The following is a 72089-nucleotide window of genomic DNA, read 5'->3' as shown; positions in this document are numbered from 1 at the left end:
CTGGTTGTAACCGGTGCTGATCCACCAATTAAGTGTGCGTTAGTGGAATCCTCGGCCTTGTGAGCTGAGGCGGGGATGTAGACAGTATTGGCTGAACCCTGATAACATATCTGGTGTCAGTTTTATTTTTCACAATTTACTTTCTGCACCTGTATGTTAATATTTATTGCTCTGAATGTTTGATATACTAAGATTGTTTTAAATTGATTAAATATATGGTCAGTAGAATATTTGTGAATGATTAGGAAATACTTAGACAGACCCTAGGTTGTGTATTACTACTGTTAGTTAAATTGAACCCAGGAGAAAAATATTAATACCCAATTCACCCCCTCTCTTGGGAATACACCAATTCGAACACCTATCTATGCTTAAATTTACATTATGATATTAACTCTGAATTGCAATTGTTGGTTGATTCTCTATGAGTTATATTTTTCATGATAGTTGTACACTGTTGAAACTTGCATGAGTAATTTGTTGCAAAGTTGTGTGTATGATGAAGTTATGTGTGGAGGAGCCTGTGTGTAATTAGGTTATGTACTTGTATGTGAAATGGCATAATTGTGTTGCATGGGTGCGACTAGGTCGACAGCGATGATCTTCTGTGCGAGATTTCCTACAAACTTTCCTATTTTTAATTTCAAATCTTGTAAACCATTTTGGGTATAAAACTAAGTTCCGCCTATGTGTTTAGGGTTCCTCTTTATCCTGTTTTGGGTTAGTGACAGACCTAGAAAGCCATTGATTTACTGCTTTTTATTTAAATTTATTTTCTGGTTCATGCTTGGTTTCATGAAGGCTTGTGACAAATTTCTCATTCTTTGTGTTGCCAAGTAAGTTAGGGTTTTTAGTTGTACGCTTGATTGTTAGTGACAGACTATTGAGTTTACAAATGAAGCCACCTTTACATGTTTTTCTTTACTGCTTTCCTATACTGCTTTCATTTATATGCTTTCCTTTACATGCTTTTATTTAAATACCATGCAAGTTTACATCTTTGAGAATGATGATACCCTAAGGGATAGGATATCCTAGTTAGGGATTTAGTCATTTATAGGGATTAGGCTACAATTCATGTATAGAATGGATTCATGATCATTGAGATAGAGTATACCCTGGTTCCCGATCATGCTCTGGATGATTGGTGCACCTTTCGCTACTCTATGCCCTCAAATGGTTCACTCAGTCATTAGCCTAAGATAGATAGCTGCCAAACATAACTTGCGCGAAACGATAGTCTAGGTGTGATTCATGATCTTAGATCTACTTTGTAGGAGTAGTGATAATATAGAATTTACATGCTTTCAATAGATTGTTAGAACCCCCCCCCCCCCAAAAAAATTTCATCTTTTTCCTTTTACACAAAGTTATTGTAAACTAGGCTGGAAGTGGTAAATAACTGCACTTTAGTCCCTGAGGATCGACACTCAACTTACTCACTATTCTACGGAACTTGGGAGTAGTTAGGTTTATAAATTTTATTTTTTGTAGTTAAGGACCCAAGCCTTGGTGAGACAAACCCTACCCACTGACCGATCCATGAAGGTTCCCCGAGGTGTTGTTGAGGATATCCTAGTGAAGGTCGATACATTTTATTTCCTAACCAACTTCGTTGTCTTAGACGTGGAACATATCGACCCGACAAAAAAATAGATCCCTATCCTCCTAGGTTAACCATTAGTGGCCATGACTAATGATTGTATCTAGTGTAGGACTGGTGTCGTAGATATATCCTTCGGTAACATGAAGCTTAGGCTGAATGTTTTCTGCGCCTCCCAACACCCATCCTATTACATCCAATGTGTGGACATAGATATGATTGATGAGTGTGTTGAGGAAGTTGCCCCTCAATTCTTTCGAAGGACCCCTTTAAGGCTATGCATCAGCTTAATCATCCTTCCATCTTAGGTCTAGAGGACCCATGTAAGCATATTTCTGCTGTCAGTGACTCGGCCTCTAGCCTAAAGAAAATGCCCTGAAAAGCTAAGTTTGAAACCCTTCCTACTCATTCTAGCATTCTAGCGCGTCCTTCCATCAAGGCCTCACCAATGCTTGAGTTGAAGCCCCTTCAGGCTTCCCTTAAGTATGTCTTCTTAGGCCCCCATGAGACCCTACTTGTTATCATTCCATCTTGTTTTACTTGTTCGCAGGAGTCTCGGCTCATTCATGTCTTGAAAAAATCTATAAGAGTCATAGAGTGGTTAGTGGCGAACCTTAAAGGTATAAATTCATCTATCTGTATGCATTGGATTCACCTTGACCTAAATGCCAAACCTATTTGTGAGATGCAACAAAGGTTAAACCCCAAGATGAAGTATGTGGTGTTGAAGGAAGTGGTAAAACTCTTAGATGTCGGAATAATATTTTCTATTTTCGATAGTGAGTTTGTAAGCCCCATGCAAGTGGTTCCCAAGAAATCGGGAATCACAATCGTTGAAAATGATAAGGGTAATGGTATCCCCACTCACTCACTAGTGGGTGGCAGGTGTGCATTAATTACTAAAAACTCAATAACCTAACGTGCATGGTCCACTCCCCATTGTCACTCATTGATCAAATCCTAGAGAGGCTAGCAAACCAAAACTTCTACTGTTTTTTGGATGGGTACTCCGGGTATAATCAAGTTGCAGTCCACTTGGGTGATTAAGAGAAGACCACCTTCACCTGCCTATTCGGGACCTTTGCCTATAGGAAAATGCCTTTTGGGCTATGCAATTCACCCATGACCTTTCAACGGTGCATGCTAACCATAACCTATGATATGGTTGAAAAATTCCTCGAGGTGTTCATGGATGACTTTTCTGTGTTCACACCCTCCTTTGATGCATGCTTGGAGAACTTGTCTAAAATTCTTGAAAGAATCATGGACACAAACTTAGTATTGATCTGGGAAAAGAGCCATCTTATGGGTCGAGAGGGCATAGTGTTAGGACACATTGTTCCACTAGGGGGATTGAAGTCCATAAAGCCAAGGTAGAGTTAATTTCAAAATTTCCTCCCCTGACCTCCATTAAACAAGTTCGATCATTCCTAGGGCACGTTGGTTTCTACCGATAATTCATCAAGGATTTTAGCAAAATTTCTTAGCCATTAACCAACTTGTTAGTCAAAGATGCATCCTTTGAGTTCAATAAAGATTGTCTAATTGCATTTGAAACTCCTAGGACTCTTCTTTCTACCGCTCCAATCACGCAACCCCCTGATTGGTCTCTCCCTTTAAGATCATGTGTGCTGTGTCGAATTACGTTGTAGGGGCTGTGTTGGGGCAACGAGCTGAAAAATTGCCCCACATGATCTACTATGCTAGTAAGACTCTTCAAGGACCTCAATTAAACTACTTTACCACCGAGAAAGAGCCTATTGTCATAGTCTTCGCCCTTGATAAGTTCTGCTCTTATCTCCTAGGGTCGAAGGTCTTCGTTTATTCTAATTATGCCACTTTACGGTACCTTCTTACGAGGAAAGAGACCAAACCTAGGTTGATTTGATTGACTCTACTCTTACAGGAGTTTGATTATGAGATTCGGGATAAGAAAGGGATGGAAAATCACGTAACCATTCATTTGTCCTGCATTCTAGTTGAAGGGTCTACCGACCCCTATCTAGTCTAAAACTCCTTCCCAAATGAGAACCTCTTAGCAATGTCTTCTTGACTCCCATGGTTCGCTATGATTGTGAACTACTTAGCCACGGGAGCCATTCCTCACAATTGGACATAGCAAGAGAAAGACAAGTTCTTCTCCCAAGTGCACTAATACATATGGGAAGACCCTGACCTTTTCAAAATCTGCCCAGATTTGATCATTCGATGATGTGTTCCTGAGAGTGAGTACCCCCGTATTCTTGAGTTCTATCACACCTTAGAATGTAGTGGTCACTTTAGTGGGAAGAAAATGGCAGCCAAAGTGCTTCAAAGCGAATTCTTTGGGCCAACACTTTTTCAAGATGCTCAAGAGTTTTGCAAAGCATGTTTGAGGTGTCTATTGGAATTGGTGTATTCCCAAAAGCAGGGTGAATTGGGTATTTTAAAATTTCTACCTAAGTTAAGTCAAATCCAGAATCAGTATAGCTCAACCAAGGGTTAGTCTAAGCAATCTCAATTCCCCAAATAAACATGTATGCAAATATTTAAAACAAGTATGACATTCAAATAAATTTAAACATTTGCATACATACATCACATTATATCCCATTTTAATTAAAGTGTGTATCTAAAATACATTTGCATACATATATACATACATCAGATCATACCCCGAGCTCCCTACCAACCTATGATGGGAGAGCAACCCCTTCAGCCTTTTAGGGACTACTTTGTACCTAATGCATACACCTTGTCGTCTTGCATCTGGTTCCCAGATGTATAGGCGGCAAAATTTGAGATAAAGACTTCCATCATCTCGATGCTACCCACCTTTCATGGGAATTCTACAGAAAATCCTTACCAACATCTGGATGAGTTCTTAGAGATTTGCTCCACCATCCGTATACCTAATTTTAGTGATGATGCTCTCTGTCTTAGGATTTTTCCATTCCCTCTGCAGGATAAGGCCAAATATTGGTTGACATCCTTAGAGCCAAACTCAGCGGCCAACTGGGCTACCATGCAGCACGAATTCTTGAAAAAGTACTTCCCAATTGGGAAGACGAACCAGCTTCAGAGAGCCATCATAAGTTTTTCACACATGGATGGGAAACTTTTCTTTGAGACCTGGGAGCAATTTAGGGACCTACTTCGTAAATGTCCATATCATCAGGTTCCCAAGTGGCAATTAGTGTAGATCTTTTATGAAGGGTTAGCAAACAAAGATAGGTCAATGGTTGATGCATTATGCGGAGGTACTTTCCTTACCAAGCAAGAGAATGAGGCCTCGATTCTCTTTGGAAACCTAGTTGAGAATTCTTAGCAGCACATGGTTACTGCTCGTAGACCCCCCAACCCATCCACCTCCAAGCCTAAGGGTGTTTACGAGTTAACTTCAGACCATGACCTAGCACCCACTCTACGCATCATATCTAAAAAGCTAGATCACTGCTTCTCCTTAAGGTAGTAATAGCAATCAAAGGCCTATGAAGAAGTGTGTGCAATATGTTCCAACCCTTCCCATTCATATCACAATTTCCCACATGCACGAGCCCAGCTTGAGCTTGTGTAGGAAGAAGTTAACTCCCCGTAATTGGTATGATGGGCCGTCAAACTACCTCTACTCCAACGCATACAATTCTGGGTGGAAACTGCAACCTAACTTCTCCTAGAGGTCACAAACTCTAGGATTTCATGCCCAAAGACTTCAACAAAACCCTAATGCTCCAATTTCTCCTCCCCCAATATGACAAATCTTTCTAGGAGATAGTGCTGAAAGCCCTAAAGGACATCGAGGTTGACCATCAAATAGATCAGTAGCTCCTTCACTCTTACTCCCAATCACTAGCTACCACCTTGAGTTAGAGAGACAAGGGTAAATTGCCGAGTCAGCCCTTAGTGAACCCCAAGGGACATTATGAGGTGGAATGTGAACCAGACACTGGTCCCTCATCATATAACAAACAGGCCAAGATGATGATCACTATTCCAAGTAATAGGATGGTGAACGAAAGTGTTGAGGAGCAATTGAGCAAGGAAGAGGAAGAGGAGGAAAAAGGAATAGAACTAAAAGTTGAAATGTGCACCACTTCCTCCTCCAATTTGATAAATAGTCCTCCAACTTTAGCAAAGATTCTTGGCCCTTAACCAACTTGTTAATAAAAGATGCACCCTTTAAGTTTGCTAAAAATTATCTCACAGCATTTCAAACTCTTAGGACGCTGCTATCTTCCTCCCCGATCATGCAGCCACCCGATTGATCCCTCCCTTTTGAAATCATATGCGATGCATCAGTTTACGACATAGGGGTTGTGTTGGGACAATGGGTTGAAAAATTGCCTTATGTGATTTACTATGCTAGTAAGACTCTTCAAGGAGCTCAATTGAATTATATTAACACCGAGAAGGAGCTTCTAGCTCTAGTTTTCGCACTTGAAAAGTTCCGCTCCTACCTCCTAGGATCAAAGGTCATTGTGTACTCCGATCACGCCGCTTTGTAATATCTTCTTACAAAGAAAGAGACCAAACCTAGGTTTATCAAGAGGATTTTTCTTTTGCAAGAGTTTGATTATGAGATCCGAGATAAGAAAGGGACAGAAAATCACGTAGCTGATCATTTGTCCTGCATTCTAGTTGAGGGGTCGGTATAATTCAAAATTCCTTTCCTAATGAGTAGCTTTTTGCCGTGTCCTCCCAGCTCCCATGGTTTGCTATGATTGCTAACTACTTAGCCACAGGAGCCATTCCTCATAATTGGACATGGAGGGAGAAAGACAAGTTCTTCTCCTAAGTGCGCCATTGCTTATGGGAAGACTCGGACCTTTTCAAAATCGGCCTGAATTCGATCATTTTGCGATGTGTCCCCGAGAGTGAGTACCATAGAATATTGGAGTTTTTTTATATGTTAGAGTGTGGTGGTCACTTTAGTGGGAAGAAAACAATGGCCAAGGTGCTTCAAAGTGGAATCTTTTGGCCCACACTTTTCCAGGATGCTCAAGATTTTTGTAGAACATGCTTGTGGTGTCAACAGACCGAGAACATTTCCCGATGTGACATGATGCCTTTGAGCCCCATTTTAGTGGTTGAGCTATTTAATGTGTGGGGGATTGACTTTATGGGTCCCTTCCCTCCTTCCCATGGATATATGTACATACTTGTGGTGGTGGATTACGTTTCGAAGTGGGTACAAGCAACTACGACTAAGACCAATGATCATTGAGTAGTCATTTGATTTCTTAAGGGTCTTTTTAGTCATTTTAGTTGTCCCCAAGCCATCATTAGTGATGAGGGAACTCACTTCCTCAATCGTATTTTTGCAGCACTCCTTCAAAAATACTTCATCACACACAAGTTCACCACACCGTACCATCCTCAGACTAGTGGGCAGGTTAAGGTTTCGAGTTGTGAGATCAAAAACATCCTTAAGAAAATTGTGAGGCCAGATAGAAAAGATTGGTCGTCTTGGTTAGATGATGCTCTATGGGCATATAGGATGGCCTACAAGACCCCTATCGGTATGTCCCCATATCGATTGGTCAATGGTAAGGCATGTCACCTCCCAGTTAAGTTAGGGCATCAGGCTTATTGGGCAATTAAGAAGTTCAATTTCGACAAGGTTGCTGTTGGTGCTCATCACTGCCTCCAACTCAATGAGTTGGAGGAGATCTGGAATACCTCGTATGAGAATGCCAATATCTATCAAGATACGATGAAAGCCTTTCACGACAAGCACATTGTTGTGAAATTTTTTGAGCCTCACCAAAAAGTGTTGACTTTTTGAGTCCTATCCCATTTTGATAATGACAAATCACAAGAATCTCATTTGTGCGTTTATGTTGACCTTATAGGTCATATCCCATTTTGATTATGACAAATACTTTAATATTTAATGGTTGATGAGTTTGTGTGCAGGATCAATTGGAAGTATCATATGGTGCACGCACATGGACTTGAAGAAGAGAAAGACCCAGAACATTTATTTGTTGTAATTTAATTAAGTTTTATTCAGGTCTGTAATATTTAAATATCAATGGTCTGTAATAATTAATGCATTGCATGCATGATAGGACAGATAAGCTCAAAAACCTTAAACTGACCTTAGGTCCAAATATATTGCATGAAAAAGCCCCCATATATCTTAGAAGTAATAATCATGTGAATAGGGGTGACTTCAAATGAAGTTAGGACTTAAATGCACAATCTCTATGTGTTTGGTCGATCGAACCTCCCTAGGGTCAAAAGTTTGACCATTTGGTCGATCACCCTTAAAATGAACGTCAACGCCCTAGTCAACCGAACTGGCACGTGGGGAAATCCCAATGCCTTGGTTGACCGAACATAAAGTTTAAAAATGGTCTGGTTGACCGAACATCCAAATTTGGTCAACCAAACTTAGGCTAGTCGACCGAACCTTGAAGGTTCAAAAATAGCCTCAAGTCTAGTTGACCATCACCTCAGTTCAAAAACACCCTAGTCGACCGAACTAAGTAACCCGGTCGACTGAACCTTAAAAATGGTCGACCAAACCTCTCGAGTTACTCGAATATTACTGAGGTTAAAACATGGTTAATTTTTATTAACCCTATTTAAACTTTCTTAAAAATATTAGATAGGTCCTAAACGGTTATATTTTTTAGGGTGCCTATATATATACCCCCTTATTTGGATAGATTAGTAACCAATTAGAAAATATCATTAGAAAATTCTCTTTAAAACTCAAAAACCCTATTTCTCATATTCAAACTCTCCACTTCCATTCTTACTCATTCCCATTGCAAAAATCGTTTAGTAAGAGTGTTCCTGTGATTATCCTATAAGGCTTACACTCTCATCGGCCTTGCTTGATTGAGATTTATTTTTACTTAAGAGTACACTTAGAGTTTTTCTTAGAGACTTTGTCAATAAGTCTTCCTTGGAAAAACTCCTTAGAGCTTGTTAGTTTTGTATTATCATTGCAATACTCAAAAGCTTGTATTGTATTTTTTTTGTGAAATAATTTTTACAAACCAATCTTAAATATCTCTTGTGCTTATTTTTGAGAAAAATATTTTTGAGATATTTGCTTGTGTGCTGAAGATCTTTGTTGCTGCATCTTGTGATTGATATAATTATCTTGACACAAAGATCCTAACACACCACACTCTCACATTCTGATTGATATACTAACATTATTTTGAGAGTAGACATTGAGACTACATTGAGCTTATCATATCCTACCATACTGTAGTGTGTTGATTATACTAGTACAAATATGCTTGTTTGGGAAGCATACACTTTGTACAAAAATTGTACTGTGAATCTATTGTATTCTAGGCATGGCCTGAAGGGGTGATAATCTAGCTCGATATGATTGTATAGGTTAAGGTCAGCCTCGTTAATTGACATGGTTGTATTAGGTATCGCTCCACCCGTTAAGTGAGTCATAGTGGAATCCTTGTGCTTGTGAGCCAAGGCAGGGACATAGGCACATTTGCCGAACCTCGTTAACATATCTAGTGTCCTACTTGATTTACTGTGCATGCTTGAGTAATTTATTTACGCAATTTAATTTCAGCTGCATTTATTGATTCATTTAATTATCTGCTTTAGATTGACCCTAGGGTTGTGTAATACTGGTGCTGGATATTTGACCTAGGAGTGAAAAATTTTAAAATAGCAATTCACGCCCTCCCTTTTTGGATTACAGTAAAACCAACAATTGGTATGAGAGCGAGGTTGCTTAGACTTAACCATTTTTTTGCAAAAGATCTAGATGGCTCATAACACTGTAGCCCCTTTCCATAAGGGACCCTCTTCCACATGTCCTATTGTTTTCAGCGGTGTCAATTACTATTTCTGGAAACAAAGGATGCGTATTTATCTTCAGAATATTGACTAGAAGGTGTGGAGAGTTGTCTCTAAGGGAAACTATGTCCACATGAAAACTGAAGGTGAAACTAGAGTTCCTAAGACTGAAAAGGAATATACTAATGATGATATGAAAGCTTTTAGTATAAATGCTACTGCCATGAATAATCTCTACTATGGACTTGATGTTAATGAACTTAATAGAGTTATGACATGTTCTTCTGCTAAAGAAATATGGGATAAGTTAGAGGTCACCTATGAGGGTACTAGAGATGTGAAGGATAGTAGGATTGATATGTTGACCAATGAGTATGAAGCGTTTAGGATGAACACTGGTGAGTCCATTTAGAGCATGTGCACTAAATTCATACATTATTAATTCACTGCATGCATTAGGTAAGACATATCCTGCGTATGAAATGATTAGGATACTTAGGGGATTGCCTCATGTCTGGGAAGTAAAGGCTACGACCATATCTAAGGGTAAAGACCTTAAGGCTATGTCACTAGATGAACTGATAGGTTCACTTATCACCTATGAGTTAGCTATTAATGAGAGACTAAATGAGCACAATAGAATGAAGAACGTGACTACCTTAAAAACGTCTACTAACACTTCTAGTGAGTGTAGTGAACCTGAATCTAGTGATGAGATGGCAATGCTTACTAGGATGTTCAGCAAGTTCTTTAAAAAGAACAGTAGGCCATATAGAAAGTTCAGAGATCCAGTATTTGAGAAGGGAGAATCTAGCAAAAGAAAAGAAAAATCAAATGCTCCCACGTGTTACAATTGTAACAAGGTTAGGCACATCAAACCCGACTACCCGTTGCTGAAGAAGGAGTCCAAGAAAAAGAAGAAAGCTATGAAAGTAGGCACCTCGCGGGATAAATAAAGTAGCAGTGATTCAGATTCAGACTACAGTGATTCAGAGGTTGCTAAACTGTGCTTGATGGTACACGATGATGAGGTATTGTCTTCTTGCTCATTACCTTCATATTATTCTAATGATGATGGTTGTGATTCTGATAGCATGCCTACTTATAAAGAATTGCAATATGAATATATTTGCGTGTCAAAATTACTAAATAAAATGACTAAGGAAAATGATTTTTTGAAAAAGAAATGTGAAAATTATTCAAAGCTTGTTGAAATGGGAAAATTTGTTCATTCTTCTTGGCAAGAAGAAAAGAATGTGAAATTTGCTAAACTTGAAAGAAAATTGGAGGATAGTTCCAAAACTATTTATAAATTCACCGAGGGCCAATGCAATTTTGAAAAACTCCTTAGGGCCCAAAGAAATTCCCTTAGTAAAGAAGGTCTCGGATTTAATGATATTGAAAACGTGAGATGACTTGATCTTTACCTGGGACACTTTACTCGAAAATCAAACTCCCAAATTCGACTTAAAGATCATTGATGTCGATTGATATGTTTTAAATGCAAACATATTGGTCACATTTAGTTTGACTGTCCATTTAGAAATAAGCATGTAAAAATCAAAAAGGTGTGGAGAGTCAAAGGTGAATCAGGAACTAATCCCTTTGGACCCAACAAAATTTGGGGACTAGCATCAGTTACTTAGATATTTTTGCATATGCGTTTATGGTTGTCCTCTTCCAAGCATAAATGGTACTTAGATAGTGGCTACTCACTGCACATGACCGATGACAAGGCCAAGTTCGCATCCATCACTCCCAAGGAAAGAGGATTCATGAGGGACAACGCAAAAGGAAAAATCATCGGCATAGGTAAGGTTGGTAAGGAACCTTCTCTTGTTATCGATAATGTATTGCTTGTTGATGGCTTGAAACATAATTTGTTAAGTATTAGCCAATTGTATGATAAAGGGTATGAAGTATCTTTTGAAAATGATAAATACATTGTTGAGAGTAAATCTAATAATAAAGTACTTTTTAGTGTTGAACATTATGAATATGTATACACCATCTCAACAAGTTACATGCTTTTCTGCAATAAATGAAGCTAGTTGGTTGTGGCATAGACGCTTAGGACATGCTAGTATGGATCTTTTGTCAAAATTTGTGAAAAAGGATTTAGTCAAAGGCTTGCCAAAAAACACATTTTGTAAAAGATAAAATTTGTAATGCATGTCAAATGGGTAAGCAAACTAAATCAAGCTTTAAGAAAAAGAAATTCATATCCACCACTAAACCACTTAAAATGCTACACTTAGATTTATTTGGTCCTAATCAAGTACAAAATCTAGGTGGAAAATTATATGCTTTTGTTATTGTGAATGATTATTCTAGGTTCACATGGGTGCTATTTCTTTCTCATAAAGATGAATCTTGTGAACAATTCACTAAACTATGTAGAAGAATTCAGAATAAAAAAGGTTACAAAATCACACACATAAGAAGTGATAGGGGAACTGAATTCAAAAATGATGGCAAAGAAAACTATTGTGACCTAGAGGGAATTTCACATAATTTTTGTGCACCTAGGACCCCACAACAAAATGGAGTTGTAAAAAGAAAGAATAGGTCCTTGCAAGAAATAGGTAGGACTATGCTTAATGAACACAAATTACCCAAATATTTGTGGATTGAAATAGTGAACACTACTTGTTACGTAATGAACAGAGTATTAATCAAGCCCTCACTTAATAAGACTCCATATGAATTGTAGAACAAGCATAGACCTAACATTTCCTATTTTCATGTCTTTGGTTGTAAGTGCTTTGTACTTAGACATAATGAACACCTAGGAAAATTTGACTCTAAATCTAATGAAGGTATTTTCTTAGGCTACTCACTTAACAGTAAAGCATCTAGAATTTTTAATAAAAGAGCATTAAATGTTATTGAATCTATTCATGTTGTGTTTGATGAATCTAATCAATTTTCTAAAAGAGATTATGAAGATGATATTGATATTAGAGAGGGATTAGATAAGCTATCTATTGAAAATAATGTGGAAAAAAAATCAAAAATCAGTGATAAATCAATTGAAGAAAATAAAGTTGAAAGTGAGGTTCATGAATTGCCTAAGGATTGGAAATTCATTAGGAACCATCCTTTAGATCAAATTATAGGTGAACCTTCATGGGGTGTAGCCACCTGATCTTCCTTACGAAACCTAGTGAGTCATTTTGCATTTTTATCCCAAGAAGAACCCAAAAACATTAAGGAAGCCATAGAGGTTGAATCTCGGATAATGTCTATATAGGAAGAGCTTAACCAATTTGAAAGAAGTAAAGTGTGGACCCTAGTTCCTAGGCCCGATGATCATACCATTATTGGAACTAAATGGGTTTATAGAAATAAAAAGGATGAAAATGGGGTAGTTACTAGAAACAAAGTTAGACTAGTTGCCTAGGAATATAATCAGGAAGAAAGGATAGATTTTGAGGAAACTCCGATAGCTAGAATGGAAGCCATTCGTATGTTGCTTGCTTATGCCACTTTTAAGAACTTTAAATTGTATCAAATAGATGTTAAAAGCGCCTTCTTAAATGGCTATATAAACAAAGAGGTGTATGTAGAACAACCTCCCGATTTTGAAAATCATAAATACCCTGATCATGTATACCGATTATCCAAAGCCTTGTACGGATTGAAACAAGCTCCCAGAGCTTGGTATAAGAGGCTTAGTGGTTTTCTCTTAGAAAATGGGTTCACTTGGGGCAAAAATGACACTACACTTTTCATCAAAACTAAAAATGATGATATGCTTCTTGTTCAAATATGTGTTGATGATATCATCTTTGGAGCAACTAATGATGAATTGTGTAATGAATTTGCCAAATGCATGCAAAGTGAATTCGAAAAAAGCATGATGGGTGAACTAAGTTTCTTCTTATGACTTCAAATTAAAAAACATGGAACCTTTATATGCCGATCTAAACATGTTAGGGACTTGCTCAAAAAATTTAATATGGAAGATAGTAAAATTCTTGGTACTACTATGAGTTCTTCCACCAATCTTGATAAAGATGAGCAAGGCATCCCTATTGATGTGAAATTATATCGTGGCATGATTGGTAGTCTCCTATACCTTACAGCTAGTCTACCTGATATCATGTTTAGTGTGTGTATGTGTGCTAGGTTTCAGGTTGCTCCTAAGGAGTCTCACCTATTAGCAATCAAAAGAATTCTTAGGTACCTAGTTAGAACTGTTGAATTAGGCTTATGGTACCCTAAGCATACAACATTTGAGATTGTTAGCTACATGGATGCTGACATTGTCTGTAGTAAGGTTGATAGGAAGAGTACTAGCGACACCTATCACTATTTAAGACAATCTCTGGTTTCTTGGTTCCCCAAGAAATAGAACTCAGTTGCCTTATTCACAATCGAAGCAGAATATATTGCGTCTGGAATTTGTTGTGCTCAAACGCTTTACATGAAGCAACAACTCATGGATTTTGGATTGCACTATGATACGATTCCAATTAAATATGAAAATACTAGTGCAATTAATATCTCTAAAAATCCTATCTCACATTCACAAACCAAACATATTGAGATTAGAAATCATTTCATTCGTGATCGTGTGCAGAAAGGGGATGTGGCATTTGAGTTTGTATGTATGAGTGAGCAGTGGGCTAATATTTTCACCAAACCTCTTCAAGAAGATAGGTTCATACAGATTAGAAGTGAGTTAGGTCTAATGCATAGTAAAGAGGGCACATAGACTTTTGATAAACTACATCAACTTAGGGGGAGCTACTCACCTAGAAACATATGGCTCTAGAAAATTTAAATTTATCATTGTATTATACCTTGTGAATTTGTTTATGTTGCATGGCTATCATATCTCTTTCTTGTTGATAATTATTCTGATGTTTTTTCCATTTTGATCATACTGGATTGCTTGAGTTGTTAGTTGTGGATAAATTGTAAATTTGAACTCAATTAGGTTATTTCCATACAGATATTTTTGGGAAATGCTCTATCTTCAAATGACATGCTGTTGAATTTTCTAAAAACCTTCCCAACCATATATTGTATTTAAATGATTCATACTCCATGCCTGGCCTATATACTTTAAATTTATCATGGCCCTTTTTGCTGTTACCAAAAGGGGGAGAAGTTAGGCAAAATTGGGTACCATAGGAAATGTTTGCATTTTTACAATCTTTACATTTCTCTTATGCATAATTTCAGGGGAAGCCTTTCTTGGCATAATTTCAAGGGAAGCCTTTCTTGGCTGTACGCACTTTTGCATAAGGTATATGTCATCATCAAAAAGGGAGAGATTGTTGACCTTATAGGTCATATCTCGTTTTGAGTATGACAAATACTTTGATATTTAATGGTTGATGAGTTTGTGTGCAGAATCAATTGGAAGTATCATATGTTGCACGCACAAGGACTTGAAGAAGAGAAAGACCCAGAACATTTATTTGTTGTAATTCAATTAAGTTTTATTCAAGTCTGTAATATTTAAATATCAATGGTCTGTAATAATTTATGCATTGCATGCATGATAGGACAAATAAGCTCAAAGATCGTAGACTAACCTTAAGTCCAAATATATTGCATGAAAAAGCCCTTATATAATTTAGAAGTAATAATCATGTGAATAGGGGTAACTTCAAATGAAATTAGGACTAAAATGCACAATCTCTGTGTGCTCGGTAGACTGAACTTGAACACACATATAGATCTTCGGTTGATCGAACCTCTGTAGGGTCAAAAGTTTGACCATTTGGTCAACCGCCCTTAAAATGAACATCAATGCCCTGGTCGACTGAATTGGCACGTGGGGAAATCCCAATGCCCTGGTCGACCGAACTTAAAGTTGAAAAATGTCCTGATTCACTGAACATCCAAATTCGGTCAACCGAACTTAGGCTAGTCGACCGAACCTCGGAGGTTCAAAAATCGCCTCAAGTCTGGTTGACCATCACCTCAGTTCAAAAACACCCTGGTCAACCGAATTGAGTAACCCGGTCGACCAAACCTTAAAAATGGTCGACCGAACCTCTAGGGTTGCTCGAATTTTGCCGAGGTTAAAATGTGATTAATTTTTATTAACCCAATTTAAACTTTCTCAAAAATATCAAATAGGTCCTAAACGGTTATATTTTTGGGGGTGTCTATATATACCCCCTCATTTGGATAGATTAGTAACCAATTAACAAATATCATTAGCAAATTCTCTCTGAAACTCAAAAACCCTATTTCTCATATTCAAGCTCTCCACTTCCATTCTTACTAATTCCCATTGCAAAAATCATTTAGTAAGAGTGTTATTGTGATTATCTTATAAGGCTTACACTCTTATCGGCTGTGTTTGATTAAGATTTATTTTTACTTGAGAGTAAGCATAGAGTTTTTCTTGGAGACTTTGTCAATAAGTCTTCTTTGGGAAAACTCCTTAGAACTTGTTAGTTTTGTATTATCATTGCAATACTCAAAAGCTTGTATTGTATTTTGTTTGTGAAATAATTTTTACAAACCAATCTTAAATATATCTTGTGCTTATTTTTAAGAAAAATATTTTTAAGATATTTGCTTGTATGCTGAAGATCTTTGTTGCTGCATCTTGTGATTGATAATATCTTGACACAAAGATCCTAACACAACACACTCTCACATTCTGATTGATATACTAATATTATTTTGAGAGTAGACATTGAGACTACATTGAGCTTATCATATCCTATCATACTGTAGTGTGTTAATTATACTAGTACAAATATGCTTGTTTGGGAAGCATACACTTTGTACACAAATTGTATTGTGATTCTGTTGTATTCCAAGTGTGGCCTGAAGGGGTGATAATCTAGCTCGGAATGATTGTATAAGTTGAGGTCAGCCCCATTAATTTACATGGGTGTATTAGGTGCCGCTCCACCCGTTAAGTGAGCCATAGTGGAATCCTTATGCTTGTGAGCCAAGGTGGGGACATAGGCACATTTGCCGAACCTCGATAACATATCTGATGTCCTACTTGATTTACTGTGCATGCTTAAGTAATTTATTTATGCAATTTAATTTCAGTTGTATTTATTGATTCATTTAATTATCTACTTTAGATTAACCCTAGGTTGTGTAATACTGGTGGTGGATATCTGGCCTAGGAGAGAAAAATTTTAAAATACCAATTCTTTTCGGATTTTAGTAAAACCAATAGTTTAGCACTTGAGCATTTTTATATTTTAGAACACACATATGGTAAAGGTAAAATGGAAGCCATGAAGCACTCAAAGTTCACATTACATGGCTAATTCCATGGAAAATTGAAGAGCAAAGACCGAAGACACATAAATTTTTAGTTATATTGTATTTAGTTTTAATTGTAAATGCATGTCTTACTTGATATAATTTGAAGTTCAATAATGACCACAAATGGCCCCGAGGAACTCACACTTTTCATGGAAAACCTTTCACATAAAAAGCTAAAACTTATACAAAAGGTTTGAAGTGATTTTGAAGTTAAGTCAGGGCTAAAACTCAATTCTCTTAAGGGCTCAGTCGACCGGCTCATAAGCCCGGTCGACCAAAGACAAAGAATGGCTAAAACCCAAATTTTATAAAGGACTCAATCGACTAGATCATAAGCCCAGTCAACCAGCATTCATATGAAAATGATGGATCATCAACCCGGCAGACAAAACTGCGCTAAAAGGGAAATCGCCCTTGGGTCAGTCGATCGGACCTTGGGTCTGTCAACCTAAACTCTCGGGTTAATGCTATTTTGAGTAGAAAACGAACATAAAATTCAAAATATAATATTATTATATTTCCCAACGCCCATAAAATGGTCATATTTTGAATTTGATTATAAATACTAAGCCCAAATACTTTGCAAACACTTTTTGACAAATCATTTATTACTCTTGAGATATTTGAGCATTCATTACATTATTTTTACAAGATCAAAGCTCTCCTACTCATTTCTTTGCAAAATCATTCTGAGAGAAAACCCTAACTTCTCCTACTCTTATTTTTGAAAATTATTTTTAGAAAAATCATTTATTACTATTGAATCTTTGAAGCATTTATTGTGCATTTATTTTCACATCAAAGATCAACTACTCTCATTTATTTCAAAAATATTTTTGAGAGAAACACCTAAACTCCACTGAGCTTAAATTTTATCTTGTGAAAGTGCATTAGGTTTTTCATTGTACAAACTAGCTTTTGAAGAAGCATTTCATTGTACACAAAAATATCATTCTTACTTGTATTTTAGCGTTTCGGGTCTTGAATCACACCAAACGAGAGCATATTGTTTGGAGAGGTAGCTCCCCCTACAAGGAGTGGTGAAACGGGTATCTTCGACCGATTGAAGGAGTGTTGTATGATGTGGCTCCGCATTGGTTGAACGAGTGTTTAGTGGAAATCCTCAAGCGGTTGCCTTGAGGTGAGGATGTAGGTGGGAATAGCCAAACCTCATAAAAATCTCGGTGTTTGCATTCTCTATCCTTACTTTCATTTAAATTTTCATACTTGCTTGTTTAAATATTTTTAGCATTTGAGATTGATTGTATGCTTAAATATTTGTAGCATTTGAGATTGATTGAGAAACCCCGAAACATCAAGTTGCGTTTTAATAATAGGGCAAAAGTTGACCTAGATTTTTAAAATATCCAATTCAACCCCCTTGGGATTACACCAAAAGTCACAATTGGTATCAGAGCTTTATTACAAAAAGTTTAAACATATTTGTTAAAGATCATATGGCTCATCTTGGTGCATCCCCTTTTGGTGAGGGACAATCATCTTCACGCCCTCCAATCTTTTGTGGTGTTAACTACACATTTTGGAAACAAAGAACAAGATTTTTTCTTTAAAATATAGATTGGAGAGTGTGAAGGTTGTTGCCAAGGGAGACTATATACATATGGAAGCTATTGAAGGTAAAAGTGTTCCTAAATCTGAGGATGATTTTAGTGAAGAGGACATGAATTTAGTACAAGTAAATGCTAGTGCCATGAATGCTTTATATTGTGCTTTAGATGAAAATGAATTTAATAGACTCATGGCTTGTAAAGCTGTTAAAGAGATTTGGGATAAACTAGATATCATATATGAGGGAACTAAGGATGTTAAGGATAGTCACATAGATGTGCTTACTAGTGAATATGAAGCTTTCAAAGTGACTCCTAATGAGCCTATACAATCCATGTACACTGGATTCAAACACATCACAAATTCTTTAAATGCTCTTGGAAAAATATATCCTACTTATAAAATGATTAGGAAGATACTTAGAGGACTACCTTCAATCTGGGAGCCAAAAGCAACAACTATGGTTGAAGGGAGGAATTTGAAAGAAATGACGTTGGACGAGCAACATCTGGTTCATTCTTGGATTCTTCAAAGGCCTGTGACAACCTTTGAGTTCTTGGTGCTGCTGCATAGATAGTTGGTTGTTTGGTTGTATTCTTGATCACTAGTGACAGGTCGTTGAGTGGCAATTGAAGCCATTTTTCAATACATGTCTTTTACTGCTTTCATTTAAATACCTACACTTTAAATTTCATGTCTAATTTCCATGCACTTTTTACTTCTCTGATTGTGATGAGACCTTAGGGTAGAGGATAACATAACTAGGGATTTAGTTACTTATACGGACTAGGCTACGGTTCATGTGCGAGGTGTTCTCATGATCGCTAGATAGGGTATACCCTAGTTCCTGATTGTGTTTCGGATGATTGGTGCACGTTTGCTACCCTATGCCACTTGAATGGTCCACTTAACCATTTCCCCTAGTACGGATAGCTGACTAGACATAGCTAGCGCACACGAGAGCCTAAGCTTGATTCATGATTTGAGATATGCTTTGTAGGAATAGTTTTAATATAATTTTATTGCTTTCGTAGTTGATAGAAAAACACTTTCAAAATCTCACCTTTTTCTCTTTTACACTAAGCGTAGTAAATTAGGCTAGAAATGGTAAACAACTGCATTTGAGTCCCTAAGGATCGACACCTAACTTACTAATTGTTCTACTGAACTTGGGGATAGTTATGTTATAAATATTATCTTTGGTAGTTAAGGATCCAATCCTTGGCAAGCCTACCACGTAAGCATAGGAGGAGTGCTTAGCCAAGAGGGCCATTATGTTGTCTTCTTTAATGAAAAATTGAATGATGCAAAGTAGCGTTACTCGAACTATGATAAAGAATTTTATGTTGTTGTTCAATCTTTGAGACACTGGAAACATTACTTGCTCCCATAGGAGTTTGTACTCTTTTCTGACCACCAAACCCTTAGATATTTGAGCACCCAAAAGAAATTGAATCAGATGCATGTAAAGTGGGTTGAGTATATTTAGCAATACACTTTTATGCTCAAACACCGAGCTAGTGTTAAAAACAAAGTTGTTGATGCTTTGAGTCGAGTTGTGGCAACTTTACAGACTTTAGAGGTGAGAGTAATAGGCTTTGAGAGTATTAAGAAAGAATATTCCCAATTATGATTTCTATGACATTTTTTCTGACCTGTTACAAGGACTTCCAGGATTCCATCCTGATTTTGTGATCCATGGTGGATTCCTATTTAAAGAAACTAAGTTGTGCATACCCTCTACATCTCTATGTGACCAATTGATATGAGAATTGCATGCATGTGGTGCTGCATGTCACTTTGGTAGAGATAAGACCATTGTTATGGTAGATGATAGATTATTTTGGCCTAGTTTGAAAAGGGATGTTGCTAAATTGCGTCTCATTATGGTACATGCCAAACTGCAAAGGGTAGGAAGCAAAACACTAGATTGTATACCCTTTGGCAGGACAATAGTATGTATTTTGTTTTAGGACTCCCTAGGAGTGCTAAAAGGAATGATTTTGTATTTGTTGTTGTGGATAGATTTTCTAAAATGTCACACTTCATTCCATGCAACAAAACACATGATGTCTATAAAATAGTTACTATCTTTTTCAGAGAAGTTGTAAGACTACATGGTCTTCCCAAGACTATTGTCTCTGACAGGGATGTAAAATTTATGAGTTATTTTTGGAAAACCTTGTGGGCCATGTTAGGCACCAAACTTCAGTTTTCTAGTGCTTACCATCCCCAAACTAATGGGTTAACTGAGGTAGTTAATAAGAGCTTAAGTGACCTATTAAGATGTCTAGTGGGTGAAAACATAGGTTCATGGGATTTTTGTCTTCCTATGGCTAAATTTGCATTTAATAGTTTAGTGAATAAAACCACAAGATTAAGTCATTTTCAGGTTGTCACTGGTTACCAACCTAGGAAGCCCATAGATCTCATCCCATTAGCCCCACAGGCTAGAGTGAGTGAGCGAACTGATGCATTTGCAAAGCACATATATGATCTACACTCTGAAATAAGAATGAAAATTAACTTGAATAATGAGCATTATAAATCTAGTGTTGATATACATCGCAGGTTGTAAGAATTTTTAGAAGGCGATATGGTTATGGTTCGTATTCATCCTGAGCGGATTTCTATAGGAAAGGTGAGAAAGTTGCATGCTAAAAAGATGAGACCTTAAAGAAAATTTGTTCTAATGCTTACATGCTTGATATTCCTATTGATTTTAATATAAGCAATGTGTTTAATGTTGAGGATCTAACCCCCTTTCTTGAAGTATCATCTTTTATGGAGCCGTCCAATTCTAACCTTGCAAGTGATCCTACTCTATTCCCCACTCCTCGTGAGCATGAAAACCCAAAGTTGTCTTTGCCTCCACCTTTACCCATACCAAAGAACCTTGATGAGATTGAAGAGATCTTGTATGGCAAGACAACATTCACACGAGCATGATCATACCAAAAGTTCTTAGTCAAGTGGAGAGGAAAGCCACTTTCCAAGACGAGCTGGATACTTAAAGAAGACCTCCTTCGTCTCAACCCAGAGTTGTATTCCTAGTATATCACGTCTCATTCTTCGGAGAATAATTCTTTTGGGCTCGGGAGAGATGATGGGGATTAGCATGCTTTACCCATTTCCTTTGCAGACATGGTGACATGTGGACGACCTCCCAATGTCCACTTCGGTTCATAATTGTTTGTAGGTATGCGTGGAGTTATTTGAAGACTACTTGAAGACTTTCTATGCGTAAAGACCCTAGTCCATATTTTGAAGCAGGTTCGAGTTCAAGACCCATGTGGACCCCACATGGCTCCATGGGTCCCACACAGATTTGATCTCCCTTTTAGCTTATGTCTTTATATTTAATGTTGACCTAACTGAGCTTTTCAATTCTATTTTGATGATAACAAAAATGAAGGATGCTTTAACATATGATGTTAAGTGATGTGTTTTAGGTAAAAGAACTCTCAAAGTTGATAGGTTGAAGCTCAATATTAATCTAGTGAAAGCTCCTTAGAATATTGAAGGCAATGAACGACAAATGAAGAAGTTTAAGGGCAAGCAAACCCAAAGTCAAAAGTGAACCTCAAAAGGCTGAAGGATTTAAGAAGACCATAATTAGAAGAACTATTGTAAGTACTTCAAAACCAAATGTCATTTAGATATGTTAAGCTTTTATAAAAACAAAAGAAACTAAGAAATACTTTGTTTTAAAGAGCTTAAAACATGTTTTTGAAATCAAAGTAACAAAGGTCTTAAAGGAAGGAAAATTTTCAAAATAAAAAAAGAGTTTCTGATAAGCCATGCACCTGACAGACGATTGTCTGTCTATGGACAAACGACTGGCAAGTTAAAGGGTTTAATCAAAGTGTTTTGAGTTTTAAATTTTAACTAGACTATTATGTCGTGGCAGACAACTGCCACGCGGAGCAGATTTCAGATCTCAATGGGAAGCTTCTTTTAAAATTTTGAATTTCAAAATTTAGTCAACAATTTTAATGTTTTTTTTAAAGTTTACCTAATTTGGTGTGGATGTTGATCTTTCAAAATTTTGAATTTCAAAATTTAATCAACAATTTAATGTTTTTTGAAAGTTTACCTAATTTGATGTGGATGTTGATCTTTTAAAATTTTGAATTTTAAAATTTAATCAACAATTTAATGTTTTTTCAAAGTTTACCTAATTTGATGTGGATGTTGATCTTTCAAAATTTTGAATTTCAAAATTTAGTCAACAATTTAATGTTTTTTTTAAAGTTTACCTAATTTGATGTGGATGTTGATCTTTTAAATTGCCTATAAAAACCTCTTTGGGTAATGAAAAAATAAGATAGAGAAAACACAAGAAAAGAGAGAAATCAGAAAAAATTTGAAATTCATTTTGTGCTGAAATTCTCCAAAAGTTCTTCTTTGCTCACATCTTTTGCTATAGAAAAATTCTATAATTTTGGTAGATTGAAAATATCAAAGCTTGGTTCAGGGTTGCAATTTCATTTCTCTTTTAAACAAACCATTAGTGACTTCTAAAAACTTTAGAGCTTCATATATTCTATTTTGCTTTGGTTTTTTGAAGTACAATTTACATATCAATTTGTACAACCTGCTCTAAATTTTGGGAGTATTTTTTGTACATAGAATTTATATTATATTCTTGTAGATTGTGACAATTCCTGGTTTGCTGGATTGTTGGTTAGGCGAGGGATTATCGCTTAGAGAGGTGTTGCTCTAGCCTTCTGAAAGAGTGTGTAAAGATATTGTTCCGCCCGGTAAAGGAACAGGTTTAGTGAATCCTTTGGTTGTTTTGCCAAAGGCGAGGACGTAAGCTGTGCTGAAGCAGAACCTCGAAAATCCGGTGTCTCACTCTTTCTTTCCCTTACTCTTTATTTTCAGCATATTTATTTTGCGTGGATGGTTTAAATTTGAAATCATATACACTACGTATATTTGGAAATCAAACAAACTTAAAGTTTAATTTTGATTTAGGTTGCGAAAACCAAAAGGGAGTACGTTGGTTAAACCATACTTTGCGGAAACCATACGAGAGTACGTTACTTGGTTAAAACACCCAAAGAAAATTAACTAAGAGTTTACTTGAATTCTGAATTTTGGGAAGAGTGTGGATGTGTGGTTGTAAATCATATAAAAGAAGCAAATTTATTTTAACAAGCATATCATTCAACTACAAGGCTTGATTCATATTTATAAGACATACATAAACAAACAACCATCCTAATTTCTTACTACTGTAAATTTTAATTTTGGTTTGGTTGTTTGCTTTCAAATTGTGTTTGATTAGTTTGGATAGTGTGGTTGATTGGTGATTTAGTTGTTTAAGTGCTTGTGTTGTTGATTGTATAAATGAAACCAAGTTATTGTGTGTTTGACAAATTAAACAAATAAGTAAAAGAATTGGTTAAACAATAAAAGAAGTTAAGTATTCTTAAAAGGAATTAAAAAGAAAGTTTTTAAATTCTCAATTCACCCCCCTCTTGGGAAGCTATCCTAATTTCATTTAACTTGTAATAATGCATGACAATCAAGCTTGCATGTGTGTACTTAGTAAGTTGTGAGAGTGTTTATTGTGTTAGTAAGTTGTGTTAGCATTAATTGTGTTTGTCTCCCATGCTTGTGTGGGAAGTGTAAGTTAGTAATGCTTTGTCCCCCCATGCTAGCTAAGCATGTTAATGCTTTGTTCCCTCATGCTAGCTACATATATCCCTTCATTGTAAAAACTCAAAGTTTAGCTAATGTTTAAATATTGAAAAGAATCCATTATTAAGCTTATTTAGCTTTGTCCAATCTATCGATTGTGTAGTGTGAGGTTACGACGTTCTCTCCAGAGATCAAGTGGTGAAAGACCACTTTATCTAGTGACCCCATCACCATCTCCTGCCTTTCATCCACATGACCATCACCATAATGCACCCACACAACCACACCTTCCCCTTGCTCCATTGCTGCGTTCATTTTGGTATTTCAAAGCTTGTATGAAGGACTTACAGCGTGATCTAACTTGTGTTGAACAACGTCAAGTCATCCAACTAATCTCTTAGTAAATTCAGTACCCGATTGAACATTTACTTGTTATTGTGTAAACCTTTGCTTGAAGCCTAAACTTCCCTATTTGAATCTGTAGATTTCATTATTGATACTTGCTAGTTAAAATTAATTATGAGAATACTAGTTTGTTAATTTTGAACTTGCCATCTTGACTTTGAAAATAACATCTATATGCGTAAAGCTTGATTCCTGGATCAGTAACTCTTGGGACTTATTTTTGGACAAAATCATACACCTACTAAAAAATCCAACATGTGAAATGTCACATAATTTATGGTGTTTATGGTAGTTAATTAAATTCTTAAATCAAAGTGTTTTGAGTGTATGTGTTTGTGTGAGGGTTGAACTATAGGACTAGGTTGACCAATCTTGTCCTACATCAAAGAGAGACACCTCATAGATACTCATTGAGCTTCACTCATATTCATTTGAGAGTGTATGGGTTTGATATTTCTTATTATACTCATTCGCTCAAACAATGAGCACTCTTTGTATACAAACTTGTTGATTCCATTTGTGAAGGAATCTTCGCTTGTTGAAGGAGAGAGACGACTTGGCCTAGTAAAGGATTGGGGTGTTCCGCCCAAGCAAAGGAGAGAGGCGTCTTCGCCTATTGAAGGAGGGATTGTGAAATCCTCAAAATGGGTTGCTTGAGGCAAGGACGTAGGCACGGATCGCCGAACCTTGTAAAAATCTTGTGTCACTCTTTCCCTTAACTCTTTTATATTTGAGCTTATTGATATTGATATTTAATTGCTGTGAATATTATCTTCATTGTGTTGTTTGGTCACTTGCTGAAATAATTTCAAATATGTTATAATTAAACATATTTATCAATATTAATGTGTTGTGAATATTGTCAATATTGGGTAATTTGATCACTTAATGAATCATAGCATGAAGTCTCTTATAAATTAAACATATTTATTTTGATATACGTTGTACATACTGTTGTTATTGAGTAATTAGATAACTTGTGAAAATCAAAGTAAAAATTGATTAAGCTTCCACAAATATTTCAAATACCCAATTCACCCCCTTATTGGGATCACACCTCGACTTACAGTTAGGAGACTAACTTTATATCACAAATGTATTGTAGATCAAGTGGAGGGTACAATAGTGATTGCCACTCTTAAAAAAAGAAAAAAAAGAAAGAAAAGGGAAGTAGGATTTCTCTTTAACCTTCCAATAAAAATCCTTTTAATCCTAAGATCCTAAAGATTGCACGAAACACCGTAATTCTCTTCTCCTTACCCGACTTGGACGTGTCACAATCTCTCGAATGGGGTCTACATATAGGCCTTCCATGAGATGGAGGGAAATACCATTTGAATTTGAATTTCAAAAATTCAAATTCAAACTAGCAATCGCTAGCTACTAACTATCAATTGTCCTGCTTGTTGCTGACATGTGGCAATTCTTAAGACATGTGAAATATCTAGATCTATTGTCCAATGGTATATAAATAACTTAAAATTTCAAAATTTCATTGACTATAGGATGACGCCAAATTAAAGAAGAAGAAAAGGGCCAATCGACCGCATAAAAGTGGAAAGTAGATAGACATATGCTGTAACCTACCTATTTTATTATGTAAAAAAATGACTATCAATATTTATTGAATTTAATTAAAAATTATTAAATAAGTTTGAGTATGATAAAATTTGTTCTGAATCAATTGCAATCCTACTCATTACTATTTTTATAAATTACTTCCAATATATTAAATTAAATAAAATTTGGTTTGAAACAAAACTGACCAGTTCAAACGTGTCACAAAAATATACGCACTAGAATGCATTTCCAAACGCTGACAAAGAAAGAATCAAGCGCACCGAAGGCCCGCGCGCTTCCTTTTATCTCTTTCTCGCCGTCAACCATTCATCACTTCTATTTAAAAATGGCGGCATCTCCATTTACCCCCTTAAGGGCTCCCTCTTTCCCCGCTGATCGATCTTCTCATAAGACCATTCATACAGGCGTCTCTACTTGGTATTGTCTAGGGTTTTCTGGGCCTTTTTCCACCTCCTAACTCCATGAAATGAAGCGCGTGTTCGAAGAAATCTCCGACGACGAGTGGGAGAATCACTCCTTCAAGCCCTCACGGATCATCAAGAAATCTGCGACTCCTCCGCCCCCTATTGAATCCTTTGCTTACCAATCGAAGCAGGTCGATATTTCTGATAGCAGCAGCGACGATTGTTTCGAAATCAAACCTAATTTGGCCGATAATTTGGTGGAGAACTTGGAGGATGATGATGCGGAAGTGAGGGAGACGAAGCCGGCGGTGGCTGGGAACCGCGGCCGTAGATTTGTGGTTGATGAGGATAGCGATGAGGAACTTGCGGACATGTTTGATTTGGAGGAGGAAGATGAGGATGAGGAGGAGGAGGAAGTGGAGGAGGATGATGTGGTAGGGCAGGCTTTACAGAAGTGTGCCAAGATATCGATAGAGCTGAGGAGAGAGCTGTATGGGTCGTCCGTTTCGGCATGCGAGAGGTATGCCGAAGTGGAGGCTTCTTCCCTTAGGGTTGTGACTCAGGTGGTGTGGTCGCGTTACCCTTTTTTTTTTAGTTTGATATATGTTTGGTTGCTGAGAACACAGAGGAAAAATAAAAAGAAAGCTTTTAAATGTTTTCTTTTTTGGTGTGGTCTTGGGGGAGGAATTACCTCGTTTAAGGGTAGTAGTTGTTTTAGGCATAGGTAAGTGGCGGTTTTTATTATTTTGTAGGTCGTGCTTTATACGATCTTTCTGTACGTTTTCTCAGAAACCAACCGGATGATTCATTTATATTTTAATTTTGGCTTTTATTCTTATTGCGGTTTTATGGTTTGATTCTTATGTATTATTGTAGGAAGATATATATGCGGCCCGTGGGGATGAGGATTCAGACTTTCAGCTGGTTCTCAAGCCATACCAGCTTGTTGGTGTCAACTTCCTTCTACTGTTGTACCGAAAGGGTGTGGGTGGAGGTATTTTCTACGTCTACTTTTTCTGTTATTTAAATTTTCACAATTGTTTCCCAAATATATTACAAATGTTTTGATATCCTGAACAAGAAGTTCTTGGTTTTGAGCCATTCAACATTATGCTACTTTGCAACACAAAACTTTCTAATATTCAGTTAGGTCTAACTGGCCAAGTTTGTTTCTTATGTGGAATATATTCTACTTGTAGATTGAAAAATACTGAAAACTTTTTGTTTCCCCAACTATGTATATGTTAGTAGATATGTAAGCATATATATTTACAAAAGTAATGGTGTAAGGGTCTCGACCCAACTCCCATGAGGTATTTGTCTGTTTTGACCCATTGGTTTTGTCCTATAAAAGGCGCCTCACATAGTTGGAGTCCCAACCATCCTTATTATTTTAGGATCTCCATATAAAAAGGGGCATTATCATATAGGATTGTAATAGGCTCTTCCATATAATTTTTGACACCCTCATTAGTAGGGTTGCAAATGAGCCGAGTCGCTCGTGAGCTACTAAGTGCTCGATTCAATAATAGCTCACTCAAACTCATTTATTAAGTTAAATGTGCCGAGCTTGAACTCAAATTTTGAGCGCGTCAACTAAAAGAGTTGAGTTTGAGCTGGTTCATACTCGACTTGTTAGACTCACGAGCTGGCTCATTTAATAGCTTGCAACCCGGCTCGTTTAACAACTCGTGAGCCGACTCGTTTATCAACCTGTTTAATTACTCATGAACTAACTCGATATTGAGCTAGTGAACTAGCTCAATTTTAGGCTTTTGAACAAACTTAATATAAATCACATTAAATATTTGATTTTAAATTTTTTACTTTAAAATATATTTTTCTCAAATTGTATTTATTAATTATCAATTAATTTAATTAGTTTGTAGTTTGGTTCGTTTATTAGTTTGAAACGAGTTTCAGTCGAGCCAAGTTTGAGCTTGAGCTCGATTTTGAACACAAACTCGATCTCAAGTTTGGCTCGTTTATATGTGAAATGAGCTTTTAGTCTAGTCGAACTTGAGTCAAGCTTGAGTTATATATATGTTAAACGAGCCGAGTTCAAATAGAAAATTTTAAGCTTGAGTTGAGCTCGAGCTTGCTAGAGCTTGGCTCGACTCTTGTAGCCATACTTGTTAGAGTCGCCTACACCTTTATGTGGGACTTATACTTCTACGCAGGAATCATGCAGGACCCTGGGGTGGCTCTGATACCTAATGTAGCAGTTTTTGCTCAACTATGGTGAGGTATTGTTTGCCTACATTTTTGTCTTATAGAAGGCGCCTCACATACTAGGAGCCCAAATCATTCTTTTAAGCCCAAATCTCCTTAGTTCACCAATGTGAGATCGTGACATGTGTCACTTATCTGAATTTAATATTTATTGGATCAATTTGAACATGTTACATTTGCAGATGTAACTTTTAGGGACAACTTCTCTCCTAGATTGTTGTTCTTTTCTCTCTTTCTTAGTAAGCATCATTTACTAATTGCTATGAGAAAATATGACAAATTTTATTTGCTTTTGCAATGCTGAAGTAGAAGCTCCACTTGGGTTGAAGCTAACTTATGCTTAGGACTTCAAGGAGTTGTCATATTAGAATCAACATCTCCATGCTTGTCTTTTCACACATGTATTTATGTTTATAATGCAATTGCTTTTTCCCTTCTTTGAAGTCGTCTTGCTAGCCAATTGGATGCCTTTTTATTCCAGCTTTCTCGTTCTTCATTCTTCCAACATCCTAGTTCTAAGTTTTTAGTTTTCATGTAATGATCATGCTTATTCATTATTCATATACATGTTGAAAACTTTGTTGTGCTTATGAAATCCTCCTCTACTGCTCAATTTAAGCATGCATCATTGTAAAAATTCTATATTGTATAAAATAAACAAGGAATTGAATTGTTTTTGCCAGTCTTATAGTATATAACTTTTTTCATAGTCATCAGTTATTATTTTTATTATTTTTGGTTCAAACCCCAGTTGGAACTTATTTGACTTTCTTTCTTCTTTTGTCGGACGTTAATAATTCTATTCTACTCAACTTGGTGAAGTTTTAGTGGTTTCTTACATAAATGTATTTTCCATTCGTCCTCTGCATGGCCATCTCTTAAATCACTGGCCATTATTTGATTTTGCCTTATAAGTAGTCCCTCAGTGAGTTTTTGTGAATTAGCTGTGCAGCCCCTTAGTAGGCCTTTGTGCACTAGCTACAATCTAACCTACAAGCCTTTGTGCACTAGCTACAATCTCAACTTCTATGTTTGACCACCCAACGATCCAAAATTGCTTGTGTACACTTAAACCTAACCCGTAGGTGCAACATCTGGCAAATGGCGCCGCACAGTAACTTGCTCCCTTAACTTCTTTTTGAGGCAAGAGACATGAAAAACTGGATGTGCCTTTGAACCTGTTGGTAAGTCAAGATGATAAGCAACAAGGCCTATATGTTTTAGGATCTTGTAAGACTTGTAGAATCGAGGAGACAACTTCATTGAAGAGTGAACAGTCACAAATATTTTTCTATAGGGCTGTAACCTAAGAAATACCCAATATCCTACTGAGAATTCCCTTTCACAACTGTGCTTATTAGTTTGTTGTTTCATATGATCTTGAGTTGTAACAAGATTTTCCTTGAGGAGCTAAAGCCCTTTGTCATGAAAATCGATTATGTGACTCGTTGTCAACTTGATCAACTCTAGATGATCCAGCTGAATACCTAGCAAGAAGAGGAGGAGCTCGACCATAAGTAGCCTCGAATGGAGTCAACTTGATGGAGGAATGATAAGTGGTATTATACCACCATTCCGCCTATGGGTTCCATGACTCCATTGCACCTAATCCTTTGGTTTGTCGCTAGAAAAGCAACAAAGATACGTCTCCAAGCACTTGTTTACAACTTTAGTTTGCCCATTTGATTGTGGATGATATGTAGTGCTCATAGTCAATTGTGTTCCTTGCGAACAGAAAAAAATCCTTCCAAAAGTAACTGGTAAAGACTTTGTCATGCTCATTGACAACATATTGAGGAATTCCATGAAACTTAACTATATTCTCAGCAAAACTACGAGTAACACTTATAGTAGTATAAGGGTGAGTTATGGCACAAAAGTGAGCGTATTTTGTGAGATGGTCCACAACAACAAAAATGGACTTACCATGAGAAGATGGTAGTCCCTCAATGAAATCCATGGAGATATCAGTCCAAGCTTCTTCTGGAATAGGAAGAGTTTGTAGAAAGCCTGGACTTACCATGGTTTCCTCTTTTTGTCCTTAAACATCACATTCTGCCACAAACTTTTTGATTTCACCCTTCATTCCCTTCCAGTAAAATTCTTGAGAAATGTAGGTTATAAGAAAACTAGAGTGACTTGTAGCTGGTGATGGGTGTAATTATTGTAGTATGGTTTGCTTGTGGGCTGAATTGGGCACTAATGCAATTTTCCCTTATACAATAAGTTTGAAGAGTCCCAAAGGTAAGGAGGGACTGAAGTTGGCTCTTTTTGTAGCTTTAGGATAATACCTCAAGTCTCCAGGTTTTGCCACCATTCCTTCCTAATTTGTTCAAGAGTAGTACATGTAGGTACAAAAATAGCTATAAGTTCAATTTGTTTTCAGGAAGTTGTGAGTGTGCATCTACCACCACATTCTCGGTCCCTTTCTTGTATTAAACCGTCTCCTTAGACATAACTATAATCCAAAACTCTAAACATTTATATACACAGATCCAGACTAACACTTACCCTATCTGTAATGTCTACACCCCGTCCCTGAGCTCCTAGGTCTGAGTACCTGGTGATCTTGAAATGTTGAAATATTAATGAGGTGAGACACCTCTCAGTAAGACGGAATAAATTAGTACCAGTGTGTGGCAATGAGTCTATACATATAAACGTATGATTCATCTCTTAATTACTGAAATGACATAGCAATTTAAACTATACTCATACTTGTACAATTTCATATTGCATATTCTTTTTCAGTTCATAACTCATCTTAAAAGCCCTATATATATAAATTACAAGTCACATGATGTGTATACGTATAAATCAATTGTTGAGATTGGGGCGTTTCGTACCGCTGTCCCCCAATCAGCCATTCATATTCAATTCACAATTCATCACATACATTTGCTATGATACATATCAACATTTTTTGCATGATTGAGGAGTTTTGTACCGCCGTCCCTCAATAAGCTATTCATATTCATCACATACATATACCATGATTCATATCAAACATTTTCTGCATGATTGAGGCGTTTCATACCGCCGTCCCTCAATAAGCTATTCATACTATGCTCTTGCTGAGTTTGAGGCGTTTCGTACCACCGTCCCTCAAACCAGCCAATCATCACATACATTTGCTGAGTTTGAGGTGTTTCGTACCGCCGTCCCTCACTTGCCATTCGTACTACTAACCATTGTAGTTAGAGGTGTGAGGCGAGCCGAGGCGCAAAGGGTCTTTGCAGCTGAGGTGCGAGGCGAAGGTGCGCGCATTATGAAGGTGAGGCGCACAATTATTAAAATGGTGTAAAATGTCTATTTGGGGTAATTGATATATGAACATATGAATATCTAGTAACATTAGAATTTAAAATGCCAAAAAATTCAATTACAAAATTGAAAATTTAGCCCAAAAGCATCAACAATTCAACGTAGTTCAACATCAAAAGAAAAGAGTACAAATCAAAAAATAGTAGCTAAATTTCAATAAAAAAAAAAAATATTATGTATTAATTATAATTTATAAACTCACATTAATTAAACTAAATATTACAAATTAAAAAATAGTAGCTAAATTCGAGTAAAAAGAATAAATGTTATGTATTAGTTATAATTTATAAACTTGCATTAATTAAACTAAATATTTAATTATTAATTACATATAAAGAAGAAGGGGAAAAAGAGTAGCCAAATTTCAATAAAAAGAATAAATATTATGTATTAGTTATAATTTATAAACTTACATTAACTAAACTAAATATTACAAATTTAAAAACAGTAGGTAAATTTCAGTAAAAAAAATAAATATTATGCATTAGTTATAATTTATAAGCTTAGATTAATTAAAGAAAATATTTAATTTATAAGCTTACATATAAAGAAGAAGAAAAAGAGAAGCAGCAGGCAGCACGCAGCAGTCAGCAGCACGCAGCACGCAACAAGCAGCAGTCAGCAGCACGCAGCACGCAACAAGCAGGCAGCAGGAAGAAGAAGAAGAAGAAGAAGAGAAGAAGAAGAAGAAGAAGAAGAAGAACTTGTGAGGGCTCCTGCTGGTTGGAAACAAAGTCGCGAAGGGTCTTGCTGGTTCGAATGTGCAAAACGAACTCACGAAGGGCTTCGAAGGGCCGAGAGGGGCTAGGGCTATGTTCATTCGAGTCGAATGAGGGCTATGGATCTGGCTGTGGCTATTTCTATGCTTTAAATGACTAAAAATTCACAAGGCGCGACTCACTGCGCCTGTCGCCCTAGTGCGCCTTGTCTCGCCTAGCATCGCCTCTTGCAGGTCACCTCGCCTCACCTGGTTTAAGGTGCAAGCCTCTTCGCTTCACTGCGCCTTGCGCCTAGGCGCGCTTTTAACTACTATGCTACTACCATGACGTACAACATTATGTTTCGGTGAGCGTTTTCGTCATGTAGTTATATATACAATTTGGGTTGTCGTAAGCGTAATTTGTGTGTTATCATTATTGTTATTACATGTTTCATAGTTTAAAATTATATGTTTCATGTTTTATAATTTGTCTGATTTTGGTTATATAATTTGTGCGTAAGGTAAGAGTTTCTAAATGTATTCGTAAGTGATCGAGCTACAATTTTCCAATCATTTACATGAATATGACAAACTATCATACCACAACTCTTGTATAAAAAAACACTGTCATGCTAATGTTCTGTATTAAACACTTTCTATAACTCTGTTAAATTTTATCATATTGTATCTCTGTATAAAATATTGTCATATCACAACTGATCATGGCACTGGGCCGGCTATTCTATCACGATGGTGGGCCGGATGTACTGATCATGGCACTGGGCCGACTATACTGTCATAATATACTGAACAATATCGTAATTTCTGTAATATTCATAACCTTCTAAAATTGCTATCAAAACATGCTTGTTCTGTGCAATCATAACATAATCCGACATACTTATATACACAGTAAAAATATTTATTCTCATGCTACACAATTTGAATAATAATTCATAATATGAAATCTGTTTGGGATAACTATATTGTTGAAAATAATGGTATAATAAACTCCAGAGTTTTACTCAAAATACCCATTTCCCACAAATATACTTATAGCCATAATAATCCAAAATTCCCATATGCCTAACCATTCATAAAATCACGTATAACATTTCGATATTTAAAATCTCAGTTTTAAACGGTTAAGCTTCAGAAAATAAGCTGACCTACTTTATTCCCCTTACCTGATTCTTGGAGAGATGCCCGCAGGGATCCTAAAACAATGCCCGCGAAGTTCATACAATATTCTGTAACCATATATTTTAGCTTAATCAGCTAAATTCCGGAATAATTACTATCCTAACATCCCTAGACTCACATGCTCCCATTAACCAATTAAATTTTTAAAAAAAAAAGTGGGTATGATCCACTTTCCATATTTAAATTTAATTTCCAACATATTTAAAAACACCAATATGATCAAATCCTTGCAATTTAACCTAATTCCAAAATATTTCACAAAAATTCTATTTAATCAAATTCCTGCAGTTTAATTTAATCCAGGGAATATTTCCAAAAATCTAATATAATCCAATACTACAATTTAATAAATAAACTGTAATTTTCATACCTGTAAAATTGCTTAAAAATCCATATACAATATTCCAGTAATTATATACCATGATTTAACCAGGTGAATTTCTAAAATAACTGACATAATTTGTACTCCTCACCTTAGCCTCGGAGTGGTGCATAGGATTCCTAAATAAAAAATTTGCTCCAATTAAATTGACGAGGATTGAAGCTGGGACCCTGTGGTGGTGTCCGATCGTCAATTTGGCTGAATATTGAGGAGAAATTGAAGAGAGAGAGAGAGTGAGTTTACCTTATCCTAGGAGTGGTGCCTATGACACCCAAACCACGAATCTACTCCGATTATAATGTTGGTGGCTGAGAATTGAACCTAGGGGTATTTTCCGTTCTTCAATCAACCGAAAGTTGGAGAAGAAATTGAAGAGAGAGGGAGTGTAGTTGAGGAGAGAGAGAGTTGAGAGAGCGTGATGAGGGAGAAAGAGAGCTGGACGCACTGTTTGAAATTCATCTTCAATCTTCCTGAGAAATCAGGTTGATTTGAAATGTATAAATATATATATATAAAATATAATATAGTATTATATTATTTAATTTATAATAATAAATTTTTTAAATTAATTTAATTTTAATTTTAATTTTTTTTTTGGGGAATCATTACAGTCTAGGAAGGGGAGAGGTAGAAGAGTCAAAGGATTGAAGCCCCTAGGAAGCATTGTTTAAATTATTTTGATAATATTTCATATCTTTATGCATTTGTGTGTTGAAAAACTCCGAAGTATAAACTAATTCAATTTACATTGTAAAATTATCTCTTTTTGGTCCAAATATTAAACTCTGGTCCACCGGAAGTATTTAAGGATTGACAATGATGAGAGTATTATTCTGCTATGATTTGAGTTAGATTATGAGCAAAATTCTGTCATTGTTGGAATGAGGGTTTGTGAAAGTTTTGTATAGAAAGTGCTGAATCAAAGTTTTGAAGCAAGACTGTCAATTTATTTTTTTGAAGGTTCTTGTAACTACGGTTTATGAAAGTCTTGATGTCATGACAGCTGGCTCTATTCTTATCTGTTTTATGTCACGAAATGTGTGATTAAGGTTTTAATTGAATATTTGATCAATATCTTGTAAATATGTTTGAAATTCTAGGAATAATCCTAAACTGCAACTGATATATCTCCTTTTCTATTCAATACAGCCATATTGGCAGACGAGATGGGTCTTGGGAAGACCATTCAGGTATGTGAAGGTTCATGTTTGCTTTATTCCTGATAATGGTTGTAAATTTTATCTTTTGAATAGTTGGGATATTGACGTTGCACTTGTCCAACAGGCCATAACTTATTTGACCTTGCTGAAACACTTAGAAAATGACGTGGGCCCCCATTTAATTGTATGCCCTGCATCTATATTGGAAAACTGGGAAAGAGAGCTTAAAAGGTGGTGCCCATCGTTTTCTGTGCTTTTATATCATGGAGCTGGGCGATCAGCCTATTCCAAAGAGCTGAGCTCTTTGGCCAAAGCTGGACTGCCACCTCCATTTAATGTACTCCTTGTGTGTTACTCCCTTTTTGAACGACGAAGGTTTGTTCAACTATATTTCATTGTTATATTTGTATATTTTGGTTTCATACCTGTGCAATTCTTATAATTTATGTTTTTTATTTCTTCTTATTATTATTTCTTTTATACTGTAAAACAGTGCTCAGCAAAAAGATGATCGTAAAACTCTGAAACGATGGCAATGGAGCTGTGTTTTGTTGGACGAGGCTCATGCAATAAAGGATAGAAACAGCTATAGGTGGAAAAACCTAATGTCTGTCGCACGAAATGCAAACCAGCGTCTGATGCTCACAGGGACACCCCTACAAAATGATTTGCATGTATGCTGATATTGATATCCTTTCTCTAAATAAGTAACATGGAGATTTTGCGTATGCATGTTTTTAGGAAGTAATGGTTGCTGTGCATTGCATTTTCACAAAAAAAAACTTGTGTGATAACTGGGTTTCATACTAAATGATAACAAAACTAATGGAAGAAGTGTGACTTGTTGGATATGTGATTTTTGAGGCATGATAATCAGAGAAACTCTGCATTTCACCTCAAGATTTGTATCATTGGATCAAAATAGGAGCTATCCATTTTATTTTCTTATCTTTCAAAATAAGTTTATAGTTGCCCGGATAGACCATGATACTTTCTTTCTTTTCCGTCTTCTCACTTCTCTCTTAAAGCTTTGTCTTTCTCTTTCCAAGATGTCATATTGAATGAATGCTATGATGGAGAAGATTCTTCGTGATCCATCCAGATCAAATGGAAATGTTTCAGTCTGAGTTTAGAAAAGAGAAGGGTTGGATGCTTTGTGGTTTTGACAGAGAAGAATGTAGTCAGAGTTTGTTGGGTGAGGGCACCTTTGGCGGTGGTGTGATGGATTTTGCATATATTTTCTTTGTTGTGGTCTCGTCTGAGCAGTTTTATCCGAAAGAAGAAGTTTGATCAATTCAATTTTGTTGTTGTGATTTGGCCAACTGGAGCTGGTAGTTTGTCGAGGCGGGCATCTGATCTAATAAGGAAAGGAGAAAGTTTGTGGAACTATATGGAAAGTTTATAGAATCTGAATAAGGGGATGTGAATGGAGTGTTTCCAATCACAATAGGCTCAGAATCAATGAAAGGTGGGCAAGCATCAGTGGAGTAAGGTTGTAAAGGGAGCAGCTGCTGTGGAGTCACTTGTCCGTGGCTGGCGGTGTGCAAGGTGTCAGAGTAATGGATATTTAGTGTAGGATGCTACTTTGGCAGCTATGGAAGTCTATTGCTTAGGGTTTCCAGTGTGGTGCTGTTCAAGAGGGCTGGGGAACTGTCATTGGCTGGAATGGGTCTGAAGTAATTCAGATTCTTCAGAATCTCATTGAGTTTTTGTGAAAATTAGGGCCTGGTCCCACACAACAAGAGTTTCTTAATTTCATAAGTGAAGTGCTGTTAAATGTAAGAAGACTCGGTAATGGAAATAGGACCAGGTTTTGCCTCTTTCTTCTAGGGGCTGGTAGTTAGTAAAATTCTGATGCTGTAAATGAATACTAAGTAGTAAAATTCTGATGCTGTGAATGAATACTAAGTGGGCCAACAGAAGTGGTTGTCCAGCCTGATTGTCGAAGGGTCCAACCTCCAGTTGATAACCATGAGAGTCTGAAACCTGTACAGAGTAAAATCTTTAGTTACCTTACTGAGAAGCAGGGAATTGTTTTGAAGGCACTAGAGACGGGAGGTGATTTACATGATGAGGAAAGGAATGGCAGTTTTGATGCTGTGCAGGAAGGTTAAACTCAAGAGGGTACCAGAAATGATAACAATGGGCAGAACGAGCATGTTGACAAGGAAAAGAATCCAAAAGTACAGGATGAAAGTCTCAGTGTCTGGGTATGGTAAGGTTTATGCTTATCAGAAGGCTATGCGTGGGTTTTGGAATGGATAAATTTTTGAAGAAAATAGACTTAAACAGGAGGTGCCAACTACTAAGATTCTTCAGAGATAAAATGATGGGCCTTTACAATTTTGGAGATTTAAGCTGATATGTGGGGTGCACTATGGGAGAACTAAAGGTGGTGGTCTGATGATAGTAAGCAAAAAATGGGGCGATCAGTCCGATTCATGGTTTTAAATTGCGGTAGCAGGTAGCGTAACGTAATGGTAATGGGTGTAATGGGAAGCGGGAGTAACGGATGTTACATAACGGGAAGCGGGTGTCACAGCCGTGAATTTTTTTGATATTTGCATAATTGCATGTTTTAAATTTTTAGGCTTTCTTAGAAAGAGTTTGTGTTTTTTGGATTCTTTAGTTGGAGTAACTAAGTTATTTGGTAAGGGCAACAAGTTTATATTTGTTTTAAACCACCATTCATAGAAAAATTACGTGTGCGCGTATTTATACTTCTCATTGTTCTTATCTGTGATAAATTCTTATGTTTGCTAATTTAATTAATAGAAAAAAATACATTATACACTCCATTAATCTATTAGACATATAAGACATGCGAATAATACAAATATGAAATAGCTAGAAAAGAAAAAAGGTTGAAGTTGAAAACTATATAACATAAATATCACATTACTAATATTATCAAAAAATTAATATTTTCCTAACAAGTTAGTATTTTCAAATTATTAATTAATGCATCTCTTATGAGTATTTAAAGAAATAGTAAATTTGTATCATTGTCATCCTCATTATAATCTTTTCCCCCTCTCGCCACATGGTATATGATTTATGAAAAAGAGGGAAAAAGTGAGAAGAAAAAGTAAATATAAAATAAAATTTTTGGTGCAAGTCCTATAGCGGCTTTTACGTAACGGTTGTGGTCCGTAACGGCCGCTGCAACCTTGATTTTTCTTCCCACCGATTTCGTGGTATGTAATGGTATTGGTAACCCAAAAAACTATTATGTAACAGCGTTACGTAACGGTCACGGCCATTATTTAAAACCATGGTCTGATTACAATAGTGACTTTGTATGCAATGCACATTTATTTGTTGGGTGAAATATGTGAACAACGTGGTGTCATGGTTTGAATGGACTTCTTAGTTCTCCTTTTAAAAAGCAAAAGTTGAGCATAATTTGTTTGGTAAACAGCCTTTTTTTCAGCTTTTAGAAAGCTCACTTTCAGCACGGGGAACTTTTAAAAGTTATTGATTTGAAGCTTCTAAAAGTCAAAGCTAGATTTTTTCCAACAAATTATACTATTCCATGTGTGTCCTTAGTTTGTTTCAAATATTGAAGAATTATTGATGCACCAATTACATTTTGTAAAAAGATATACCTATTTTGGTCATTTTAAATATTTTCAAGCAGCTTAAAACTTTTTTCCCACAGTCAGGATCATTCTTTTTTTAACACTTCCTTTTTCATAAGGGGCCAAACAGTTTTACAACAATCTCAATCAGCTCCTTTTCATCTGTTCCTTTTCAAAAGCTGCGAGGCCAGACTAAGCCTTGGTGGGTGATGTCTCTCATGGATCTGCAAATCCTTTAGTGTGCTTGGAAGGTGATCCTATTCCTATCTATGAAGAAGAGGGGAATGAGTGAAGAGATTCAGGTGAATGGTCTTAAAGGTGAATGTATTTTGCTTATGCCAGTTTCTCCTGAGGAGGTGAAAGAGAAGGATGCTAAGTTAGCAGCTGTTGGATGAGGGTTGTATGTGGTTGTTTATGCCTGGGGGCCATGAAGTTTAAATGGATGGTGGTAAAGAGTAAGTTGAAAAAGGGTCAATGTGAATGAGCTGGTTTAAAGTGTTCTCCAAATTATCATGGGAAGGGAATCAAGGGATTGAGAAGAGGTTTTCTAAACTCATGGTGATAGGTTTTATTTTCTTGTATATTTATTAGTTTGATGTCTTCCCCTCTGTTTCCAATTTTAATTCAAAAAATTTATGGTTGCTTGAATTTGCCATTGGTTTCTTATGACATGTCATTGTGTCGAGGAATTTGATGCTATTTCGGTCCTGTGTCTACTTCCTTGAAATAAATTTTGTTGCCTCCAGGGCTCTTGGGTTAGATGGTAATGTGGTGGGGCAGTCAAGTGGGAGATCCTAGGTTTAAACCTTGCAAACCAAAAAAAGGAAAAGTTGTTTCTTGCTCTAGGCATAGGGCGAGCCTTGATCCAATGGTAATAATGTTACACTAACCTGAATGACACAGGTTCAAACATTAAATCAGCCTCTCCAAATGTTGAGGTAAGACTGCATACATTATGTCCTCCCAAATCTTGTGGGAGCCTTGTAGGTGTTACAATCTTAGGTGAACAATGACTGAAAAGAAAAATTATAATGACACTGCAGGGTAAGCTGGGCCAGTGTTTGCAGGCACTTATATATTTAAGAGAGGGTGTTGAGATGTGTCTAAATTGAAGAGAGAGTTCCTTTGCTGAACAATAAGAAGAAAATTATAATGTGACTGCAAAGTAAGTTGAGCCAATGTTTGCTTGGCTTATTTTGAAGGTGATTTGGATTTAAAGAGGATTTCAGAATGCAGTGGTGTTGCTGTTATTAATTTGATTTGGAATCTGTGTACTTGAAAGTCTTTCTTAGGGGTAACTTGGACTCACATTGATAAGCAGGGAAAAAAGTGTTTAAGCATTAGAGGTTATGTTTACCAATCCTTCAAGCATCTTATGGGTGATGTTCATACCACTTCATTATTCCATGATAATTGGCACCCCCTAAGCCCCCTTATTGAAAAACTGGGGGCCTCAATTGTTAATGATCTTGTTTACCGCAAAGGTTTTAAATATCATGAAAGATGGAAATTGGTAATGGCTAAGAAGAATTGTCACTAGGAGGATTGCTTTTTGGGGAAGACCGTAAGAGAAGATATATCAATAGAAAAACATAGTATAAAGAGAGGATAACTAGATGTTCTCTAAAGAAACAAGAGAAAAGATATGAACAATTACAAAAGAGATGCCCCCTAATTATTTTGCATGATGCACACGAATATTCCCTAGAAGAACCCAAAAGAATGAGCTCAAAAAGAGGCAAGAAACACAGACTCTATCCTGTAACAAACTAGGAGAAGTTGTGCAGTTCTTGAAGATTCTTGAATTCTTCTTGACCCAAAGGGTCTACGAAGTAGAAAAAACCATGCATCTCTATAATGCCCTACCTTTTTGGATTTGTAAAGCCTAGAAAGCTCACTTGCATGAAATCCCCCATGATCCGTAGAGCCATCTAGGCTTTCACAAAATAAAGCACATCAAAGATAGTTAGCTAGCTAGAGATGAAGGAAGGGATGTGTGTTTGTTTCATTGGTCTCATGACACATAGAGCATGTATTTAAACTTAGCGCCTTATAGGGTCTTCTACACTAAAGTAGGTTGTGCATATTAATCTTGTTGAGAGAGAGTACAAATGAATGCCCTGATCTTGAAAGGCACCTTATCCTTACAAATGATGTGGCTCAAGGAAAATGGCTAGGGAAAAATTGGATGAAGGAATTTTGATGAGGTGAAGGACAAAGGATTTTGGTACGAAAAAAAGCTTGAGTAATCTCCCTCTCAAATTCTCCTAACTCTCCTATTAAAAGGAGCAAAAGACTCCACAATATTAAGCATGAAGGTGACCGCATATCTCTAATTCATTGAGATTCTTAAAAATATGGAAATCTCAACAAAGAGAGCCCTGAGCCTCACTCCAAAGAAAGGAAAGTGCTTATAAGTGCATTGTGAAGAGGGGAAATCATAAAAATATGGGGCACCTTGAACTCCAATGAACTCTCACTAACCTAAACATCCTTCCTAAACCATACCTTATTGCCATTACCTACTTTGAAATGGGTGAGTGGAAAGAAAGAAACAAACAACCTAGGAGAATTCCAAGGGCTTGCATGAGATGTGTTGCCATTTCCTCAATAGTTCCCATTGATTTTGATGAGCCCTAGATTTACTTTTTATCACCTTGTTCCATAGGGAGTTAACTTCTAAGGGGAACTTCCGCAACCATTTTCGAATTGGAGAGATATTTTTGGAAACCACATTGCCAAGGCCCAATTTCCTTTCCAATTTGGGTCTGTTAATGGTCTCCCAACTACCTAAGTCATCTCGCTTTTTGGACCAAAAAATGTCATGCATCAACCTTTCAAGAATTCTAGAGACACTCTTGGGAACTCTAAAATAGAGAAGAAATAAATGGGCATGTTGGTGAGGGAGGAACCAATGGGAGTAATACAACCTCCATGAGATATGTACGCCGTCTTCTACTCCTCTAACCTCTTACCAACTTTTTGATCATAGGCTCCTTGGAAGTAAACCTCTCTAACTCCCAACGCCTTATGTCAATGCTAGCCAGTCTACCTATAGAAAAGTTGATGTTCAATCCTGAAGTATTTTTGAAAATTTTCAACAATGTAATTTCCAACAATCCTGAATTTAATGTTCAATCTTGAGAAAAAAAATAGTGTTGTTAGGAAACTAGAGATGGGACATCTTTTCCTCCTCCCTCCTAACTGATAAACCTGTAATTACCAACGAACCCCTAAAAAATTTGAGTATACGTAAGCATCCTACTCAAGGTATCCACACAACTGTAGCAAAATAAAAAGGGACAATGAATCCTGCTATAGGATGAACACTTCACACTGCAAGGTTGTGCGGCACTAGTTGCAGCAACAAGCCTAACTCGTTAGACTAAAAGTAAGTTGCACCACGCAAGCGTTTGCACAACTATTGAATGCAAATTATGTAGAAGCAATTCGTAAGAATGAAAGTACACATGAGAGTCAAGCGATAGATAGTAAAGCAATGAAATTCATCCATTGTACCTCTATAGATGATGCGTGTTTAGCAAGGGAGGCAAGTAGGTTAAATACATTTACAATAGGCAATGAGTTTTACAAGATTGATGAAAGCCCAATCTCCTCTAAAGAACTTTGTATGCAATCCTATGCTAGCTTGGGGGACACCAATGTGACCAAGGAATCATAGTCCCTTTTTTTCCTCAAGGCAATTATTGTGCCCAATTTATAAACTCTACATTGGTGTTTACATGATGGTTACCTACCCAATATACTCAAGACAAGCAACTATAGGCAAGCATAAGGCCTTAAACAAGCTTGACCTGTAGGATTGTCCCCCACTTCTGTAATTGGCTTCCTCATAGACTTTGATGCTAATTGCTAAGTATGCTTCAACTTTGTCCACTAACAATTAAATGTCTTTTGTTGACATCTAATTGATTTCTTCATTTCTGATATTCTTCCACTTCACTAATAACTTGTGCTGTGGTCGCCTTGATGATGTGGATTCTTTGTCTGGGAGGATCTCTTCCACTGGTTGTGAGTCTTATGTCTTGAGTGTTGGCAATGAATGGATTGAGGCAACTTACTTGCATACGGAGGATCAACCTTGTAAGAAGCCTTCCTAATTTGAGCTAAGATGAGGACTTGACCTTCATATTTGGGAAGTAGTCTCCCATCTGGACCTCGTAGTTACTTGATTTGGTCAGGATGGTTCTTAACTAGAACTAAGTCTCTAACCTTGAAGTCCAACAATCTTTTGCCTTGATCTTCTTGATTCTTTCGCTTTTAAGCTTCCTCTAGGTAGTCTCTGCATTTTGTCTCCATTTGGTGAAGATGTACTCTTTTAGGCTCTTTCCTTTATATGATCATCCACTGTGTGAGGTAACAAGGAATGTGCTTAAAATGACTTTTGTTTGTTATTGAGCTCTTTTGGACACTGAAACGTCGAGCAGTTGCACCCAATTCTTATAGTTAGTGGTGACAGAATCGCATGAGTACCCTTTTAATACCCGAATCTCTTTATTTGGACATCAATAAATGGGTGATAAGTGAGGACATGTCAAGCTGTGAATCAAGGATCTGACCAAAAGTTTCTTATGAATGTCATTGATGTCTTGGGGAACGCACCAGTAATTCATGATATGCTTGAAAAACAATTCTTTGTCCCCTTTGTTAAGCAGTATGTTGATTTTGGTATAGAAGTATGTACCTTTAAAATTACAAGTATAGACCCTATGTCCCCGACTTTTGTTAGATTGATGAAATCAAGTAAGACATTCTCTCATGGTCTCATTGGTGCTTGAAGAGGCTCCAATAACCTTGCAATCTTCTTTTACTTATCTTTTTTTATTTTTTTTTCCCTGGTAGGTGAGATAGGTGGCTATATACTCAACCACCTTGTATAGCTTGTGTGACTATTAGCACCATTGCTTCATGCCAAAGTCCAATGGTCTGCCCATTGGTGTTATGACACTATTGCAACAATGCTTTGACATGTTGCTAGCTCGCAGTACAAAGAGCTAGTTACCATGTGCCAATAAGCCATCGCCTAACCAGAACTGAAGTGTTTTGTTTCTTTCCAACAACTTCATGAGGTTTTGGTCCACTCAATCTTTGATAAGGTTCTTATTAACGTGTTCCGGAATTGTTGTGGTGACTTTTTGTCGAATGAGTTACTAGTTGTAGGGCAGCAAGCTCAATCTTCCTGTTCAGTGCATTTGTGACTTTGGTTCATTCGCCCCGCTTGTATTTGAAGTAGTCAAACTCTATCATGAATTTTTGCCATTGAGCTTGGTTGGGAATAACTTAAGCTGTGTAAAGAAATGTCTGTGATGACCGAGTTATTCTTCTTCACGATGATATTCAACCCAAGCAGGTATTGCAGCCACATTCGAAGAATGAATTATTGCTAACACCCCCATCTTTAGAGTTGTGTACTTTCATTTAGCTTCACTAGGGTTACGACGTTATGCAATAAGATGTTCCTTTTGTGACAAGACTCCGCCAAGGGCATAGCTTGAAGGGCTTCATGATGAAGCAAGGATTGAGTCCCTCTTTTTGGATTTGTTTAAGTTGTTAAAGGCTCATTGGCACTCCTACATTCAATTCCATTGACGACTGTTCTTTAGCAATTATGCTAATGAGCCAATCCTTCTTGAGTAGGAACATGGTTCCTTGATTGTCGTTGGGATCTCCCAATCTTGAATAGCTCTCACCTTCTCCATGCCCATCTGAGTATGACCTTGTTCGATCACATGATGAAGGGATTTAGAATTAATTAAATAGAAGTTTTTCTTTGCATATAAGTTGTTCTCGTTTAGCCTCAAACACCTTTGATAGATTCTTTTGATGTTCTTCTATACTAAAACTATAGGCAACGATGTTGTCAAAGCATACTATGACAAACTTGTTGAGCTAGTCATGAAAAACCTAATTACTCAACTTGTGGAAAGTCTTTGGCGCATTAGCTAACTTGAAGGGCATCACCTTCAAGTAGTCTTTGCTCATCACCTTCTATCCTTGCATGATAATAGTAGCTTGACCACAACTCAAGTTTGGCAAAGCACTTGGCATAACTTAGATGATAAAACAAATCATTAATCTATGGAAGTTGTGTTGAGTCACTTTGTTGAGCGTGTGGTAATCCACTGACATCTGCATGCTCCAATCATGTTTCCTTTGAAATACCACCATTGGTGCTCCAAGCGAGGCTTGGTAAGGTCTTGTGTAACTTGCGTCCAATGGCTCATCAAGTTGGTTCCGTAATTCTATCAACTCTAGAGGCATAATATGGATCTTTAGTAGGACTTCACTCTTTGTAACAACTCGTTCTTCATGCTCCACACCTTGTCGTAGAGTTGGCACAACTTGTTTCTTCAACACATATTGGAAAACAATACACACCAGCCCTTGTCTACCATCTCCATCCACCAAGAATGGGGTGAGGTAAGTTGGTTCCTCTTCTTGATCCCTTCTTGAGTTGCATGGTAGAGGTGGACTTCTTATGGTCTCCTTTCTTCGCCATAGCTTGTACATGCAAGAGTGGTCATCCATTAGGCAAAAGGAATTGTGAATGGCTTTGTTGCCGCCCTATTATCCTATAAAATATTCATTTCAAGTATCACTTGGAAATGATCTATTGGAACAACGGTGAAATTTGCATGCCCCTTCCATTGTCCAAGCTTCACAATATCTTGCTTGGCTACTTTTAATGTAAGTAGGGGTATGCAGTTAATTGCTTTCATGCATCTTGAGTCCTCAACCAACTTCAAGTTGAGTCTTTGCACTTCACCTTGTGAGACAAAGTTATGGCATTCATTAGGGCATTGGGTGTTGTTTGACCCAAGATCTGCAAACATTAACTCTTTTTCTTGGGAAATTTAAGGTTGTTTTTCCTGCCTTTGTACGTGTTAACTAACCTCATTGCATTCATCCTCGGAATTTTCTCCTCACCCTCATTTTGTCCATGTGCTTCATATGCAATGGAAACTTGTAAGGCGTCGATCAATGATTTATGAGAGCAATCAGCAATTTAGCGAGGGCCTTAACATAAGAAGCACACAGTGTTTCCTTTACCATGTGTTGGAGGCCTGGGACGAGGATGCTTCCTTTGAAGATGATGGTTTGGTGTTGGCTCCGCCACTCTTGGGTATGCCCTTTTCGAACAAGTTTTCATTGTTTGCCACTCTCTTTGGGCATGAGTGAATTTTCTTCGGTCAGTCAAGCTTTTCACTGCTACTTGTGTAAGAGGCAAGTCTTGAACCATTTGTTGATGAAGTTCGGCCCTCGCCCACGGTTTCTAACCTTCAAGGAAATAGAACAACTTGTCTTTCTCTAACCAACATCAAAGGAGGGAATTGTTTAACAAAGGCAAAGTTATTGAACAAATTTTCTTACCATTTTTGGTGTGTTTAAGATCTCAAAGTTTGTGCTAATCATTGTACTCAATATTTTGAGGCAATATTTTAGAAGGTGAAGGTGTAAGGCGAGGTGTTTTAACTCTTAAGGCATTGGGATGTAAGCCTTTTGAGAATTTTTTTTTAGATAAAATTATAAAAATGTGTAAGTAAATTATATATATAACAAATAAAGAAAAATTAAGAAAATCACAAATATAATGTTTTTTAAAAAAAGATACGTTGCAAACTACTTGTTTTCCATTCAAAAAATGCTAACTTGAAAATTCATGACATAATTCATGACATTGATATGGCTAGTTCAAATTGTTTTCATGATCTATGATAGAAACTCTCAATTGTTTTGGAAAGGTTGAGGTTCAAGAGTTTTAGAAATCTACTCATGTTATGACATTCCATTTATATAAACAGCTTGTTAAATTTTCTAGCCTAATCCAAATTGAGAACCACAAACCCAAAATGCATAAGCTTCAACTAAAAGGTATTAAAAGGTGTGCCTTTTGTACAAATGCGTAAGCCTCGGTGTGTGATGCAGGTGTGCCTTTTGTACAAATGCGTAAGCCTCGGTGTGTGATGCATTAGCCTTTTCAAAATTTGGTATTTTAGATTGAGCCTCAAGGTGTTTTAGAAATTCCTTGCCCTAAGGCCTTTGAAAACATTGTGTTAAGGAAAGAATTGGGCTATAGAGCTCTCACTTAAAGTTTGCCCATGTATTAGTTATACACTGACCGTTCTAAATCTCATTGTACCTGTTATGCCACTATAGCTTGGTCTCCCCACTACCCAACTTGCTTTGATCTCGGGTCCTCCCCTTCTTCGAATGGAGTTTTCCCTTATTTAGATCAAAGAATCTAATAGAGACATTATTGTAAGTACATAGTAGCCATGGATACTTTTGCCTTTTTCGTTTTGTACCTAGTCGCATGAAGTATTGTTCTATGTCAAATAACAAGTCCTCCAACTCCTTAACATTATGAGCATGAATGAATTGTCTTGGTTTTGGTATCCTTGCTATCCCATATCCTACCCATGTAGAAGTAGCATTCCTAAGAGCAGGAGACGTTATGTTCATCTTGATATTAAGATCATTCATCTTGTGCTATAACATTTCCACCATATGATGCAAATCTTTTGATAGTTTATGAATGGACCTTATTACTATTTTTGAGACCCCTTTAGTACATCAACACAGTTTGTAAGTTGGGTTACTCCATGATTACATGGTTGACAGTCTCTATTTGTGCTTCTAACGTGTCAAATCTCTCATATTAGTGCTTGGCATGGTTCTCTCACCATGCTTTACACAATCCCATAATTCAAAAGTAATCAAATCATGAGGCAATTAACCAAGCACTTCTCCTAACTTTCACGGGTCGGAACACTTCATGCAGTGTTTTAGGTTGTGCAGCACTAGTTGTAACACACAAGCTTAACTAGTTAGGTGAAATAGAACTTGTCTTCTTTGATGTGTCCAGGGTATCCAACGTTGAAGCAGGAGTTTTTAACCAAAGCAGATTTATTTAACATATTCTCTTACTCAAGGAAGCACTGACATGAGACATGGATACAACATGATACTGACACGACGATGTGACGAATTCGAAAAAATGAGGATACGACATGGCATGGATACATTAATTAGTTAATATAAAAATATATTTGTTTAGGCATGTTTTTCTTTTTAGACATGACAAATATTTGGCAATGTTGATTTAAAATGAAAAATAAGCACCACTCCTGCAAAATTTCAATTACACATTTTACTACACTAATACAATCATCAGCTATATTCATATTATAGAATATTGGCTGAACAACAAAAAAACAACTCAAGGACATGTGTTGGTGGGGAATGGGTGTTGCTCATCAAGAAATTAGAAAGGAAAAAAAAAATATGAAGAGTGGCGAAATGGTTATGACTTTATATAGAGGGGGAATTTTGGGGGTTGGGAGGTCCAATGACGCTCTACCAGTTTGGTGAATTGGCACTAGGGCTTCAAAGGTCAACCACATCAGTGTCAAAGAACCTGACTCTCATTCTTGACCTATCTTTAATATATTTTTTTTTCCGGGGGGGGGAGGGGGGGTGTTGTTAACAAAATTAAAGGAAATGCAGTGTTTTAACGCAAGAAGTGTCCTTGCAGTGTCAAGAGGTGTTAGGAAGTGTCTTAGCCATGTCAAAAATAAATTTTTGATACGTGTCAAGGGGTGTTGGGCAGGAGTTGGTATCCGACACATGTTGGACATGGACATTTTAGGCGTCTAGAAGTGTCTATGTTTCCTAGATCTTACTGTTTTGGTGTGTGTAAGATTTCGAAGTTTGCACCAAGCATTGTGCGTAAGACCTCTCTCCTCAAGTTTGCATTATTATCAATTATACATTGCCATGTGTGTCATATTCATCTTGGCAATACCATCTCGTGTTGTAGCGCTTATATTGTGTGACAGAAATCTTCTATTACTTCATCCATAGAATCTTATTACTCTTTTTGAGATCCTTCAAATACATCAACATGATTCGTACGTTGGGCCAGCTACAAGCTTAGGCAGTTAGGTGAAAGAAAACCATAAACTCACCACTACTGCATTTTCACAATCATTGAATACAGATTGTTGCGCAAGTCGTAAGCAAGCATGAAAGTAAACACGAGAGTCAAGCTTTAAACAATAAAACACTGCAATTCATTTGTCACACCTTTATAAGCAATGTGTGTTTAGGGAGGGAAGCAAGTAGGCTAAATATGTTTGCACTAATTAATGAGTTTTCATGATTGATGAATACTCACCCTCTGTTAGGGAGCTTTCTATGCAATTCCTATTCTAGCACAAGGGAACATAAATATGATTGAGGGGTCGTACTCTCCCTTTTCAGTAAGGTATTACTCTTCCCAAAGAATAAAGCCTACAGTAGTATTTACATAATGGTTACCCACCTAATGCTAATGGTTACCCACCTAATGCACATGAGACAAGCGGTCATAGACAAACATAAGACCTTGAAGAGGTTTAGCTTTTGACATATTCCATGGCAAATCCCCATGCTTGAACCCCGTAGGAGCCCTAAGACATTCTCTAGGTCACTATAACAATAATTGAGAAGGTCGAACTCGAGCAGCCATCCACTTTCTCCTCACATTCTCAATGACTTCCCTAGCCGTCAGTTTTATCTAGAAAACCCAAGTTTACCATGTCATTAGCTTTCTTGAAGTCCAGCTTAAAAAATAGTCCTCTTCTACCCCATCTCACATCCTCAACAACTGCCTCATTATTAACCAACACAACATCAAGGACTTGTCTATCTTTAATGAAAGCAGATTGGACATGGTCATGGTACCACCCAAAACCTCTCTTAATATTTTAGAGACTTCTAAAGGAATTGTATAGAGGTGGCTGACCAAACTAATAAGCGTGAAACCCCTCACCCTTGTTGACCTCTCCTTTTTAGGAATGAGGGCTAAATATATAGAATTCACAGTAGTACTCACCACCCATTATGATGAAATTCCGAAAAAAATCTCAAAATCTCCTCTTCCAGCAGCTCCCAATGGTTAGAAGGCCTTTTGAAGCCATCAATACCAGGAGCTTTCTCCTTGCTCATCTCCAACACAGTTTTTCCTTTTTTTTTTCGAAAGGCCTCTAGCCATTGGCTTGAACTTATCTGAATGGAACTCTGATAAATACCCTTTTACATCAATATCTGTGGGAACACTTCTATAATGCTTGTAGAAGCTTGTGATCTTATCTCCAAAATGTCTATGGCCCCTTATGAGGCTCCTTGAATCAAGTTCCAATTCTTTGATGAGGTCTTTCCTCCTCCTTCCATTGGCCACCTTGTGAAGAAAACCAGAATTACATTCCCCTTCTCTCATCCACTTCACCATAGATTTTCTAATACTGGCTCATGTATTCCCTTAATAGAAACCCCTCCATCATTGCAAAGGGTAGCTCTTCTAGCCCTACCACCCTTCTCATCTAACAAGCCACAATCCTCCAGCCTATCCAAGCCCATCATTCCAAAGAATATGGCATTTTTCAAATTTTGATTTTCCGAAGAACCTCTCTACTTTATTGTTTCGGTTTCATCTTAACAACTTTTTTCATCAATATAAAACTCTCTCAACACTGGACTTAACACCCCCCTTACCAAGACCTCACCCAATCCTTGAATGAGGGGTGCGTCAACATGTTCTTAAATCTAAAAGGGATAGGACTCCACAACACCAGGTTAAGAGCCTAAAAGCATGGGGCAATGGTCGGAAATAGGCCATACAAGGTCTCTTTCCCGTTCATTGGTGGACAAAAATCTATTAAAGGAATATCCCTAAGCTTGCAGTCTTTAATAAAAAAATCAAACCTCCTCATGCTGCTACAGACCCTAGCACTGCCTAATCTGTCCCTAGAATTGCAAATCAAATTGAAATATTGCCTGCCACCACGACTGTGGACTGCAAAGGCCAAAAGCACTACCTAACTCAAAGAAAGAATTACGCATGGAGGAGGAATTTGGGCCATAAACTGACATGAACCACCACAATTTGAAACCCGTAAGCTATAGTAAAACCGACAAACAGAAATTCCCTATAAGACAATCCTTAATAAAGGCTACCATTGTGTCCCAAATGGCTTTTAAATTAGTTAGCTCCCTATGGCACAAAGGTGACTCAAGGTTTGTATGAATCCTCGACAATCTAGGATAATGTATCAGAAAAACTGTTGTTTACCTTCTCTTCAGGGGGATCCTCGCCCCCGCACATTGTACCTTCTCTTCTTTCTAACTAATATAGCTTCTTTTATTATTAAAAAAAGAAAAGAAAAGAAAACCATCGTTTACCTGCTGGGCCCTTATTTGGTCATTTCAGAGGCCTCTTGCTGCCTTATTTGGTACTGAAGGATGGGGCTATGGAAAATCCAGAAGTAAGCGGTACCACAGGAGTTTGACAAGGAACTTCTTGATTCAGGACAAGAATCTGTAACTGTGCCTCTATGAATAGGAATACTGCAGTCTTTGTCTTATACCAAAACCTCTACAAGATCATCAGCCTCTGTTTTTGTCTCATGAATTCCTCCCAGGTCTGGGTCAGGGACATTGGAAAAATCTGAAGATAGCTGAACAACATGCTGGATTCCTGAAGGAGTATGGCCAGGTTCTTCTTGATTCAGGACTACAATATTTAAGTTTCGGTAACTTTAGGATGATCATGATTTTTGGTTGTGAAAAGTCATGCTTTCATTGAACTTATATCTGTCTTGCTTACATTTTTAAAATTTATTCCTTGCCTCAACCTTTGCATCTGTTGCTTTGCTATTTCTATGATTCTGTTAACCCTCCTCTGGTCAAAGCAGTGAATTTCTGTAAAGCTTTAAATGCTTTATTTCTACTTCATTTGCATCTTGAGTGTGTGTTTGACTTGCAGGTGGTTGTGTATGAAATTTAGTCTTATATGGTGAATTCTATTTTCAGGATTGTCATGTGTTCTTGGGATGATTATTGTATTATATTTTGTGATTTTTAAATTCTAAACCTCTAGTTGTAATATCCACTATAGAGGATCAGGGGTTTGATGGTGTCATATTTTATTGGGACTTGGGATAGTCATAGTGTCACCTAGAATGTTGAACATTAATTTAGTGTTCTGGAACCATATTGTTCTGTGTTTTGGAATGTTCATACCAATACGAGGTTTGCTAAGGTTTTAGTGTTTTCTGGTAACTATGATTATACTGTACTTTGTGACTTTGTATTTTTAGATTTGTCATTATAACGTACGCTGAGGGCGGGCCTTAGATAAATGGTAAGGTTGCTCCTTTGTGACTTGGTCATGGGTTCAACTCCAAGAAAAAAAAGCCTCTGCATTAAAAGCAGGGGTAAGATTGCCTACACTGTGAAAGCCCTCCCCCTACCCTTGCAAAGTGGGGAGCCTTGTGGCCTGGGGATGCCCCTTTTATTGTAACATCTACGCTCTTGATTTTTGTGTAGCAACCATTAATGCTGCACTTTTCTCTAAACCAAGATGGCTGGGTCTGATAACTCATAACAGAGTGGCATCAATTACTCTTCTGTAGCACTACAAAATGTCGAGGTTGGCACCACCAGACATGCTTATTATTTGTACCATTTTATTTGCAGGAGTTATGGTCATTGTTGGAGTTCATAATGCCTGATATTTTTGCTACTGGGGATGTGGACTTGAAAAAGCTTTTAAATGCAGAAGATGGAGATTTAATTACTCGTATGAAGTCGATCTTGGGGCCATTTATTCTGAGGCGTTTAAAATCTGATATAATGCAGCAACTGGCTCCAAAGATACAGCGGGTATTTTAGATGCTTGTTTATGTCATTATCTTTCAATCTATGCACTGAAATTTGTTGATTTTTCTTTAATTGGAGACCTTGATTTGAAAATTTGTTTTCTTTTATCTAGTGTTTTGCATAATATTAGAAAAACAAGAAAATGTTTTTGCAGGTTGAGTATGTGTTTATGGAAAGGCAACAAGATGATGCTTATAGAAAGGCCATTGAGGAGTATCGGGCCGCTTCACAAACTCGTTTTTCTAAGCTTTCAGAAGCCAACTCAAACAATGTTGTTCTTCTTCCTCGGCGTCAGATTTCCAATTATTTTATTCAGTTTCGTAAGGTGATGCAGCTTCTTCTTCTTCTTCTTCCCTCTCTCTCTCTCTAGCTAGTAAATTACATTTTTCTTAAGTCCATATTACTTGGATGATATAATGCAATGGAACACACAGACATGAATGCTTGTGTTTTTCTGATTGGCCTATCTTTTGATCATTCTAGATAGCAAATCATCCTTTATTGGTGAGGCATATTTACAGCGATGAAGATGTCATTCGATTTGCTAAAAGGTTGCACCCGAAGGGCGTGTTTGGCTTTGAATGCACATTAGACAGAGTGATTGAGGAGCTTAAAAGTTATAATGATTTCTCGATTCACAGGGTAATTCTTCATTTTCTGTTAGCATTGTGAAAGTTGTTGACCTTTAAAACCAAATGTAACTCTTTGGTTTTTAAGTTTTACTGATTACTGCTGATAGTACAAAAACTGTTTTTGGTTATGAGCTTGAATATATATGTCATTGTTATCATCATAGTTGTTGCTGTCCGTTATTTATTATTTCCACTTTCTATAATATGGTGGCTTTTGCTGCTTTTGAATTTTAATTGCCCTTTACTTTTCTTGAATACATGATTTCTGTGACCTGAATCTGAGATTTTTGTTTTATGAAGCTTCCTGTTGTTTAGGTATGAGTACTAGTAGAGTTATTATCTTCTAAAGATGATGTATCTTCTGGCTACCCCCATGCAGCTTTTGCTTTACTATGGTGTTTCAGACTTGAAGGGAATCCTTCCTGATGAGCATGTTATGGGTTCTGCAAAATGTAGGGTATGTGAAAAAAAGAAAAAAGAAATAAGGGTGCTAAGTTTGATATCTCGTGTTCATGAAAAATTTTGACCTGTTTTGTTTACACTGCATTGCTGCAGGCACTAGCTGAACTTCTCCCATCACTGAAGGAAAGGGGACATAGGGTTCTGATTTTTAGTCAGTGGACATCAATGCTTGACATTTTGGAGTGGACTTTGGATGTAATTGGGGTTACGTATAGACGCCTCGATGGAAGGTATCACTGTTCACTACATTGCAATGGAATAGTCTATGAGGCTGCAATCAATAGTCTATGGGCATATCTATGTCGAATTCCCAGATGCCTATTTGATGGTTTACATGTTGAATATATCTTGCCATAGTATGCTGAGTGATTATTGTAATTTATAATTTTTTTGGGAATATAATGCTTCTGCAGGGCACAGTACAGATCTTTTAAAACCTAGATTCCTAATAATGGATGGCTACGCTAATGCACATATATTGGTATATACATCATGACTTGACATTGACAAGAAATAAGATTTATATACAAAGAATATAACATAAAAAATATGATAGGAAAAAAATCTCTTTAATGGTATATAAAACAAAGTCTATAATTTTGTATACATTTTGAGAAACTTGATTTTGACTTGCTCATTGTGTCTTATAGATATTAAGTAAACATGGAGAAACTAGTAAATATATAACATGCATCGCACATGAATACGTTGTTGCAAGTAAATAAGTTTAATACATTTTGATAATTCTAATGTAATTTAGAAGTGTTTTTTTTTTTTAACAAATTGATAATTTTTTGACTTGTTTATAACTTATAATATGTACAAGGAAAAGAAGATAAAAAGGGAATCCATTTCCTGTTGTATTTTCTCTCTATATTATTAAAAATGAAATTTTGTTTTAATATGATTAGAAGTAAGAAAAATTAAAGGTTAATGAGACATAAAATCATAATTTTCCAGGTTCCATAGAGGGCTAAAGTTATTCATAAAAAAATATTTATTTGCAATTATAAAATATGGAAATGGATATGTAATAGTGCTGTGAAACAATATGAAATATGGAGAAAGAAAAAACACAAAAATATAAGACATGCAGGACATAAATACTTAAAGTTAAATTATTTAATATTATATTTAAATAGTTGACCGGTACACCAATACTAAAATTTTATAATATCATATATTTAAATATATTATGCATGAACAAATTTAAATTTAAATATTCATATAACACTTCATAAAAAGTTGAATACGTACATTTTTTCTTTGTTTTTTTGTTTTATTGTAAAGTTCTCAATGTATATGTCTTTCCACTGAAAATGTCAATAAGTTTATTGTAGTTTTTTTTCTTTTTCTAACCCAAAGTTGTAATATATGTTTTTGTAGTTATGATTTTTCTTGAATAAAATAAAAGAACGCTGCAAGAGAAGTCTTGGAGAAGCATCATATATGGAAAACACGTTTTAAAAGTTATGAGCAAGGTTTATGAAAATGCTAGATGCATGTTAGAGAAGTGTCAGTGTTACTGTGCTAGGGTTAAATGTGACATGAGTATGGTAACCTTAAAGAATTGACTAAGGCTGTATTGTTTTACAAAAGCATAAAAATGATATCAGAAGATAATACCAAAACTATATTCTAAAATCCAACTCTAAGAAAGATTAAGCATATGTTTACCTAAACTTATAAGAAATAATTGTAATTTTTATTTTGAACGATTTGATAATGCCTTATTGTAATTATACTTATCTTGATTTTATATATATATATATATATATTATGTATCTATGTATATTCATATTTACTAATGCATGACATCATTCTTAAAATAAAATTTAGAAAAAAAATATTATATATTATCGATGAAGAACATATGAGAGAATCTTTATTGATACAGAAAATTTTTAATAAAGTTATATTAGGCTATTATCATGGGATTTGAGGGGACTTCATGACACATCAAAAAGGGCTTTAATCAGTCTTTTCTTTAGAAGTGGTGAGAAGATGTTTGCTTATAGGAAACTAAAGCTGAATATATGGATTAGATTATGGTCAACAACTTATGGGGCATAGGTCTGGAAATGAAATTTGCATTGGAGCTGCTAGAAATGCAGGGGTATTCTTATTTTATGGAAGCATGGAGTGGTGGAATGCTGAATCACTCCTCAAATTCTTTCTTGGTACCAAGCTAGTGAGAAACATGGAGGGTAACTTCAAGTGGATCCTTATCACCCTCTAAACAGATATTTTGGAATGACCTCTTGGAAGTTAAAAGAAGGTGGGATGCTCCATGGGTCATAGGGAAATATGGTTTTATATCCCTGTGAAAGAAGTTGGGGAACCTTTGAGAACAATTGCATGCGAAAGTTCCCTAATTTTGTCAATGTGAATGCCTTGTTGAACTTCTTCTCATTGGTGGCCATTTTACTTGGTCCAACACCTTGTAGTCTCCCTTGAGTTTTGATTAGTTCTTAAACTCCCCAGATTGGGACGAGCATTTCCCAAAGGTTACTCAGAATCTCCTCCCTAGGCTTATCTCGTATTGCTTAACTAACCTCCTAGATACTGGAGCAGTTAAGTGGTGGTGAACTCCATTTTGATTTGAAAACATGTAACTTAGACTTCTCGGTTTCAGTGACCAGCTGAATCATTTGTGGTTTACTCTTCATTTCAAGGGGAAAGCAAGCTTTGTTTTTGCATTGAAATTGAAGGGACTGAAGGATATGCTGAAGTGGTGGAACGGAGTATGTTTGGGGATATTCACTTGAAAAGACTGATTTTTAATGGCATTAAGGAGCTGGATGAGGGGGGAACTTGGTTATGGCCTCAATGCCGAAAGCAAGGCTATAAGATATTTGCTTAGGAAAGAACTTGCTTAGGTCATTAAATTGGAAAATACCACATGGAGGCAAAAATCCAGGGATGTGTGGCTTAAAGAGGGGGGACCAAAACACTAGTTTCTTTTCCCAAACAGTAAATATGCATTGAAGATTGAACAGGTTGACGAGAATGGAAATTGAGGGGCACTTTGGTTGATGAAGAAGATATTGAAAATGGCACTAGTGATTTCTATAAGGATCTTTACACTGAACATGAGGTCTGGAAGCTAGTAGTGGATGACCTTACTTTCAGCTCCCGTAATCCTAGCATAGCAAGAAGAAGAAATTTACCAAGCTCTCAAGGATAGTAATGGGGATAAATGCCTGGTTTGCGATGGTTTCTCAGCTTTTTACCAGGCAAATTGGGGTATTCTCATGTAGGACATACTCCACATATTTGAGGACTTCTTCAGAAATGGCACATTGAGTTGCATTAATTTTACTTTTGTGACCCTCATGCCCAATCATCTTGTGGGTAATATTTATAAGATTCTGTTCAAAGTTCTTGCTATGAGGCTTTGAAAAAGCTATTTTGGAAGTTATTGGCCAGCACCAACATGCCCTATAGCAGGCAAACAAATCGTGGATGCAACCCTTATCACTAATGAAGTTGTGGATGTGCATTGGAAGGATAGGGAAAGGGGGTTGGTTTGTAAGCTTGACATGGAGAAGGATTTTGATCATGTGAACTGGAAATGACTTTGGAGATTCATGAAGGAAGAGGACCACCTTTGAAGGAGAGCCATTTCTTCTAAGTATGGTCTTCAGCACAATGATTTGGATTAACTTTTTCTTTTGGCATGATATTTGTTCCGGCCAATCGCCCCTCGGTCCATTTTTAATTTGGCTTGTGATCAGGATGCGCTCATTGGGATTAATCTCTTTTGAGTCATAGATCGAAATATTTTTGGGGACATTCCTTGGTAAAAAATGTCTGACTGGGAATTGACCATCCTACAGACTTTTGTGACAACTTGTACAAATACCAATATTGGAACACTACAAATGTTCCCAAGTGGTTCCTGCATAAGAGATCCTATTACAATAACCTCAATCCATTGGTATCAATCGGCAATAACTTCCCTTGGGTACCCATCTGGAAAACAGCAGCCACCACAAAGAGGATGGCCCTCGTTAATAAGTGCTTTTTATGTTTGGATAATGCTGAACTGTTGTCCACAATCCTCTTGAACTGCTCTTGGACCTGGAATTTTTGGAATTTGGTCACTTCTTTTGATGAGACAGCAGGGGGTTACTTCCATATCAGTGGAGGAAGATAAAGGCATCTGATTCAGCAAGGAAAGGAGAAAAGAGTTATAGGCCTCATTCCCCTTGCCATCTTTTGGTTTGTGTGAGAGAGAAATAAAAGAGCTTTTGAAGGATCAGGTATGTCCTCAACAAGTAAAAAATGGCATAGTGGGTTGTTTTTGATTGTAGTTGGGTGGCTTTCCCTCAATACCCTTTTCTAATTTTATTTTTTATTTTTAAAAATTTACTGATCTAAAATGCATTAGGCTATTTTGTTATAGCTTATACAAATATAATTAGTTAGTCAAATAGGTATGTAGAGACAATGTTTTGAAATTCAGTTTTAGACATAATAGATTGTTATGCAATAGTTATGTACTGGGCATTTTAAAAAAGTAAATGTATTATTATCTAATGATGTTTTTTGACAAAGCGTGTTACATATTTACCCTTTACAAAATTTTGCAGTTATTTAATTTTATAAGTTAAGGTTTTTATTTTTTATTTTTTTAAATAAATTTCTTTTAACTCTTTTTATCATGTGTTTGTTATTCATTCTTTTGATTTGCGAAAGATTAAAATGATGTTCAATTCACATGCATATGAGCATAATTCAATAGTTTTGCCTTTCAGTTGCTATATGTGTCATTTGTTAAAGATTTATAGAACTGTGATTCAGTAACTAAAATTATCTAAGACCATTACATTTTGTTTACTTTGCCAATTGATGAATTTCTTCTAATTTCCAATAAATTTGACTTTTTTTCTTGGAGGTACTTCTAGACGTATGGTTTTATTTCCAGTATATATCTTTTAAGAAATTTTGTTGTTTGTCTTAATATATATTAAAAACTTGGGATTAGTTTTAGAAGATTTTAGAGGAGTATTCCTACTCGATATTTTTTTTATGATAAATTTTATTTATTTACTATTTTTGATATTGTTAATTTTATTTATTATTTAAAGAATTAGTTTTTCTATTTTCATTTAGTATTCAATTTACGAGTATTTTTTTTGCAATTTCAAGTAAATTTAATCTTTATAACCTAAAGGAAAGTTTCAAGTCTACCACCATTCCTCTATGTTTTGGTTTTTCACCTTTGTTTGGCTTTTAGGAGGGGTAGCTTGAAAGCTAGAGAGGGTTGAGGGATTTCCTATGGTTAGGTGTAGGGTAGAGGAGAGATCATTTGGTTAATTTGAAAATTATATGTAGGTTGAAGGAAGGAGCGTTTGTGTCGTGGTACTTTAGTGTCTAAAAACACTACCCTCTTGGCTAAATGGTTGTGGTGGTTTCCCTTGAAGGTGAATTCCCTTGAGCTCAAACATCTAGTTGTCAAAAACATTTTCCATTTTTTATTTTTAAGTTTTGCAATGAAGTATAAAAAATTTAGCTTACTTCTTGATTTTTCAATATTTTAAAGGTAAAAAATAAAGAGTTTGTTTCAATGTGTAAAACAATTTTACATTTTGTATTTTTAAATTTCAAAATCATTGCAAAAAAATAACGAGTTTTTCAATTTTCAAAAAATTATGTAGAGTAATATTTGGGATAATGGGTTTTGGGGGCGTAAATTTTTCGATTTGTGTCGATTTGGAAGAAACTCAATACAGTCCATATAAATCAAATTCCAAGATTTGAATTCCATGCTTCAATGCACATAGAAAGTGTTAGAAATCTAGAAAATAATAATAAAAAAAATGGCTTCCAACTCTCTTCTATATAAATTTGGAAAAGTGAAAAACACGGTGGCATTTTTGTATTTGTTTGAAAAATTAGAAGTGGAAAATAAAATTATTTTCACTAGCAAATAGTGCCAAATTTTTTTATTGTTCATCCGATTTAATACAAATGTTGTGAAAATGAAAAACTAGCTAAATTTTTTGTAATTCTGTTTTTTGGAAAATAAAATGGAAAATGAAAACTGTTTCCAGACTTAATTGGGTCCTAAATATGTTATTCAAGATAATGTGTGGGAATCTAATTTGGGCTTAAGTTCTCTGGAGTCATTGGAGGCTTAACCTTCTTTTCTTCCTTCAATAAAGTTTCAATTGGGTAAAGGAAGGTGATTATATTAGGTTTTGGGAAGCTGTGTGGATGAATTATCCAGTTCATTTGCTTGTTTGTCTCATCCTTCTTCTCACCATAATGATATGATTTTTTCTTTTCTTATTTTTCTTGAGACTTTCATTTTAGAAGGGATTCAAATGATAAAGAGATCAAGGAGCTGTCTTCTTTGCTTATTGTAATGGACTGCAAAATCTCTCGTATGAGTAATGAGACAGTTGGTCTTTGGATTGATCGGAGGATTATTTGTGTAAATCTTTCTTATTGATGCTGATGTGGTTTTTCCTCTCTATCAGGGTAGATTGGTAGGCTAAAGTTCTAAGGTAAAGTCATGTACAAGGCTGGTGGCATTTAATAGAGTTAAAACGAGCAATCTGCTGCGGAGTAGGAGGCCTTCAAAGCTTTGTCTCCTAATACATGTCTTGTGTGGGAATAATCCTGAGTATGTATCTCATTTGTTTCTAAGTTGTTAATTTGCTTGGGGCATTTGGAATACTCTTTTTTTGGAGTTCTTGGTGAAGTGTCGGTTTGTCTGAAGTCGGTGGAGGAGCTCTTGACATTTCTTTTTAGTGGTTTTGGGAAGGGTAAGGATGTAAAGTTGTGGAGTGCTCTTTGTGCTGTGTTACGGGAAATTTGGCTGAAAAGGAAAGCTAGAGTTTTTCTGGAAAGAAATTATCAGTGGGGCTTCTCTGAGACAAGGTGAGGTATTTGGCTTCTCTTTTGGCTTAATAGTGTAGCTGTTTTAAGGGATGTTGGTTTCGAGATGTCAAGTGAGACTGCTGGGCTTTGTTAAATTGGTGTTTATTTTTTCCCTTTCCTAGTGAGAATTAATTGTTCTCCTTTATCATTCTCCTTTATCCTATCTGTTTCTTTTCCTATTCCCAAGAAAGCTTCTATACAAAAAAAAAAAAAACAGGTAAAGGAAATATTACCACTTCCTTGTGAAGTGATAGATGAATGAAGCTCATGAAGTGAAGTGGGAAGGGAAACTAGATGAATGAAGCTCATGCAATAAGTGGGAAGGATTTTAAAAAGTAGACAATGACAACTTGCAAAAGCTGGCCACTCACATAGAGGTCTGTTTCTTCAGATGTAGGGGGTGGGGGATGATGCAGTGCTGAACAAAGCATAATTAACATTGTTTGTTGCTTTAAGATTTATCAATTAGTGTTAACTAGAGCACAACTTTGTAGCACAAAAATTTCCCTTTTGATTTTCTATCAAGTCTGATATACTCAGAATTTTCTACAGATCTAGAAGTATGGGTGGAGAATCCATAGAGTGGCACCTTTTATATCATTTATCACTGCATTTCTGCGTGAGAGGATCTCTTTCTGCCACTGAATATCCTTGCGATCAATCCTAAACCATCAGATCTCAAATCTGATGGATCCTACAGGCTAATTTCTCCACATATGTTGAATTACAGACAATCTCTTGATTTGTTCTACTAATTTGAGTTTAAATCACCTCTCGGAGCTAAACATTATATTTTTCTGAAAGACATGTGGGGGAGTACTCTTTGCCTGTGCTCCTAAGATAAAAAAAGACTCGGGGACATCAATTTTTGAATAGTTAGAAGGGGTTACCTGCGACATCCGCATCTTCGACGCCCCTCACTGTTACGTGACGTTACCTGCGACCGCAATTTAAAACCATGAACCTTACACAGCTAAATCAAAATGCCTCTTTGACCCCATTTAGTTGTAACGTATCAAACACTTAAAATGAGTTAGCTCACGATTTTTTTTTTTAAACTTCTTGTCCTCCATAATTAGACAACCACAAGCTCATCTTAACCATCAACAATTGAGATTGGATATCCTTCTTGTTAATTTGCTTTACAGAGGGGCAAAATATCATCGCTTTTGTGATAAATGCCAGTTGATCTTTACCCAGCCCATCGCCAAAAAGTAAAACCTTCTAAGCCTTCTCTTGGGGTCACTAATATGTGGGAAGTCTTACCTGCTAATTGTGAAATACGACATGCACCCACACTGCTTAAGAGAGTTTCCACATGCAAATTTGCTATCAAAATCACTCTCCATTTCACACATCTCCTCAGTTCTTGTTTACCTTTAATTGACTTCTCTCACTAACCTTCTTGCCTGGTCCACACCTCATAGGTTAGTTAGGCTCTCCACAAGAAGAAAGCCACCATTATTATTTCTCTTTAAAAGTTTTTTTTTTTTCTTCAATCATTAGGTTTAATTCAATGCTTTGAAACTTTTTTACATTTTGGCAGCTTGCATTGCTGCCTGATGAGGCGATGGGTATAAAATTTTCCAGACTGAGCTTAAGTAGGTCGCTTTCCAGCTCCAACAACAACAACAACAACAAAACCAAGCCTTAAGTCCCACTAGGTTGGGTCGGCTATATGGACCCTTTTTCGCCAATTTATGCGATCATGGACCATTTCTTTTGATAGATTCTGGGCTATTAAATCCTTACTATCTCCTTCCAGGTTGTTTTAGGTCCACCCCTCCCCCTTTTACTGCCCCCCATAGTAACTAACTCACTCTTCCTCACTAGCGCACTATGTGGCCTATGTTGCAAGTGTTCATACCATATGAGTCGTCCCTCCCTTATCTTCTATAGGAGCTACAAGAGACTTATTTCACTAATATTTTCCACATTTGGTACCGTTGACTTGTGCATGAGAGTGCCTTTGGCACCAGCTGATGTTTTGTTGACTTCTTTGTTAGGAAACTCTTCATTGGAAAAATTGACATTGGGATCCTTCTAAGACCCTTGATTCGTACTCCTAGCTCTTGGACAAACTCCTGAGGTTTGAAATCCTGGTGGCTACGAGATTTCAATTCACTGGAGAGTGGTTTGAGGATGACTCCACAGCATGATCGCTTGCCTTGCAGACCTGTTAGCCGAAGCAGATAAAGTATCTATCCTATCTTCCATGAAACAGTCTTTGGGCTTGAGCATTCGGACTTAAACTCTACATCAATACCCAAAGATTTCTGATAGTTATATCTTGCTTCATTCAATCCACCTTTCTAGGCTTTGACATCTCGTATTGGGCCACACACCGCCTGATCGCCATTGGAATTATCCAAGCATATTTTATTTCAAAACCGGGCTTGATGAGCTGCCCTTTACGATGTGACCAAATTAAAAGAAAAGGAAATTGAACCTAACCGACTCCACTAAAGCCTAGCTTCCCGCCCAAAATTGTAAGACTTCTACCTTCATTGCAGTAAGAGTAAATCTGAACCTTAGCTTCCAGCCCAGAAATATAAGACTTGGATCCAACCTTCACTGCGATACTGGGAAACTGTAGCTGCTAAACCCTCTCTCCCATCTCTTGCTTCTCACACTAAGTTGACATTAATCAAACACAATTGAAACACTGTCCATTATTTTTATTGGATGATGCCCGGTCAAGTCTCTTAACCACTTGACTCCAACCGATTCCTTTTCTCGCACTAGATGCATCCTTCTGCGTAGGAACCCTTGATGCCTGAACATATGTCAATGATTGCAATGCTTCAACAAAGCCATTTTATTGTAAACCTTTTAGACTGCTGTGTACAGAAACAGAATGCTTATTCCCCTTTGAGCTCCACCTTAATACCAAAAGTTTTCTACATATTGTTCCTGATGGACCACCCATTAAACAGAACTTTCCAAACTCTTACAATAAGAAAAACACTCCCAAGTGGACAAATGTAGATGAAATACACTCCGAGAACTAATGAGTAATAAACAAAATCTTATCCGTCAATTTATGCATGGATACTGCTGAATACAGAGAACTGAATTTTCACTATTGATTTTCTCCAGTCTTGGATAAAAGCTTGTATCTCCAATCTAGATTAAATCCCAACAGAGATCCTCTGCCATTATAGCTGGAAGACTCCACCATAAGCATTTGCATTAGGGGACGATATGAGGTGAATAGATAATTGAGATAGAGAGACACTAAAGCATATTCAACTCTTTTTTGGGGAGAATGCTTATATGGGAGTTGAGGTTCATTACTCGAATTCTTGATCTTTTGGGGGAATTTGGCCCAAGTTATTCTAAATATCCTCCTGTGTATCTTATGCTGGGAATATAGAATTACTATCTTCCAAGAATATTGTTATTTGGTCATAGGAATATAAAATTATAATGTTAACCTAATGTAGGTATTCTAATGTTATTTCAGTAATATTAGAAGAATATCCTGAAACTTGTAATGGTAATTGTTGAAGCTTGATATACATTGTTTGCCTACAACCTAACAGCTTAAGCTTTTAGGTTACTACAACGTGGTATCAGAGTTGGTTACCAGGGGGTCTTATGTTCTAGGCTTGTCGCCCACATTTATCATGTGATGTTTAAATTATTATATTCTCTGTAGTGGGTGTTTATTGTTTATTTTTTCTCCATGCACTGTCCGGCTGCAGATGTGAGGGAGTGTTAAAGGTTGATATACATTGTTGGTGCACAACCACCTAACAACTTTAGCTTTTAGGTGAAGTGTTAATCTAACAACAATAATATTGTCGTCTTGTAATGTCCATGTGTATATAATAATAATATATTTTGACAATAATATTCATGATGAAGAAAATAAGTAATTATTTTTAAGAATATTTTTTATTATAATAGTCATAATATGAAATCAAATAAGAACAGTAATAATGAGTAATTTTGTGCAGAAGTAATGAATTGTAGGGATTTTTTGTCCTATGAAGTTGGATTATTACCCGAGGGAGAGGAAAAAATGTTTTACCTCGGTTTTAGGCTGAGCATTGGTTTGATGTATTCTGAAATGCCTCCATTAGGCCTTAGTTCACCATTTCTAACCTTTTTGCAGCAGTTATTCTGATTTTGTTGCATTTGGCTGTCTTAACTGCATCACTTTTTGATTGTCACTGACGGATTACCATTAATTTCAATTTCCAACTGTTCTTATTTTTTGACTCCACCACTACTAGATATAATTTCTTAACAACCTCCAATGCCATAATTAATTCAAGCTTCTTCAGGCTGAGCTTTGATATGCATTCTTGAACTTAGAAGCTAAGTGGGAAAAAAGGTCTAAAAAACCTTTTTAAGAGACCTCACCTCATACCCCAGTAGTTTTAGAAAGGAAAGAGGCTGTCTAAGAGATTGATGAATGTCGCAAACTTAAGGGGATTGATTATGAAGAGGCCCCCATATTATTTGAAGGTACAGAAACTCCTAGATAGGATGATCATGCTGCTGAAGAATTTTAATGAATTTTGAGGCATTCTAATTTTTTAATGAATTTTGAGGCATTCTAATGACTATGTTCCTTTTCCCTCCTAGATTTGCCTCCTCAATGGAAGAACTTCATTTGAGATCATTCCTATGCATGCTTTACGAGATTAAGTTGGTTTCAATGTGATTAATAATTTGAAGGCCGCTGTGGCACCCTTGGAAACTTCAAAATTTGTGGCTGGGAAAGAGTGATTGATGGACGATGCAAGTCAAATCTGAAAGCCCAAATGTAGGAATTGTGGAAAATTTTTCTGATTTTTATTTTGGAAAGTGTTACACTTTCTTTATTGTTAGAAATTTTCATTTCATAAGTTTTTTTTTTAAAAAAATATTTTGGAAACTATTATGTGTGGCTTCTGTTTAGGTCCCAATTATTAATCAATAAACACATAGATGTAATGGATTTTAAGCTGTGTTGGACTGAGATGGTTGGATTTTTTGTGCCTTCTGTTGGTGTCTCTTGCAAGGGTATCGATTCATTTCACTTTTCTTTCTTCTCCTCTCTCTCCATGGCCCTGCATTGCTTTGAAAATGTAACAAATATTAAAACCCCATCTTTCTTTTTGTCAATAAGGAAATAATATATTTGTTAAGTAATTGAACAAATCAACACCAGCCTTGGAAAGACATCCCTTACATGCTTTAATTTTATTAATATTTTTTTAATATAGTTTTAAGCCTTTTGGTGAGACCCATCTTTTTCTTCTTGACTATATTCCTTTTTTTCATAGTTCTGCTATTATTATTGTTGTTGATGCTTCTGTTATTATTATTATTATTATTATTGTTTTTCTTTCGAATGGGTACTTGTTTTGCGAACTGTTATTTTATTATTTTTTGTGGGCGGGGGGTTGTTTATACTGTGGGTAGATCCAACTTCTCTGTTCGTGGGCTCAGCTGCAGATATCTGCATAGATTTTAGGGCAAAAGAGATGGACCTCCCTTGAGGTTTGGCAAAAAGACGATGACTTCCCTGGAGATTTCAAAAATTTCAAGGACTTTCCCTGAGATTTCAAGAATTCAATGGACCTCCCCCGAGGTTTGTCAAAAAGATACTATCCTCCCCTTGTATTTTACAAAGAGACATTTTTTTAAGAGAGGTCTGTGTCTTTTGGGCAAACCTCAGGGGAGGTTTGTGGCATTTTTGAAACCTCAATAAAGGTCTGTGATATTTTTGAAATCTTAGGGGAGTTCTCTGTCTTTTTGTCAAATCTCAGGGGAGGTAAGTGTCTTTTGCCCTAAGATTTTAACAGGTCAATGTTTACAGTTTATTTTACTTGCTTTCATATCTACTACGAGATTTATGTAAACATGTCTACTTGAAAAATGCCAGTACTCAGGTGACAGAGAGGCAAAACATTGTAGATTCGTTCAATAATGACACTTCCATATTTGCATGCCTGTTGTCCACAAGAGCTGGAGGGCAGGGTTTGAACTTGACTGGGGCTGATACTGTAGTCATACATGATATGGATTTCAACCCACAGATAGACCGCCAGGCTGAAGATCGTTGTCATCGCATTGGTCAAACAAAACCTGTTACCATATACAGGTGCTTTCTCCGCTTCCTATTAACTTTCCTGCCAGTTTGTTGCTTCTTGGCAACTGTATTGAAAAATCATATTCCTTTGGTTTTTACTTGCCTATCGAAAAAGATAAATTTTATGGTTTGCTTGTGACTCCCTTGAGTCATCTGCAGGCTGGTGACCAAGGGTACAGTTGATGAGAATGTTTATGAGATTGCAAAACGGAAGTTAGTCTTGGACGCAGCAGTGTTAGAGTCTGGCTTGGAGGTGGATAATGAAGGTGACATTTCAGAGAAAACTATGGGAGAGATATTGTCAGCACTTTTGCTGGGATAGAATGTCAACATCTTGATCTAGAGCAGGAGGGATATTTTTGTTTTCAATTTTTTAGGGCCTTCTGTTGTCATTTAGTTAAATGCTTATTTGATAGGATTCTATTCACAATTGATAATGCATATGCTATGAGTGTAAATCATATAGCGGGTTACCAAATTTCGCTAATGGAGCAAAACAAAGGTAAGTTGTTTTGCAGGATGATTAGTTTATGATATGTATTTGCATTAGATCTGAACAATCAATCGACTAAATTGGTTCACAGGATGACGGTGAGATTGTGTTTAGGCATTTATTTGGTTAACCGGGAAGCACTGAAACCTGGTAGAGTAGAGCCCCAGAGACGGAACTACTAGTGCCATTTGGAGTTATAAAAGCCCAACCTGAGGCATTTTTTTGTTTTTTTTTTCAAAGGTGAGCGGCTTTGGTTTGAAGTCTTGCAAGACTAAGACAATCCAACCCAAACTCTATCACAAATATATCATTTCTTATTTACTAATCTGCCAGTCAGAAAAATGTTGAGAAACGAGCAGTTTGAAGGCAACACTTTCTACTAAATAGATTCTCCTAATACCAACTTTGATGGTCAAGAAGTAATTTTAGATAAGCATACCTTGCCAATAAAAGAGACAATTTTGCTTTCTTGCTATTATAAATCATCTTAAAAATACTTTACAAGGAGAAGGCGAGAAAATTTCTTGCCCAAAATAATATTCTACCAGATGAATCATTTAGGCATTGAAGATATGTTTTCCAATCAACAGGTGAATAATAGTTTTCAAAGGCTAAAATGCATAAAATCCCGCTCCCTGAACTAAAATAATCACCATATAACAATTTTCAAGTATTTATAATACTCGATGCTTTTATCTTAGTAGTGGTTTAATTTTTAATGAAACCAACCTTCATTTTCAAAAATATCCTTGTGCTAATATAGATGCAAAAAGTTCTTTATGGGAAGATCATTTTTTTTTTTTTTTTTAAATTGATTAGAAATTACTTGCTTGGTAGCATTAACAAGCATATCCTTTCTCCAAGCCACCTCTTTACGTGATGGTTTGATCACGATTGGGCCATAATGAATGCGTCCTTGACACTATAGACCATGTTCGTTATGGCATTAGCGACTACAATGTCTCTTTCTTTTTCTTCTTCTTGCTTTTTTGTGATGGCCACGGCGACACGTCTCCCACCACCCTCTCCAAAATCACCTTCATCAACGACCAAGATTTTTACAATGTCATCTTGATTGATGGCTACGATCTGCCCATCTCCATAAACTTGTTCTTATAATACTCGACGCTTTTATCTAAGTAGTGGTTATAATTTTTAATGAAACCAACCTTCAATTTCAAAAATACCGTTGCGCTAATATAGATGCACAAAGTTCTTTATGGGAAGATCATTTTTAAGGAAAAAAAAAATTGATTAGAAATTACTTGGTTGGTAGCATTAACAAGCATATCCTTTCTCCTAACCACCTCTTTACGTGATGGTTTGATCACAATTGGGCCATAATGAATGCGTCCTTGACACTATAGACCATGTTCGTTATGGCATTAGCGACTACAATGTTTCTTTCTTTTTCTTCTTCTTGCTTTTTTGTAATGGCCTCGGCGACACGTCTCCCACCACCCTCTCCAAAATCACCTTCATCAACGACCAAGATTTTTACAATGTCATCTTGGTTGATGGCTACAATCTGCCCATCTCCATAAATTTGTTCAAGGCTATTTAAACTATTGCTACATGGTGTGTATGAGGAACTTGAACTTGATTTGCTTGACAGGGTTGTAGATGAGTGCATGGTTCTAGACAATAAACTTCGATTAATTTTTAAAATTAATATAGTTAATAACATTATTTTGATTTGCCCCCCTTCAATGGTTGGAGGTTATAATGGTTTTTTAGTGACTATTATTAACAATGTAACCCCTTTGAATAGTTGAAAGTGGTTATATGGTGATTGTTTTAGTTTAGAGGAGTACTTGGTAATTGGCTTTTAATATAAGTGGGTTTTATGCATTTTAGCTTAATTCAAATTATGTTTAAAATTTTAAAATTTGTTGGATAAAGAAGCCAAAGATCTTTTCAATTTGTTTCACAAGTCAAAACATAAGGTTAGCATGTAAGGAGTGTTTTGTTACCCACGAGCCTCATAGGTCATCCTATGAGACTCATCTCAAATTTTGCCTCTATCAACTTGGAAAATTCTTTACAAAGAGATTTGCTAGTAGAGCCAAAAATAACTCGTCCATATAAATTCGTACAACTAAATATATTTTCCTTTAATTTTGATAACAAAATGGCTTATACACATTGCCTTTTGAAAATGGAGCTAAGTGGCTTGTTTTAAACAATAGGGAGCTTTGTTCAACTTAAAAACATTTAAGGTGAAGCCGTATTTTCAAAAGGATGAGGTTGTTTAATACATTTCTTTTTCCTATACACAAACTTTAATTTTTTTTTCCGCATCCATTTGAAAAATAATTGAAGTTCGTAAAGCATGACAAATGTAAGTAGGACATGATAGCTTGTAATCTTGTTATTGGTGCAAAGGTTTCATATAAATCAATACCTTTCTCTTGTGCATAACCTTATGTAACAAGACAAGCTCTATTTCTTATTATATTTCCAAATTCATTTAGTTTATTTCTTAGCATCCATTTTGGTCCAATTATAGTGTGATTTTCGGGTTTAGTGACTAAAGTCCAAACCTTGTCACAAGTACATGTATTTTACAAATTATCACAAATCCAAGTTATTAACTTTTGTATAATTTTAAATATGTCCTTCAATATCATGGAACATCTTTTTTTTTTTCTTAAGAATGAAACAAAGGATTATTTTAGAACACAAGGAATATTTCATTTCAATTCCAAACTAAGACATAAGAAACTTCAAAAATTATGAAACGAATCAGTTGGAAAACTGATTAACAGGTCATTGATTGTTTAACTCGGTTTGTTTCATTCATGAATGAATTCTAACTGTAACGTCTAGGTACGTACCCAAGAGGGGCAGGGTGAATTGGGTGATATTAAACTTTTATCCTTTTAAAAAAAATTGTGTTCAAAACTTAACTTGCTTTCTTAATAAATGAATCAAAATAAATTATCCAATGGGAAATTCAATATTTTCAAAAGACCAAGTTGTTTGATCGAGGAAACTTAATATTATCACAATATTAAATGCCTGATTATTTAGATGGTTGTTTAAGAGTGATTAATGTGAAATACATAACCACAATATAAACTACTTAATGAATAGGATGGTTAACAAGATTTCTTAGTATGAGAATTACAACCACAATCCAATCATTAAGTTGATTGATCAAGAATGTTTGATATGCGATTCACAACCACAATCCAATCATAAAGTTGGTTAATATAGGATGTTCAATATGAAGTGCACAATCAAAACATAAAGTAAAGAAGGATGAGAGTGACACATGGATTTTATAGTGGTTCAGTCTCATGACCTATGTCCACTCCCCAAACAAATAACTTTGAGATTTTTGGACACCCACCAACAACTCGTGTCGTAGCACCAGAGACAAGAAAGTCGACGGGTTCAATACAATCCCAACATGACCCTTGGCCCATCTTAATGCCTTAGCCCTCTAGGACACATGTTCAAATTGGTATTGTTCCCAAGTTGAAGCACTCGAGGATCTCGAGATTACACCTAAAAGAATAACAACAAAAACTGAAAACTAAGGTGTAATCTCAAGAAAAAAGGGGGGGGGGGGGGAGTGAATTGGATTTAAAAAAAATTTTCTTCTTAATTCCTTTTAAGACTCCTTAACCTCTTTTATTTCTTTTAACCAATTATTGACTTTTAGTTGATTTACCAAATACACAACCAATACTTAAAATAATATCCAATCGACAACCATATACCAATAAAGTACTTAAACAATCAAGTAATCAATCAATCAATCAACCAAACCAATCAGTTTTTCCAATCAACCACAATATCTGATCAAGATGGTTATTTTGTTTGTAGCCTTGCGTATACGAATTTGCAAGCCCTGTAGAGAATGTAATTTGTTTCTCAATTTAATATTCAACAAAACATTCACACTCTTTCCAAAATTTAGAATTCAAATAAACTCTTAGTTAATTTATATTTGGGATGTTAACCAATTAACGTACTCCCTTATAGTTTCCACAAAGTATGGTTTAACCACCATACTCCCTTTCGATTTTCGCAACCTAAATCAAAATTAGACTTTAAGTTTACTTAATTTCAAAATTTACGTAGCATATATGATTAAGAAATTAAATCATCCACACAATTTATATGTGCTAAAAATAAAGAGCAAGGGAAAGAGAGAGTGAGACCATGGTTTTTACGAGGTTCGGCTTATACCCAGCCTATGTCCTCGCCTTTGGAAAACCACCAAAGGATTAAAACCAGTTCCTTTTTTGGGCGGAACAACACCGTTTACACACTCCTTTGATTAGGCTAGAGCCCGCCTCTCCAAACGATATACCCTCGTTCGGTCACTCCTTCAATTAGGCTAGAGCAGCAAATCTCTAAGCGATATCCCCTCGCTTAGCTAATGATCCAATAATCCTGAAATCGTCACAATCTACAAGAGATACAACAAATAGATGTGTACAAAGAGTGCTCTCACAAAGAGCTGATTAGTATAAGTTAAATCTATATACTTTAATCAAATTCACAATATGAAATACAATTGAAACTCAAGTGTAGAATTCACCAAGGGTTCCTTTGTGATTGAGAAAACTCAGTATGAGAACCTTAGTTTTAGTAGCAATTCAGATGTTTTCCCCCAGCAAGAGTATGAGCAATATGAAACTTTGAGAGAGATTGAAAGATTTGATGCAAGTGTGCTATAAGATTGCTTGTGTATCAATTTCTTGGGATTAAGGTAGTATTTATAGGCTTCTTAGAACTAGTTTCCTTGTTCCTCAAGTTACTTGGAGTGCCCCCCAAGTTTTTATAACTTTTAGATTTAAAAAAAAAAACTAATTTTTAGAATTTTCCTGTTAAAGGTCAAAATTTAAATTTTCGTAGGGTTAGTTGGCTGACCAGGTGACTGGGTGGGTGTTTATACAGGGTCAGCTGGCTAGACAGGAAACTAAGTGCCTTTTGTCTCCCAAAAATTAATTCTATCAATTGGTCA

General features: G+C 36.3%; 1 protein-coding gene across 2 annotated transcripts; it reads left to right on the top strand.

The window, feature by feature from the left end:
- The first annotated feature begins 26065 nt into the window (after positions 1 to 26065).
- Positions 26066 to 67201, top strand: LOC131153640 (protein CHROMATIN REMODELING 19). Of its 2 annotated transcripts, none has more exons than XM_058106091.1 (12): positions 26066 to 26801; positions 27115 to 27232; positions 35229 to 35269; positions 35364 to 35614; positions 35733 to 35913; positions 52360 to 52545; positions 52697 to 52867; positions 53026 to 53184; positions 53554 to 53631; positions 53730 to 53866; positions 66409 to 66627; positions 66775 to 67201. In XM_058106091.1, exons 1-12 carry the CDS (start codon positions 26301 to 26303, stop codon positions 66935 to 66937), a joined length of 2205 nt encoding a protein of 734 aa, XP_057962074.1. In that variant the 5' UTR covers positions 26066 to 26300; the 3' UTR covers positions 66938 to 67201. The 2 variants fall into 2 exon arrangements, with proteins under 2 accessions (XP_057962074.1, XP_057962073.1); XM_058106090.1 differs by having other exon boundaries at positions 26145 to 26804.
- Positions 67202 to 72089: the final 4888 nt, after the last annotated feature.

This window comes from Malania oleifera, chromosome 4 (genome assembly GCF_029873635.1).
Source record: "Malania oleifera isolate guangnan ecotype guangnan chromosome 4, ASM2987363v1, whole genome shotgun sequence".
NCBI lineage: Eukaryota > Viridiplantae > Streptophyta > Magnoliopsida > Santalales > Ximeniaceae > Malania > Malania oleifera.
The sequence above is the reverse complement of the archived record's forward strand: the minus strand, read 5'-3'. Positions and strand labels throughout refer to the sequence as shown.

Excerpts from the sequence above, each read along its gene's own strand:
- LOC131153640 (XM_058106090.1), top strand. The coding sequence starts at position 26,301 with ATGAAGCGCGTGTTCGAAGAAATCTCCGACGACGAGTGGGAGAATCAC. Across the intron at positions 52,868-53,025 it reads ATTTTATTCAGTTTCGTAAG|ATAGCAAATCATCCTTTATT; the intron begins GTGATGCAGCTT and ends TGATCATTCTAG. Across the intron at positions 53,185-53,553 it reads ATGATTTCTCGATTCACAGG|CTTTTGCTTTACTATGGTGT; the intron begins GTAATTCTTCAT and ends ACCCCCATGCAG.